General features: G+C 34.0%; 4 protein-coding genes across 4 annotated transcripts; 3 read left to right on the top strand and 1 right to left on the bottom strand.

The window, feature by feature from the left end:
- Positions 1-6,947: 6,947 nt before the first annotated feature.
- Positions 6,948-8,123, top strand: LOC133187827 (uncharacterized). The gene is made up of 2 exons (XM_061323224.1): positions 6,948-6,990; positions 7,081-8,123. Exon 2 carries the CDS (start codon positions 7,297-7,299, stop codon positions 7,960-7,962), a length of 666 nt encoding a protein of 221 aa, XP_061179208.1. The 5' UTR covers positions 6,948-6,990; positions 7,081-7,296; the 3' UTR covers positions 7,963-8,123.
- A 21,947-nt stretch (positions 8,124-30,070) lies between these two features.
- On the top strand, positions 30,071-32,255 carry LOC133187826 (probable E3 ubiquitin-protein ligase MID2). Its single transcript, XM_061323223.1, has one exon. It carries the CDS (start codon positions 30,116-30,118, stop codon positions 32,099-32,101), a length of 1,986 nt encoding a protein of 661 aa, XP_061179207.1. The 5' UTR covers positions 30,071-30,115; the 3' UTR covers positions 32,102-32,255.
- Positions 32,256-37,357: 5,102 nt separating this feature from the next.
- LOC133187500 (uncharacterized) lies at positions 37,358-43,824 on the bottom strand. Its single transcript, XM_061322899.1, has 2 exons — positions 43,746-43,824; positions 37,358-38,749 (listed from the first exon to the last, which is right to left on the bottom strand). Exons 1-2 carry the CDS (start codon positions 43,806-43,808, stop codon positions 37,511-37,513), a joined length of 1,302 nt encoding a protein of 433 aa, XP_061178883.1. The 5' UTR covers positions 43,809-43,824; the 3' UTR covers positions 37,358-37,510.
- Positions 43,825-44,039: 215 nt separating this feature from the next.
- LOC133187498 (importin-9-like) lies at positions 44,040-69,363 on the top strand. The gene is made up of 23 exons (XM_061322896.1): positions 44,040-44,204; positions 44,550-44,698; positions 47,860-48,061; positions 48,264-48,352; positions 49,254-49,340; positions 49,651-49,770; positions 49,978-50,078; positions 50,830-50,888; positions 51,295-51,446; positions 51,611-51,709; positions 51,840-51,946; positions 52,078-52,217; positions 52,398-52,482; positions 55,085-55,313; positions 55,580-55,658; positions 56,039-56,184; positions 61,780-61,981; positions 62,361-62,563; positions 65,615-65,781; positions 65,967-66,100; positions 66,226-66,447; positions 66,647-66,720; positions 68,718-69,363. The coding sequence occupies exons 1-23, from the start codon at positions 44,072-44,074 to the stop codon at positions 68,832-68,834; spliced, it is 3,096 nt and encodes a 1,031-aa protein (XP_061178880.1). The 5' UTR covers positions 44,040-44,071; the 3' UTR covers positions 68,835-69,363.
- Positions 69,364-72,089: the final 2,726 nt, after the last annotated feature.

Below are 72,089 nucleotides of genomic sequence, written 5' to 3'. Positions count from 1 at the left end.
CTGACATGTAAAATTGAGCATATTGACGCACATATCGAAGGTACCGATGGAATAGCGCATAAAGGAAAAAGTGCTTACTGATTTCACATGATATATGATAGATACAATAGATCACGTGTAATTGTTATTTATTTTTTACGCATTCTTGAACTTGACTGTAACAATTTCGTGGCATTTGATTGAAGATTTTCAGCATGTAAAAATGACGTCACAATCGCATTCGTTTACAAACAGCGCAGAGTTTTCCGAAAGTGACGGAGATTGGGTAGTGACCGAGTTAGGGGGGTTGGCGATATACAATGTCATGCAATCAGAGGAAAATTCCCTGGGTTTTTTTTTTTTGTTTGTTTGTTTGTTTGTTTCTTTGTTTTTTTGTTTTGTTCGTTGTTTTTTTTTTAATAAGACTGTAATCTTATTTGAACTTTTTTGATACAGTTTAACAGATCATCACTTCACATAGATCTATAAGTGAATGTTTCGGAATATTTCATACCTTTTTGTTAATTTCGATATGTTAACTTTCTCTAGTAGATGGTGAATACAGAGTTTAGAAATGAATAAAAATACATAATTTCCATTTGGATTAAGATTTAGTACGCATTGATCAATTTGTTTAGTACATATAAATACTAAATAATGATGAAAAAAAAAACATACATTAAGTTTTTGAGACAAAATTTACCCTATGTTTTGATAACCTCTACAATTCAGTATTATGAGACTGAAGGAAATGCAACATACATTACATGAACACTCTGAAATGAGCCTAAATATTTGTAAAAAAAAATTCTTGCTGGGTGTAAAAGGTTTTATTGTATCTGTAAATGTCATTATACACAATTTAATTCTTCTTTTTTTTCATGGTGGAAAAATGCACCAAAATTTACTAAAATGACAAGAGTTATGCCCCTTTTGTAAGTTTCATTCCATTCGGCAAACCTCGGCTGATTCCGTCACCTTCATCAAACATTGATGAGGTACGAATCGGCCGGGGTGTGCCGAGTGAGTTTCATTCGTTTATTTTGTGCATTCTAGAGTTAATTTATTACAAAAGAAATTCTGTAGCAATTAGTTTGATGTTTCATGATACTGTAAATTAACTGGAGTGAAAGCGTTTTTCCACAGGAGTTCGCATACCTATCAATTTTACCGAAATTTTCAGTAAATATAAAAAATACTGACGTAATACCTATAATAATGTGTTATTATTATAGGTATTACGTATCTTTTATATTTACTGAAAATTTCGGTAAAATTGATAGGTGGGCAAGGATCAGCTATTTGTAAATAATAACTGCCGTCACTTTTGAAATTGAAATCAAGAAGAATATATATTTTTTGCAATTCAGAAAGTTGTATTTATACTTCTGTAATATAAAAGAGAAAGAATGAACAATTTAATCTTTTTATTTTAAGAAATAAAATTAATATTACCGAATTTGTGTAAAATTGTCCAACTTTTGCGCATGCTTATAAGAGATTTCCCAACCTATGTGTCAAAAATGCATTAAAAAAAACCTTAAATTAATACTTTTTTATATATGACTATTCTAAAAGATAGATGTTTACCTTACAATTATAGATAAAAATAATTACAATTGGTTATCAGTAGCCCTAGAAAAATAGCCTTGAATATGTATAACGGACGTTATGAGTGTCGGTCAACATGATGGGTTGACTTTAAACATTGAAATGTATGTAACTGTATAGAAAATATATTTTATGTTAGGTTTAACTTAAAAGTATACTCAACAGGTGCTTTCCAATAACGTCTGCGTAAAGGATTTAAATACTAAATTATCGCAAATTTAGCGAAGGTACACAGGTGCCGGTCAAATTCATAACGTCCGTAATCTAGGGCGTAAAATGACTTGCATATGCGATATATAGAACCAGTTGGTTTTTTCTATTAGTTTTACCACACATTTGCAGAATACGTCATCAAAAGTGACCATGATACAAAAAAAGAATGCAAAGTGGGTGAGTTTGTATTGTCGGTCAACATTTCTTAGTAGATAACAGGCGTCACGCTAATAACTAAATAAGATTTATATAATATTTAATGATAAAATGGACAAGCCTTGTTCTCCAATGTGTTGAAATCTATAATTGTTATTGTTTGACACAAAAGTTAAGCATTTTTCTAGAACTATTAAGATCATAGAGTTCGGCAGTTATATTTTGACTAACATAAAATATACGGATGTGACAGTTTGACAGAAAACAATGTCAAACCTTAACTTCTGAAGCACAATGATTCGACTATGTAACATAGAAATTTTATGGACATATTTTTCGCTGTTTTGATTATTAAAAAAAATAATTTATTTTCTTTTCAGATGCCATGCTACCAGTTCCTTGTTGATTTTCTTGGCTGATTGCCTGTTATGATTTGACCATTCTTAATATGTGCTGATACCATTTTTTTTTTCTTTTTATGTTATTAAAGATAAAATTTTATCAGTAAACTTCAGTTGTATGTTAACTGATTAATGAAGAACAAATAATAAATTTATTAAATAAAAATTACAAAGCCCGTAGAGAGTTAAAATGTAACTACCATGAAAAACCGTAACGGAACGTTATATTGTAACATTCGTGCTTAAAAAATTCATGAAAATACTTGCAGTAGTTTTAATTATAGTATTAGCAGAATGTGTGGATGTAGATATTTGACACACAAACTTCATTGCATGTATGAAATCATGTGTATTCTTAAAAAAACTTACGAAATGCTTTAAAAATCAGCGTCAATGTAACCTCCGTAACTAGCAAACCTTAGTCTGTCAATTTGTAAAATCCATTTTTGTCAAAAGCTAGGTCAAATATAACATCCGTTTATTAAACAGGATAAAAAAATTGTTAAAGGAAGAAGTAATGTACCTTATTCTGCTTTTTTAAAATGAAAAACTAGTTTTATTTCCTCATGTAGTGAAAAAAACACCGAAAACATGATTTCTTTGCAGAAAGTAAGAATGATGAAAATGCTACAGCAAGAGAATTTGACGTCACCTCCGTCACGATTAATTGTGCCTTATTTATTTTACAGATAGGTCATAAAAAGCTGTCTAATTCATTCCAAGTGAAAGTGTGGTCAGATTCATGCATGTGGTGGTTTTTTTAACGTTTCGAGGAGGGCGAAAAAACCTTCAAAATTCGCATTAACTGTGTCAACATAACGCCCGTCACTTTTTGATCACCTATATTTGAATGCGATTTTCTTAAAAAATAAAAACGCAACTATCTTTTCTTTTTTAATTCATGAAGGAAGATATAAATATAGATGTTTTCAACTAGAAAAATTGTAAAAATATTGACACAATTTTTTTCACTGTGACGGTGTAAAGACGAATAATGACCCCCGTAGAATTATGACCGGGGGTCATTTTCCGACATCGAAAAACGACTCCCGGTCATTATTCGACGTAGAAAAATGACCCCCGGTCATTATTCGACGTAGAAAAATGACCCTTTCGGCCGTAGAAAAAGTGGCATCACCCTTAAAATCTGCATATCCTACGTGAAGAAAAATGACCCCCGTAGAATAATGACCTCTGGTAGATTTGATCAGAAATATATATATATTTTTTTTGGATTAAAAAAAAAGAACTAATGAATCAAGAGGGCCATGGATCAAAATGCTCACCTGAGGTAAATTGAAGATAAAGCGATGATCTGTTGTTCTCATTTAATCTTCCAAATGTCTTTTATGGTGAATTAACAATGTACCATATGTGGAAATGCTTTCATTCTGATTGACTTATGCATCATTGTTTAAAAAACAAACTTTTTTTTATCTTCGCTTATACTATCCAGAGTCTAGAGAGAGAGAGAGAGAGAGTTATACTATCCACAGTCCACACACACAGAGAGAGAGAGAGAGAGAGAGAGATGTTTACAATGTCTATCTACCGGTTAATTAAGTTGCGTCCGAATGCCTTTTTAAGCCCATGATTTAAATAGTGTACATACATGAAATTTTCGGACAAAAAACAAAAGTGCCTTACAATTTTTAAAATAAGAATTACTTTTTAGAGACTTCTAAAGTAACCGCCGTCACGGTAGCTCAGTCGGTAAAGCGCTCGCCGTGAGTTCGAATCTCGGCCGCGACTGACCTGAGTCGATAAAAAAAAATAGGTAGCAAATGTTCCTTCGCCAGGCGCTCGGCACTTTGAAGTGAAAGTTGCAGGTCCTTCGGATGAGACCTTTAAAACCGATGCCCCGTGTCACGGCAGGCGTTAACACGATACAGATCCCTCACTGCTCAATGGCCCTGAGTGCCGAGTAAAGGTCTAAATTTGAGGCCCTTCACCGGTATATGGTGACGTTTCTATAGGAGCGCAAAATTCTCGAATTGGACGTAAAACTACATACAATCAATCAATCTAAAGTCAACCCGTTTGTTAATTGGCCATAAACGTCTATAAACAGTAAAATATCGAAATATGAAACAAATGATAAAAAGGATCAAGACTAGAATGTTTGCTATTGCAAGCAAGAGTATGAGGGACCGTTTTGGTATTTACCGCCATTAAGTGATATCACCTATTCGAATGTGTGATATTACCTTTTTAGCTTTTGAATTTGTGATATCCCCCCCTCGAATAGGTGATACCACCTATTCAAATTAAGTATGAAATAACAACTGCTCCCAAGACTAAAGTGCATTCATTTACTCTATACAGGAAGTAAAAAGTTCAGTCTCTTTTCACTTAGATAATTATAACAGAGAGAAAGTATCAATAAATATAGCAAAACTGACTGCGAGTGAAATTTATATAACTTCACAGGAATTGAAAACAAATGGCGTTTTAAATGCCTTGGACTATAACGCAGGGAAAAAGGGCAGTCCGAATTTGCTAATGGTCAAAAGAAATTTAGTTTTTCATATGCAAACAGGTTATTTTATGGTCTTTTTATATACATTGTAACTTGCATACATAATACATTGTAAACAGTGTCTCCTCTCCTCTTTGTGCCAAATAAATGATCTTACAGAGAATCTACAGTTTTTTGATCAATGCAATGCCGACATACTAGAGGGTATGTCTCATATTAAGTGCAGTAAGTCCATAGAAACTTTATTATCTTTTTGAAAAAGTTTGTGCAAGAGCAATGAAATCAGTTTCATCAATTTTGAATCACTGCTAAAGAAATAAGACTGCTCTTTGAAGGCGTTTTGGAAATTCATCCTTTACTTTGCATTGAAGCTAGAACGTCTTGTTTTCGCATTCATTTTTATGTTATAAAAACGCAAATAGGTCATATAACTAATTCAAAATTCGTGATATAACCAATTCAAAACAAAAAAGGTGATATCACCAATCCGAATAGGCGATATCACCTATTCGAATAGGTGATATCACCTATTCAACTCAAAAAGATGATATCACTTATTCAAATAGGTGATATCACCTATTCATTTCCAATAGGTGATATCACCAATTCAAAAATTGATATCACCTATTCGAATAAGTGATATAACCTATTCGAATAGATGATATCACCTATTCCATTTGAATGAGTGATATCACCTTTTCAAACAGGTGATATCACCTATTCGAATAGGTGATATTACTTAATGGCAATTAATACCAATACAATAGAAATACACAATGATCCATAAATGATCCTGTAAGGAAAGTTTTGTACCTCTGTGCGTTAATTCACTCGTTCGTTGTGAGAAAAAGTTTGTCCAATTGTTTCCACAGCAATGGAAACAGTTTTAAAAATCTTACATGTAAATGTAAACGCATTTGTGAAGTTTCACAAAAATTTAACAAGCTAACCGTGAAAATATTAGTTGACAATTTTTCCCCATGACAACGGCGGTCAGATTAAAAAATCAAAATGTTTAATGCACAACTAGAGTAACTGTTGATGATCGTCATTTTTGAAACCTTTCATTATTTTACAGGCCTCTAAGTGACCACTAAAATTTGGGCGCCAGCTGGCGCCTAATCCAAAAAAATTAGTTGACAATTAATCCAACTAATCCAAAAAATTTAGTCGCCAATGCAAATTTTTAGTCGCCAGGCAATTTTTTTTTTTAAAAGTTAATAGTAATCAATAGAGGACGTTTGCATATTAAAGAACAAAAAGGTGATCAAGAAAACACGTCTATTGCTAAAACTAATTTTCTCTTTTTTAAAATTTTTTTTCGCTTCTTCAGAAAAATAAAAAAATGTTAAACGTTCCGGAATTCGACGATCGCCAAGTCAATTTAAAATGGTCGCCAATTTGGCGACTTATGGAAAAATGTTAGGTGCAAATCAAAAATTTTAGGCGCCATGGCGACTAAATTAGTCGCCAATTAGAGCCCTGATTAAGTTTATCAAAGTCATGTCCGAGAAAATGTTCAGACAAAATAATAGGTCTGGCGATAACAATATATCGTCCTGACTTTCCTTTTATCAATAGCCACTGTGACGTATCTATTGTGCAATTTTAATTTTGGGCTTACACAATAGGTCTAATAGAAAGAAACACATACACTGTTTTTAAACAAATTTTAATTGTGTGTTCGTCTAGTATTACATGTAATCAGAAAAAACGCAAGAGAATCCAAACCTTGACATCAATCATCTCTTTTGAACTTTGTATCAATCTGTTGCGTTGGAGGTCATTTTTCAACGGGGGTCAATTTCTTATAGGTTGCACATATAAAAAACTGACCCCTAGGGTTCTTTTTCTACAAAAAATTAAATTTGTCTACGGCTAGGGAGTCACTTTTCGATGACCCCCCGGTCATTATTCTACGGGGGTCATTATTCGTCTTTACAACGGCCGTTATTATTTACAAATAGCTGATCCTTGCCCAGGTATGCGAACTCCTGTGGTTTTCATGACGCGTGGATCTTTACGTTATACATTGACGTATTTTCAATTATGACGTCACCGCTTTTACAAAGAATGTCGCCTGTTAGTTTCATTATCTGTCTATGTCATCTCTGCTTTCTGCTCGTATTTTGTAAAAAGACTAATAAACAGGTAAACTTCTTTTTCATAATGCATTTTATAACTGGAAATAAGGAGTAATTTTCCACAACTTTTCATTTTGGTATTTGCTTCTTCATGCAGAATGTGGACATACTGGAGGATGATTCTGAAAATGAAAACAAAGTAATTCCCTTTCCGGACTCTTTCACGAGACTTGTTAACGAGCACATTAGGGATTCCCTGAATGCCCTCTCGGTGAAAGAAGCATCGCGCTTAACGATAGACTGCAATGATTACGTCACAGATAAGATATTTAGTAATTTTAGGCAGTCAAAATTTCGATGGGTCCATAATGGAATGCGGCTTTCTACTGATAAAGGGCGAGTGGTACATAAAAAGGGTATACTGACGTTTAGTAGGGTAATGTTGAAGGACGGAGGATCGTATCTTTGTCAGATAGAATATCAGCCATATTTAGTGAAGACAGTCAGTGTGTATTCACTGATGGTCAAACCACTCAGGCCACAACCTAGAGTTGTTAAATATGGCAAAAAATTCTGCATGCAGTGTAACAGTGCAGGTATAGGACACGCCTATCTGTATACAAAACGTAACTGGATCATAAACAACACGTACTCTGTTTTTCCAAACAGCATTCCTGCCACCTCTATCTTTGAAGACTGTATAGATTTCGCGCTGCCCAAAATGACTGGCTTTTGGAAGTGTGTGACGTCCCAGGAATATTCAACAAAGGAATGGACAACTGCATTCTATCAAATACAAGTGACCAGAGAGCCCTCGTTTTTAGGGAAAATTGAAAATTTTTTCAAAGATAATTGGATTCATATAACTTTAATTCTTCTGGGTATCGTTTTATTTCTTGTGTCGTTTTTCGTTGCAAAATTCAAGAAGGGGGCGTTTTTGAAAGGGGTAAGTTCAGAAAAAGCACCATTGACAACTACAGAAGAGGAAACTCGATCAGAAAATGCACCACTTACAACTGAAAATTATAGTGAAAACTAAAAAGTACTTTGATGATCCTGCGAACTAAAGTTGATTTCGCAAATAAAATATATAGAAGCATTTTTTTTAACATGAATGCAATATTTAAAAAAAAAATAATGGCTATACAACAACTGATTTGACCTTAGTTATTACCATCATAATCTGGACGCAAGTAAATAAAAATTTAATCAGCTCTGTTGAGCTAGGAGAATATATCAATAATAATGTAATTCTCATTACATGTATATTTTATTTAACCTACAATACAGGTTAATCAAGATTATGATTTTCGAGTATTATCATCTACGACTGCTAGCGTTGACTTTTGGCTTCTAGGTTAATAAATAAAAAAAATCCTAAGCGATGAGACAAAACCATTCTTTTCTACAAAATCTACATTTTTTGCCCGTTAAAAATGGACCAAATTGTAATAGAAATCTCTTGAGAAATATTTGGATATTTGGCTAAAATTATGCTTTCTGAAGCACACTAGTAAACGTGTATACAGTTAATGTTTGGGCATGTTTAAGCGCTGGTCTCACTCTTAAACTCTTAAACATAAACCCAGTGTCACAATGATAAAAGCAGAATCAATCAATTGAATAAAAAATTAAGAAAATAAAATAATAAAAGAAATGTAAATGTAGATATACATGTATAAATAGAGAATAATACATGGCAAAATCTGTATCACACCCCACATCAACCCGAGACTCCAATATCAGCCCGAGGGCCGAAGGCCAGAGGGCTGATATTGGTCGAGGGTTGATATGGGGTGTGATACAGATTTTGTCATGTATTGTTGTTTTTATTATATATTTGAAAATAGTGTCAAAAAAATCATATATAAACCTGTAAATTAATTAATTCTTAATAATTGAATATGTTCTTTTTTTTTCGTTGAATTTCCTTTCTCATTATTTTTTTCCAAAGGCAATGCATACAGCGATAAGAAATGAAATAATTATAAATTAAACAAATAATTATTTTGAATAGCATAAAATATCTGATGAAAATTTACAATTTAAATAAACTTTATAAACAATTAATAGAAAAAGATCCGAGGTACTCCGAATGAAAAATACAGAGATGTTCCAGAAAGGTGTAATAAAGGGTGTGATAAAGGGCAAAATAAAGGGTGCTGATACAGGGTGTGTAATACAGGGCGCGTGGCTGTGTTCATATCAGGGATGCAAAAATCCTGTATTATTGAACAAATACATAATAAGTATATACCTGTAAACTCGAAGAAAAAAAGTCAATATCGGAACTCAAAAAGCAGCTTTGTATATACAAATATACATTGAATTAAAAAAAAAATAACGATGTAATAATTAACGAGAGGGGATTCTGGAATCAATGCTCGAGAACCCCTAAGTTAACCGATTATGTTTTGTAATGTTTGGAGTTAATGTTCTGTAAATCCGTAAACCACTTTAATTTCCTCACGGTTTTCTAACTTATGAGTATCAACAAGAAGTCTGAACTATAGGACCCTCTACGAAGTCTAATGCGAAGGTGTATTTTGAAAGATTATTTTTTGCATATTATGATCGCGTACAATGCAACAGAAAATAAAAGTAGACCTATATCACCCACGGTGTTTCAGTTTGTTTAATAAAATGGTAAAATAAATTGTCTAAAATGCTTGTTGAAATTAAGTTTTCGACTGTTAAAAGTACACACGTACACGACACATGTACATATATACACCATTTTTCAATCCACGAGCTTCGAGAGAGAGAGAGAGAGAAAGGGGGGTCTCTGGAGGCCAGAGGCGGTCCCAAATTTCTGCTTTCCTAATGTACAAATTATTCTCCATAAAAATCAACTTACAACCAAAATATTATATCTCCCTCAGACAAAACTTTTCCTCTGGGTAAATGATGGAAAAGTATTAAAATCATTAACCAAATCTGTTAAAAACAATAAAATATCCTTGTCACTGAAGTCCAGTGGTAAAATTTCATCCATCCCTTTAATAAGGCTATTGAGCTCAATAACCAATTTGCAAAAATTACACACATTGAATTTTTAAGAACTCCAATTTCCCCCTCATGCACCTTCCCTCATACTCATTGAATCAGATTTTATTGTTTGTTTTTTTTTTCTATTTAGAAATCTTTTTTCATTTAAATTGTCTACTAAGTATATTAGAAGATTTTATTTTATTAGTATTTCAATTACAATTTGAAAATTTAAAAACATATAAGAGGTCCATGGGCCACAACGCTCACCTGAGTAACTAGTATGACCCTTCTGCTCTTCACCAGCGGATTTTTTCCCCTACATATTCTTATATAAAACTTTGATCACTTATTATGGCCCCACCCTAACCCAGGGGTCAGATTTGAACAAACTTAAATATGCACTACATAAGGATGCTTCCATATAAATATGACTAATGTATATTTGCTGTTCTTTAGAAGAAATCTTTTAAAGATTTTTCCTATGTATTCCTTTGTAAAATTTTGATTGCCCATTGTTGCTCCGCCCTACTCCCGGGGGTCATGATTTGAACAAATTTGAATCTACACTACCTGCAGATGCTTCATATAAATATGACCAATCATGGCTTTGCTGTTCTTGGGAAAAATATTTTTTAAAGACTCCTCCCATATATTCCTATGTGAAACTTTCATGCCCCATTTCTGCCCCACCCTACACTCGGGGATTTTGTTTCCAAAAAAATTCAATCTACACTATAGGATGATTCCATATAAATATGACTGATGATTTCTTTGCTGATCTTGCCAATGAGAAGAAGATTTTTAAAGATATTTCCTATATATTCCTATGTGTAACTTCGATTTCCTGTTGTTGCCCCGCCCTATCCCCGGGAGTCATGATTTGAACAAACTTCAATCTACACTACGTGAGGATGTTTCCATATAAAATTTAATATGACTAATCATGTACATGTATTTGCTGTTCTTGAGACTTTAAAAAAAATTCCTATGTGTTCCTATGTAAATCTTTGCCCATTGTGGCCCAACCCTACTGCCGGGGGACATGACTTAAACAAATGTCAATCTACACTACCTGCTGATGCTTCATATAAATTGACTTATCATGGCTTTGCTGTTCCTGGGGAAATGATTTTAAAGATTTTTCCTATACATTTCTATGTTAAACATTGAACACCCCCCATTCCTGCCCCATCCTACACCCGGGGGTTATGTTTTGAACAAGCTTCAATCTACACTACCTGAGGCTGATTCCACATAAATATGACTGATCAAGGCTATGATGTTCTTGAGAAAAGATTTTTTAAGATATCTACTATACATTTCAATGTGTAATTTTGATCCCCTGATGTGCCCCCCCCCCTACCCGGGGGGGGGGGTCTTGATTTGAACAAACTTGAATCTACACTACCCCAGGTTGCTTCTGTATAAATATGACTAATGATGGCTTCGATGTTCTCGAGAAGAAGATTTTAAAAGATATTTCCTAATATGTATTCCAATGTAGAACTTTGACCCACTGTTGTGGCCCCGCCCTAACCCCGGTGGTCATGATTTGAACAAACTTGAATCTACACTACATGAGGATGCCTTTCTATTAATATAACTAATAATGTCTTTGCTGTTCTTGAGAAGATTTTTAAAGATATTGCCTATATATTCCTATGTATAATTTGACCCCCTTTTGTGACTCCGCCCTACTCTCAGGGGTCATGATATGAACAAATTTGAATTTGCACTATGTAATGAAGCTTTCACATAAATTTCATCTTTTCTGTCCCAGCAGTTCTCGAGGAGAAGATTTTTAAAAGAGACCATCAAATTTTCACGAATTCTTCATTATCTCCCCTTGAAAGAAGGCGTGGCATTTCCTCTAAACAACTTAAATCCCCTTTATCCAAGGATGCTTTCTGGCAAGTTTGGTTGAAATTGGCCCAGTGGTTCTTCAGAAGAAGTCGAAAATGTGAAAAGTTTACTGACAACACAAGACAGACAAAAAGACGGACGGAAGGACTTTGGACACATTTTGATTAGAAAAGCTCACTTGAGCCTTCGGCACTGGTGAGCTAAAAACCTAAGGTTCTTAATGAATTCGCTCAACAGATTTTATAAATATTATTCCTGTCATAAACAGACTCCAAGCTCTGTTTCTTTGCACTAACCAAATACCATATGTTTGGAAACAATCAGATATTTACATCATATCGTATATCTGAAAAAGGGAGGGGGTTTGTCAGACCCAGCTGATGTCAATGCATCTCACCGTCAAACTTTGTACACTCATAGAAAAAAACGTATTTTAAATATCTGTATAAATATGTGAATAGTCACATTCTTTCCTCAGAACCGATAGCCATACAAGTAACTCCAGTTAACCAACTATTTAAGACTTCGGACCAAAACGCACCCTCTGAAACTGGGAGATCACCAATGAAGCCAAAACTGTGGTGAGTTTCCTAAAAAAAATGTAACGTCCCTTTCGAGAATTTTTCACTCATATTGAGATGCCACCACTTGCCGGTGGAGGGCCTCAAATTTAGACCTATACTCGGCACTCAGGGCCATTGAGCAGTGAGGGATCTTTTCCGTGCTAGCACCTACTGTGAAACGGGACCTCTGTTTATATGATCTCATCGGAAGGACAGGTATCCACGTCTCAGTGGGATTCGAACCCACGACGCAAGGATCAACTCCTTACTCCACGACTCTAGAGCAAACGCCCTAACCACTGCGCCACGCGGGCGACCGTCCTACATAAAGATGGAATTAATCTTTTAAAATCTCTTCTAAAGAAGAACAACAAGGTCAATTTGGGTTAAGTCTGTGTGCCTGTTTGTCCGTTTGTAAATCTTTTTCCACATTTTCGACTTCTTCTTCAGAACCAGAGATTAATATTTTGACACACTTTGATACATAGTACTTTAGAGTCAAACAAATTGAAGTTTCTTAAAACGGAAGGGCAGCACCCCTTTAAACGGAGTGATTATTCAAATCAATATACAGGCACCCAAAGGTATTGTACATGTAGATTCAAGTTTGTTCAAATCACAGCTTAAAGGACAGTGTGGGGATACAATAAGAGATCCAAGATTTACATGGGGCAAAAATCGGGAATAGTCCAGTCAATTTATCATGAAACGTCAAACTATTTGCAACACAATTTCTATTGTTATACATAAACTCTAGAATGCACAAAATAAATGTAATTAAAAAAACTATTAAAAAAAAAAATCGAATAAGGGGAAATCATTATTTGGGGTTCATAAAAAAAAGTTTATATCAGACTACACTTTCCAGAAAACAAAAATTTTCTTCTGAATTACTTTAGCAAAGCAGTAGATGAATTTACGAGTATAGAGTTATGCCTCTTTTCTATAGTAATTTCCATAGCTAATTAAATCGTGCCAAAATTATGCTTTCCGCTTACATGAATTTTCTTAGATTTTTTACTGCAATATTTTGTACATGTAAGATTTCTGTTTAAAAAAAAAACACTCTGATTGTAACAAGTACTCTAAAATTGATATTAAAAAGAGTTTCTGATTGACAATATCTATGTATGTTTTGGAGACCAGGTCTTCCAACAATCAATCGGAATTCCCATAGGTCCCAACCTATTTTTGTATTGATAAGATTTAGAATTTATTCAAAATCTTATACATGAGAAGAAAACAAATTGCTGTGGCCTTCAACTCGACATTTCGATATATCGACGACGTATTATGAATAAACAATTGTTCCTTCCATTCGTATGTCGAGTCGATATATCCCAGCGAGCTTGAAATAAAAGATACCACAAAGCCTGACACATCTGTTTCATATTTGGATATTTTACTAGAAAAAGATGTTAATGGTTACCTAACAACGAAGCTTTCATGATGAGAAAATAAAGTGACTTCAACTTTTCAATCGTCAACTTCCTTTACGTACAATGTATGTAGCAACATACCCTTATCACCTGCATATGGGGTTTATGTCTTTCAGTTGATTCGATACGCAAGAGCATGCTCTACGTACTTACAATTTCTAAAACGAGGCAAGCTATTGACAAACAAGTTGATGCAACAAGAACATCAACAGTCTCGTTTAAAGTCAACATCTCGCAAGTTTTTTGGTCGATACAATGATGACCTTGTCAGCAAATACTATCTATCATTTAGTCAAATGCTGACTGATGTTTTTTCATACTAATTGTTAGGCCATTATTTACACACTGAATTGTGTACGGATTTTTCCATTTTTCTTCCGATCATGACAAGGAACACACGGCGGGTGTGACCGGTCGGCAGGATGCTCACTCCTCCATGGCACCTGATCCCACCTCTGATGATTTAGAGGTCCGTGTTTGCTCTGCTCCTGCTTTGAATTGTTTGAATGGACTTATGAGCTTGGATACTGTTCGTAATCTCCATATTTCATTTATGACAAAATAATATGTGTTGCAATTAGTTTGACGTTAAGACCATATTTTCACTACGAATGAAAACTTACGTAATTATGCATGTATATGAATACATGGGAGTATCTTTAGATAATCATCTCCAGAGAAGAAAGGTATTGAAGCATGAGCGTCATACCGATTCAAATATTGAAAGCTCGATAAAAAAATGTATACAACATTTTTCAGCGTTTTAAGCATTGTGAATTTATTGATCACATAGTTAATTCAGCATGTTCAGTAATAATGTTCGCGTTTTCATCAATATTGCAGGATAACTGCCAAGGTCGAGAAATGTTGTTTTGAAATATAAAAGCCCAGACGTAAGCCTAGGCTTTATATTTCAAACAAGATTTCGAGACCAAGGAGTTTATCCTACATCATTCACGACAACAAGAACTTTATTTCTATTCTACTAATAGCTCTAAAATACGACTGATCAATTCAGTCATTCTACGATAAAAGGACCAATTCAGGGTATAAGACATAAAAAATCCATGTAATTGCTTTAAATATTCTATTGAACAACCAAATTCTCTAAAGGACACGTCAGTGTATTTGAAAAGAAATTTCGGGGAAATAACGTTACGATTAATATAGATCGTTACGAAAGTTAATTTTCAGCAATAAAAGTTGAAATTCTCGGCAATAGATGTAAGTAAAGTTTGTTTTAAGATGTTGATAAAAAGTATGAAGTACCCGGGGATTTCGCTTCCAATTTGATAAAACTTTTATACCTTAAATGCAAAAATGTTTCTTAATCATCGTTACGGGAGTTAATTTCTTAAGTGAGACAACTATTTTTGTCTTATTCGATCTGTTACATCCAAAATGTAATGGTCTTATTTATCTGACTCGAAACTACAATCGACCATATATAATGCCCCATGGTCACTTTCAGATAAGTTCCAGTTTATTATTAGGACTGCAGATTTTATGTGCAATTTAAAACAAAATGTTACGGAGGTTAATTGATTTTCTGCGATATATGATTTCGTACCGGTCGACAGGGGATGCTTACTTCTCCATGGCATCTGATCCCAACTCTCATGTTTTTAGAGGTCCGTGTTTGCTCTGCTCCTGATTTGTATTGTTTCAATGGACCTTTGAGCTTGATCACTGTTCGTTTTCTCCATATTTCATGAAACAAGATCCATGCATTTCTTTGCAAGAAGAGGGTTGTTTTCTATTTTATATATGAAAAAAAAAAACTTTCGTTAATATCCCTTGCAATTAATTCAGAACGCTTATACAATTGAAAATTTCGTCTTGGAATTTGTAAATGTGTGAAGCGACATTAAGATTTGCATTGGAATGGGTTTTTAAACATTATATTAAGTTAATGTCGAAACTCTAACTGCATAAATATAGCTAAATATTTACAAAACCATGTAGTTATGTTTAGTCTCAGGGTTAAAATCAATCTTTTAAATTATGATTATGATGTTACAAGAGTAAATTTGTAAGCGACGTGAAAAATTTATTCGGTCGCTTTTGTAGAAGACTGAATTAGGATGTTGAATTTTACACCAGAGGGTCAACTTGTTTGCTTACTTGCCTGCGTATGGATTGCAATAGAATGTAGACGATTTGAATTTTCGTTGGATTGAAATATCCTTTAATCATTTATAAATTTATTTGTAACATATATTGATTAATTTTTATGAATATAAACTGGCAAACTCAGTTGACTATTTTATAGCTTTCTCAGTAATTTAAAATCACGGAGTGTAAATCTTGTGGGGAGGTCCATTGAATATCCCCATTTTATCGACTGCTTTAGGCAATACATACTGTCACATGTAAGACTGCAGAAGACAACACATCGATATGCATGGTCTAAATCAGTATTAGATTCTAAAGTCAAATATTAGTTTCACCTGTACAAGTTTGAGATGCGTTTCTAATCAGATAATTTTTGATGACGTTCGTGATTTATTGGAGAATAATGTCCGCGGCATTCGGCAATAACTGCAGTAGAACATACATTAAAATCTCTCTAAAAAAGAAATGCCCAGTTCCACAAATAAGAAGGTGAAAATTTAAATTTGATTTTTTTATAATTATTATTTTGTTTAATTTCATTTATCATTGATGTATACTTTATGTAAAATCTCTACAGTTTGATACATTTTCAAAGGTATTATAATTTTTTGTCTATAAAATAACATACGCAAACCAAAGAGGGCAGAAATTTACCATTTTTTGTCATACTATGATATCAAAGTCCATTGTCCTCAAACTTTTTTGACAACCCTCGTAAGTGGGTCTTCGCTCCACATGGAGCAAGGGGCCTCTTCATCTTAAAAATACACCTTAATGACAAACATTCGTATCTTTCTGAAAAATCTTTTTTTTTTTAGTCCAGTTATTTAAATGTTATATCACAAACAAAATTTAAATGCCACTACCTTTCATGAGTTTATTCACACATTAGCAAATTCTTAAGAAAATGATGTGTCTGTTTGTTTATATCGTTTCTGTTTCCCCCACAATATTTTCTGTTTTACAAATTTTCTCACTGTAAGAAAGTGCCATCAAATATGACATTAGAGATGCGTTTTCGCGGTTCAACAGTAGTTGCTGGATGCGACCCCAAAAAGTTGTATAATGCACCAATCATTGGATCTTCCTATAAAATTTTGTGTTCAGGAAAACAAGAACATTTATTGATCCTTGTAAACGTTTCATTTTTCACGCAATCGAATTGTTTAGAATTCCTTTTACAGAAATCCATACAAATATATGTCAAGTTTACAATATATTTAAAACGAAGTTTTCTTGCAAAACAATTAATCTATAGAATAATTCAAAGTTCAGACACAGACAATGCTGTAACTCGATTTTCCTTTTTTTCTGTAGTTTGTTCACCACCAATTGTTGTATCTCCACACGCAAAATGAATATACTGGAGTTGATCCGAAATACATGTACCAAAACATGCAAAAACCCAACAGAAACAACACCAGGAATATCTCCGTGAACACAAAACACTTCCATTTATTCCGGGGAGCTCGTCGTGGAAGAAATTCTTCCACGACCCGATTAATGATGGGCATGAACAAATTTAGAGTCGCCATTATTTCATTGAACTATGCTTTTGCATAATTAGTTATTAAATCAAGTTTCGTTTTCGATTGAAAAATTCTATAAATGCAGATTTTAGTTTAACTGGATGAAATCCTGCGCAAGCGCGATGAATTGAATTTTTACCACTGCTGATGGAGTAATTCCAGTAATATATCTTATATAGTTTCTACACAGTTATTTACAGGCTTATAGCAGGAAGAAATACTTTGTTCAAAATCCCGCAGTTAGTTTAGAAGCAGAAGTATATCCATAGAAGATAAAAGAAATGAATGTGCACATTTTACTGAATCTGTCAGCAAATATGTGGGGGGGGGGGGGTTAACTTTTTTTTACACCTTATGTATAGGCCTAGTATTTAATTCAAAAGACTGTATGCAGAAAAATTGATTAAAGTATAATTTTTTTAAAGCTTATGTAAAAAACTGTGAAAATTTATAATGAACCACTTTGTGGATATCACAAAAACTATTTATTAAAGAAAATGTAGTATGAGTTATTGTCCTTTTCTAAATGAGAAAATGGGGAAAAATATTCTCCCATGACAAATTATTATACTGTAGATCATTTCTTATTCGCGAAAATTTATTTCCGCCTTATTTTACGCGAGTCTGCCTCCTTGCAAAATTTTCATTCTTGTGTATATTTTTAATATTAATTAAAGAGAATATACCGCAAAACCAGGATTCGTGAAAATTTTATCTTGCTTATTAAGAGGTCGAGACCACTAAATTTTCTGACGTCGGCATAAATGCATACAAAATTAGCTATCTTTTTACTTTATCGACTGACCAATCAGTTGAATGAATAACAATGCATTGTGGAATATACTACAAGTTCAGTATGCACAAAGTTAAGAGCAATTTCAATTGTCCCTGTATATGAAACTCAATTCCGATTCCTCTATGAAATAAATATTGAAAATAATGTATATCTTTCATTTCTTCGATCACATATTTACAAACTGTGGTTCACGAGGCTTTATATCAACTGTTTAAATACCGTACTGTTATTGTTCAAAAAAAGCAGAACAAGCAGTGAGTACGTTTTTCTCGTGATAATTCTTGTTTTGGACAGCACAGAAGAAAAAAAAATTGAACGCACTATTGAAGTAAAATAACTACAATAGAATAAAGTCTACAATAAAATAAAATTACAGAGGTTTTTTTTTATTTTATACAAGTATTTCAGCACCATGCAGTTCTCAAATGGTACTTATTTGCGGCTTGAAATGTTATTTTTTTAATTTATTTATCTAAACAGTTGTAGGCGCGAATTAAAGAAAAATAGCGGATGTTCTTTATAGACATACAATGCATATTTTCCTCTCTGTGGGTGAATTTGTGCAAATACACGGCCAGGAACACATTAAGTTCCTTTACACAGGTCGAGGAATCTGCCTTATATGGATATTGTTGTCGTTGCGCAAGGCGGTGTTTACCGCGAACAATGGTCCAATCCAATGAATGAACAGAAAAGATGGCTTCGATAGCATGCCTGCTGGTCTACTACATGTTTACAATTTACTTTAAACACTTGGTTCAGGCAAATTTACGACTCGATTTCAAATGATTGCGGGAAAGTCAACTAATAACTATTTTCTACGTTTTTGTTAAAAATAGGAAGATTAGGTACTACATGTAATTAAGATTTCCCATGCTCACATTATAACAAACAAAGCCAAATTTCCGTGTTAAATAGTACGATGAAATACCGCTCAAAATGTCTTTAAAAGTAATAAGAATCCAGTTTTTATAATTTGATATTCGTACATTTGCCATCCTGTTGGTGTTATTCGTCGTATCTATGAAATTTGTTGACTGGAAATTAAAATAAAAGTTAATGCATTTTAAAAACATAAGTTTATTGCTGCACGACATGTACCTTGGTCATAATAGCTTACATGTATATATCAAAGTAGTATACGTAGTAAACAAAGTATCTCTAAACCATTTCAACTTGATCGCCTCCAAACTTTAAATGGCCATCGGAGGTCATTTATACATGGCATTACGTGAGTACACCTCAGAGTAGATTGTTTCAGACGATGGAATACACATGAAAATTGTATTCACTGACAGTACAGCAAATTGTCCACAAATGACATACAATGGAGTGGAGAATACCCCAAGTTTACCGTTGTAAAACAATTCTTTGTAAATGTGAGCATGGTATTAGTAGATAATGATGTACATATTGTATTAAGTGTGTATAATGCTTGAAAAAATTCAACATGTCTTTCCGAGAGCGATTAGAAAAATCGGCCTGTTCTAAACGTAGTATTTTTTGTAGTAACCCATAATGCAGTTCGACTCATTTAGCTAAATGGTCGTTTTGTCAGTCACGTTGGTGCCTCATTTGGCATGCAAATTTACTCTTACGTCACAGAAAATAGTTTCCTCGACCTGTTACAGTACCGTTGTCAGAAACTTTTAAAGTTAAGCACTAAAATTGGTTCGTTGTCACAGGTGAAGTTAAGATAATGCCCATCCGGTGTCATTCAAAACATACAAGAATTTTTACTGAATGCATAAAAATTCATGTTTTTGTTCAATTCCAGGAATACACTTAAATATTGGGGAAGAGATACAGCATTCAGTATTCACGACAAACATTCATGTCTCTGTTATCCTAATTATATTCCGAGAAGTTTTGATTGGCAAACACATACCATGGTGTAAAAGCATGGATGTGCGGTAAAATATATATATATATATATTTCGTCGTCAATTTATTTAAAAAGCACTTTAATTTCGTAATTTGAAATGTAGCTCTATTTTCATTTCATTAGACATATTACAGCCTTTTGCAGAACGCATATTATAATTATGAGAACTTGACATTTAAAAGCAAATTGTCCGTTGTCAGTACATGTTAAGTTGATATGGTCCGGTGTCACTTGTCTTAACATGAAAGTCTGTCTATGAAATGCTGCAAATTTATTCTTAAGGCACATAGTATCGCTGGGGGGTGGGGGGGGGGGTTCCCAAACTTAATCTTGTACCGTTTATTTAGTATGAAAGTATTCTTTGGAAAGCCCCCCCCCCCCCGCTTTTTGTTACACTAGAGTAAATTCTCTCCTCGAAAAAGTTGGAAATTAAGCCACCCCCTAAATAGGATTTTCTTCTCTCTATGTAGTTTGTCAAAGAAATTTCAGGTAATTACTCTCCTAGCCCCTCCCCCCAGCTTTCCAAATTGATGCTACTGTACATGCATGAAGAGATAATAGATTTAAGCATATATCATGAAGATTGTTGTAATAATTTTAAATTTTGTTGGTTGTCTGAAACATCTCAACGATTTAAAAAAAAACTGAAAGAAAGTTATTTCAATTTCAATTCTATGAGATACGTGCATGTATTCTGGTGTGCATACAGTAATTATTTGTAACGTGTACAGTTACTAAAATATCAACAGTAGGGCCTGGCAAAAAAAAGTCATGATAGACATACTGAATAGTATGCGTTTTATTTTACTATTCATAAAAAGTAAAGATAATTTTATTAATTATAAAGTGAAATATTGTCAGCTTTACACGATGCCAAATTCTGTTGGTAGGCTGCTTGTTTGCTTCATGTCCCTTAAACACTACTGGCTGCTTTTTGAGGGATGATTTAGATCTGTACTTGGCACTTGTGGACATAGAGCAGAAAAAGATTTATTTCGTACCAACATCTGTCTACTATGACACGGGACTTATACCAGTCTCGACGTCCGCGTTGAGATTCGAACCAGTGACGTAAGGATCAATTCTCATGCTCCTCCACACTAGAGTGAAATGAAATTATTAAGGGTTTCTCCTAGAAAACAATTATAGAAGAATCAGTGCAATGTTATTGACGAAGCATGCTTTTAAATTTTCTATTGATAGCATTTGTTCGAAACCTACGGCGCCGTTGGAGGGCCAGATAAAAAGTATATATTTATTTGTTCGGAAAAATTAGATATTCAATTGGACAAATTTTTGTTCGGACGAATTAGAGTTTTGTTCGGACGGATTACATATTCGACAATCGTTTGGCAAAATGATATGGCAGGTTTTCCTTTCCGACATCATTTCCATCTATTTCGATGGTATTATTGATAAATAGATAATGCATTAAACAGTAGTTTACCAATGTTGTATACAGTACAATTCTGACAACTGACCGGTGACAACGGACTGAATTTTCGTAACTTGTCATGACAACGGACATAATTTGGATTAAAGCAAGAATTTTTAGTTTTACGTTGCTTTGATTTTTATTTCAGGGGCTAACAATACCTCATAATATAGCCTGTACCTAGTGTTAGGTACTGTTTATTGTAGAAAAGGAAAAATATTTCATTTCAAAGAAAATTCAAACGACTCAAAATATGTTTTAAGCAGGGTGGTGTATCGCCAACGCAAACTACAGTGATATATCCTGTTAATATCTGATGTTACTGATGCAACAACAAATATATTGTCAGTTCTGTTCCCCATTGCAATTTGAGAGATTGTAGTCAATTAACTCAAGTGGAAAATGAAATAAAACTAATTATTAGTTCTCTGAAGTTATGACACCGGACGGATATCACCTTAACCTCACCTGTGAGGTCATGACAACGAACCAGTTTTAGTGCTTTACTTTAAAGATCTCTGACAACGGTACTGTAAAGGAACTTAACATGTTCCTGGCCCTGACATACATTTATGTATTCATGTATGTGCAAAATAATATCATGTAATAAAATTATTTTTCATTAATGGGAACATCAAACACCGCAGTACAATATTTTTTACTGCTAATTAAATGTACATGTAAACGTCAAAAAGTTTTGATTCAGATGACTATTCGATACAACAATGTAAAAACAGCTTCAAGACTATAAAGGTCATGGTTGGTGATATTAATGTGCATCCATCTTCATGCAGATTCAAATTTCTTATTATTATAATACGGTATCCTCGGGTAAGTTAGGGCTGCGATAAGGAATTGTATTTTTATATGGAAATGAATAATTCTAGAAAAATTTAAACAAACGCTTTGAGATTATGAGAGCCACACTAAAATGTAACAATTATTTTAAAATTTGGATCATGTTTATTTTTTTCATTTCGAAATATCTATCCGGAGAATGGGACTAAATTTTAGTAAAACATGTATACAAGAAAACAATCTCTCCCAGAACAAAAAAATTCTTCGGAAGAATATTAGCAAGACTAATGTCACTCAAGTGATCGTTGTGGCCTATTGGGCTCATGTTTCTAATTTGAAAACGTTACAAATGTAGACTTAAAACATAATTCTTTTACAAAATTATTTTTTTTAACTATCTTGATACGTAAGCTCAAGTTAGATTTTTTTTATCAAAGTTTGTCTGCTTGACTGTCTGTCTTTCCGTCTGTTTGTCTGTAAAATTTTCAGATTTTCGACTTTTTCTCTATAACCACAGGATAAATTTTATCAACTTAGCATAGAGCATTCTTGAATAAAAAGAATTCAAAGTTGTTGAAAAGAAAGGCAACACAAAAGTTGGCACATAGCTTTTCTGGGTAAAGAGATTTCAAGTTCGTTGAAATGAAGGGCATTATCCTGACAAAGTGAAAGTTTTAGGTTAATCAGAACATGGCCCTATGGGTAAAGTGCGACTACAATAGGAGATTAAAGTTTTTCCATGGGATATAAAGGAAAACATCTTTACAATTCTTCTCTCTGAGAGGCAGAGATCTGATTATTCATATTAACATACATGCATCCACATATACTCTAGATTAAATTTTGGAAAAATCATGGCCAAAAGCTAGGGCAGTGTGGGGTCTCTATCACCTGCATATTGCGCTTATGCCTCTTAACTTATTCCATTCTAATGAGCATGCCGTGAGTACGATAAATTTTTAAACTGAGGCAGGCTAGTGACAAATAAAATGACGTTACATGGAAATAAACAGCCTTTTTTATAGTCAGCATTGCTTAAATTCTATGGTCGTTAGAATGATACAACCTAACTTTGGTCCGTGTTTCATTTTCTGTTCACAGATTAGATTTGTATTGTTTCTAGGTTTTTTAAACATCGATAATTTTTCGCTATACTCATATATTTCATGAATTTATATATATATATATATATATATATATATATATATATATATATATATATATATATATATATATATATATATATATATATATATATATATATATATATATATATATATATATATATATATATATATATATATTCTTGAGTTTTTGATAAAGGTTCAAGTTAACAGTGACCAAAGATAAGCTTTGAGACTTTGTCTTGTGGTTTAAAAGAGTAAGTCGTGAACCTAAGACCTTCCGATCTCGGACTGAGTGATCTACCGACTGAGCTACCATGGCAGTCTATACAGAAAAGAAGAATACCATAAAATGTATCTGAATGACCCACAATCTAAAACTACTTAGCTGTATAGATAGTTAACAAATAATCACTCTGCTCAACATTATGATCATCTTATACATTGTATATACACTTATAAATCAAGGTACGTATGATTGCCAAGTGTACAAAGATACACATGTTAATAAATATACGTATATAAATTATATTTTAAGTTTTTACGTAGATATGAACAGTAGCCTTCACTGATACAAGATAAAAATATCTATATCAGCTGAATTAATATTTGAATATTCACGAACAAGCATACAATATATCCTACAACAACTCCAATCGTTAAAAGTTTGAGAGTCGTTAAACAACTATTATAAACCACCAGTTTCTTACAATCACATGCACCAGTAAATGTCATAAATGTCGGTTCCTGAACTTTCGGTTTGCCACTAACTTTTCCTTCTAAATCATCCACCAATTTTTGTAGCTTTACTGTTTCACTCCTAACAAGTTGACCTTGTTCATAAATCTGTTTCTTTAAAAAGGCGATACGCTGTTCTAATTCCTCCTCCAGTACTAGAAACAGTCGACCCCATTTTTTTTTTCTTTTTACCTATGGGTCTCTCCAGATTACATACAACATTTATCTCAATATTGACCTCGGATCTGCAAACAAAGGATAACAGGGGAGCCAGTGGTCATTGACCTTTAATAACAAAAAAAATATTAAAAACCTGACTGTATTTTTTGCAGCAGTGACACTGGGTTACAAACTTAGACAGGGTCAAAATTAATCCAGGTCCCCTGAACACAATACAGACATTCTATAAAATGACCTATCAGGCCATCCTTCCTGATCTGACATTTCTCCCATCCTAAAGGCCGTAAGCTCAAGTGAGATTTTTTTTTATCAAAGTTTGCCTGCTTGATTGTCTGTCTGTCCGTCTGTTTGTCTGTAAAATTTTCAGATTTTCGACTTTTCCTCCAGAACCAGGGGATAAATTTTATGAAGTATTCTTGGATAAAAAGAATTCAAAGCTGTTGAAATAAAAGGCAACACAAAAGTCGACAGATAGCTTTTTCTGAGTGAAGAGATTTAAAGTTCGTTGAAAAGAAGGACAACTTCTCTTAAACGGCGAAAAAATCAACACATGACTTAAGGAGTATGACAGTCTTCAAAAGAACCACATGGACAGGGAAGATGAAACCTAAGTGTAAACTTCCTGACAAAGTGAAACTTTTAGTTTAATCAGAACACGGCCCCATGGGCAGGTCGGGTCTACAAAAGGAGATTAAAGTTTTTCCATGGGGTACAAATACTTTAAATTAAAACAGACATAATTCTACAAAAGCATGCCCAATTAAGAATTTTTATGTCGCTTACAAATTTACCGTTGTAATATCTTAACTATAATTTTAAAGACTGATTTCAACTCAGCTACTTTAGACCATTACATTTTCGACATAACAAAATGAATTAGACAGTTGTCTTTCTTAAAAATTCAACTTCCGTAATGGTAATTTAGGAAAGTTTTTGCATAAATGGTATAATTTTTTTTATTTTAGGAGTAAAATGCTTCATACTTGTGTTTAAAATCTTATGTAGTGGTTTAGATTTTTATTTCATAGCCCTTGTTTCGAAAATTATAGCGAGCGCAGCGAGCGGCGCGAAGCGCCGCTCGCGAAGCGAGCTCAATAGACTAACGTGTAAGAACAGAGGAAATTCGGAATGAAATCTGTACATACGTCAGGGAAATTTTCTGGGGCAACATTCCCAGAATTCCTTCGCTACCAGGGTTCCATGCCAAATTCTTACAAAACATTCAAAAGACCAAGGATAATTATTCATTACCGAGAGAAACGTTTACTTTTCTTTCTTTGCAGAGGGCTTAAAAGAAATAAAAATAATTACATCCACTCTACAACGTATTTCATTTATTATTGCACAAGATCTTTAGTCTCGTTCAACCAGAAGCTCGGCTGTCTCCGTAAATTCCGACGTCATGTGACGTCACAGTCTTGACTGTGTCTCGTGCGGTTTGACGTTTGAAGAGGCGGATCCATCAACGTTAGAAGTGTAAACTGTGTATAGGTTTTTGATGGTACAACTGCGCTCGCCCCCAACGGTCACACCGTAAAACATATTATTTTAGAAGTATTTGTTGGTATTTCAGTCTGTTAATTCTATTTACCTTATGTTTTCAGTTGTTACTTACGTAAAACCCCTTTATTATTTGTCCTTTATAAGTTAGGACATGTGTTGACATTCCACATACAGGAAGTGTCATCCATGTTGGGAGTCTTTCCATAGTACTTTTGAAAGCTGTGTTCTGATTGGTTAAGTTAGCTATAGGATCTTTGATATTTATTGGCTTTTATTTTTGGGCCTAGATAGGGTATTTAAAGCTGTGCTCGAGCAGTTTTCTTCACTCGGTTAGGGATAAGCCTCATGGCACACTATCTCTAATTTTATGCGAACCTTAAAGGTACACGGCATTCTAGGTTTCATTTAGCACGTGCTGAGCGAGCATTTTATGATTTGTTAGGATGTTAGGGTTTCATAAATAAGTTAGGTTCCCTTTCCAAGTCCAGCCTGGGTTAAGGAGATGTAGATAACAGGTCTAATTCCTAGAACCACTATTCACTATTTATTATTTAATTTTGGTGTTGTTTATTTTCTGGGTAAGATATTTTTAGAGTCCAGATTTAGCATTATTATTCTAGAGTGTTGATTAATAGAGTTCATATTGGGTGATGTAGCTCATTTTCCTTACATTTTCCAGTTCATTGGCATTTTCGGTTGTGTATATTTTTGCCCATTTTTTCATAAGTATGGAGGCTCAGTAGGGACATAGATATTTTTATTAAGCATCTTTCATAGGGTTTCCACATTCCTCCCATTTTCTATTAATTTTTTCACAAACTTCTTATTTATTTATTGAGATTGTTGTTATTCACTTGCCAAATTAAATTATATTTTTGATAAAACTTTATTTATTCCTGTGCAATTTTTAAAGACTTTATTCTCTGTTAAATTTTGACTATTATGTATTATTTGTTATCATTTGCAAAGGATAGTTTACTGCTTTAAGCCAAGTTGGCTAGTAACTTTGTTAATTTATTCATTTAAGAGTTCTACTTCCGGTTTTACACTTAAAACAAACGTTGCTGAATATTAACTTCCGTAACGATTAACTTCCGTATAACGATATTTTCCCCGAAAGGATGACTGCACTTAAGGACATGCGAAAATTGTGACAAAATAAACTTTCAAAACAAGCATTTTTCTTTTAATTGCACGAATGGTCAACATCTAATCTACAACTTTATGTAATTACATTAAATAAAAGTGCGTATTTACGAAGTACGAAGCTGTTTTCTAAGGCGGGGGTCATCACAATATCTTGAATCTCCGTTCGATAATGAGGACGCCCACTTTTTCACTGACTTTATACATAGTCAGCGCATGTTTGTCTATTGTTCTCCGTTTAACAGTAGTTGTATATTTGTATTAACAATGTTGTGTCAAAAGGAGATTAATAGACAAACATGCGCTCATGGTTTAAACGAGAAAAAACTGCTTCTTCTTACATTCGCTCTCTCTATTGTAACCAAGGGCTGTATCATGTTGAATATTATAATTCACCACGTGATTTCTTACCTCAGGTAAGTCTGTGAATACTAAATTCCGTCACGTGACTTGTAAAGTAGCATGTTTTGTGCTAACTAGGACAAAGTGCTCGAACACGTTAAATTGTTAGGCATTGATTTAAAAGATTCTTTACTTACATGGACGTCGCTCATATTGTTAATTTCGTTTTTGAAACCTCTGAACATAGTGTACTTGTGCCATACAGAATAAAGAGGGAATGGGAAAGAGTGATCTCGTATTTTTTAATACATGTCATTGTTATTTATCTAGTCTAATTTTAGACCCATTCTTACAATATTAGCTCCACCTCTCATGCATACCTAATGTTTAATCAAGGGCAGGTAAGTGTAAATTCTCTATATTTGGAAAGAGTAAGGACAGAAAACATAGAATCATTTTATTGTATCACAGTCCAAGATCATTTTAATGTTTAAATTCGGCTCGAAATTGACAGGATTCTTTCATAAATATATAGAAATGAAATAAGATAATGATATAAAAGCAACAGAAGCGATCGAAAAAGACCCAAAACCCGGCGTTAAGTGCAGTCATCCTTTTAGCTTAATATCGGATACATGCGAGACTTCGTGAATCATACTTTAGCGTTCTTGTTTGTTTGTATGTTCTTTAACGTCTCTCTCGAGAATTTTTCACTCATATGGAGACACCACCCCTTGCCGGTGGAGAGTTGCAAATTTTGTCCTATGCTCAGCACTTACGGCCATTGAGCAGTGAGGGATCTTTTTCGTGCCAGCACCTACTGCGACACGGGACCTCGGTTTATACGGTCTCATCCGAAGGACCGGTCTCCACGTCCCACAGTGGGATTCGAACCCGCGACGTAAGGATCAACTCCTTACTTCGCGACTCTAGAGCAGACTCTCTAATCACTGCGCCACGCGGGCGACGACTTTACTCCTGTAGATTACATTATACGAAAGGGAAAATGTTAACAGTTTGCGTTTTTTCGCTCTATATGAAATCACAGGAGTACCCTGAGATACCTGTCTACGAAGGAAGAAAAATCTCTTTACAGTGCAACAGTCATCTTTTGGGCTTATTGTATCCGAAAGCTGTCAGAGAATGGGACAAAGACACGGTTACAAAAAATTCCCGCCAACTAAAAACATAATGATGTCATCAAGAAGTCAACTGTCCACATGCAAGGAAACTGATCATGCTAGATGGAAGTGGACAACGACCTTTTATCGTGTCAAAATACACCCTCCCCTGAAAGGAATAGCTTTTGTTATAGATTTTGTCAAACATAACGTGAAATTAACAATTTTTCTTGTAATTGGGTGTTTTTGTCTTCTAATGGTGCTTACTGCTATCCTCTTTGATAAACTGGGGCAGTGGAAGAAACGAAAAGATAAACTACAAAAAAGAATGCTCTACCAGTTCATAGAAGATAGCGGAGTAACAGGAGTAAAGTCCGGTATCCGTAGTCTTCAGTTCTTGAATGATGAGGTCTCCCATTTAAAACACCATTCGTTCTGGTTCCATTGTTTTGGGTTTGCTATAGAAAACATGGACACTGCCATTTTTTCTATATTATCGGGGGTCCCCATTTTTTACTCAAATTTCAAAGAATATTTATTACATAGCACTTGCCATTGTGCACTTCCTAATTTATTTTCAAATCGGACAGATATTAAGTGTTTCAGAGTTTCCTATGACAAAACATGGACACTGTCATTCTTTCTATAACATGGGGGGTACCAATCTCTTATCCGCAAGTCCTCCTATAGCAATGATTAAATTTAATCAGACTTTCACAGAGTCTTTATTGCAAAGTGCCATTCTGCACCTCCTATTTTATGTTTTGGGTTTGCCTTAGAAAACATTAGACACTGCAATTCTTTCTATAATATTGAGGTTACTCACCTGTTATCCGCAACTCCTCATATACCAATGAATAGAATTTAATATCAGACTTTCACAGAGTCTTTCTTGCGTGGCACCACTGTGCACCTTCTATTTTATGTTTTGATCAGACAGATATTTGGGCTTTTCCATAGCAAAAATGGACTTTGCTCTTATACTAATTTGGGAGCGGGGTACCATTTTGTGAGCTCAGTGCTTACAGTACCTCTAGTTTTTAATGATTATGTGAGCAATTTTTTGATATACTTTAAGATGTACTTTGATAACGATAAGCACAAAGGGGCAATAATTCACATAAGGGGTCAGCTGAGACTTTCGCACTTAATAGATGAAAGCTTTGATAGATCCCCCCACGCCCCCAAGGGGGAAACATGTTTAAAAACATATGGTAGGGTCTGTATATGGATGAACAAAATTCACTGAAATTCAGTGCTACTCACCATGCTTACTGAAAAGAGGAAAACATTGTCAAATAAAGTGCATGTTCAATTAATTTAATTTCAATTAATTGTTATATAGATTATTTATATTTATTGCGTCCCTTACAAATAAGAGGATTTTCAATTAAAAAAATTAAGATACCAAACAGTGATCGATCTCAAAATTCTTTTAAAACAGTCTAAATATGTGAAAAGCGCATAAAACATGGACCTCTGGAAACTCGGAGTAAGCAATTAAAACTCTTTTTCTGACAGTAAATAAATTGTGGCTACAACTGTGGTCCGTACCAGTGGGAATGGCGGAACGTCTAATTTCAATATTTGAGAGGGTTTTAGAAAGATAAAACATCAAACCAATATGGCTGAAGCTGCCATCTATAAGACTGTCAGTGATTCATTTACGTGTCCAATTTGTCTGGAAAGATTGACCACAGCTAAGTATTTGTCGTGTTTACACAGTTTTTGTGAATCGTGCATTCAGACCTACATCTCAAGTACGGTGACTCGAGATAGTGAAAAGAATACAAACTTTATAGTTTGTCCCGTGTGCAGAAAAACTGTCGATGAACCAGAAATTAATATTTCCAGCGAAAAATGGGCGAAATGTCTCCCAGTTAATAAATTAATACAAACGATGAACATAAATTCGGATACTACTGGTAAAAATTGTACGTTTTGTGAGCGAGATAGTAAAAAGGTTGCAGCCACATATTGGTGTAAAACTTGTGTAGAAGCGATCTGTGAATGCTGCAAGCATATTCATGATCTTATTCCAGTCCTTTCAAGTCACAGAATAGTGAAGTTGTCGGATGCTAGCCATAGAAATGAACCTGTCGATGTCGATGAGCCATGTAGGAAACACAAAGGGAAACTACTCGAGGTGTTTTGTGAAGACCATTCAAAGCTTTGTTGTAGCGTGTGTTTTGCTACAGAGCATCGCAGATGTGCCAGTGTTATATCAATAGAAGATGCTTCATCTCAGATTGACAAAGAAAAACTCGAAAAGATAAATAAAGTACTCAGTGAATTATTGGAATCCATTGATAGCGCTGTTTTAAGGAACACGCAAGACATTCTATCCTTGAACGCTAAGAAAGACTCGATAATGTCCAGCATGGCAAATGAGGTAGAAAAGGTGAAAACTCTGATTGAAAATGCCCACGTACAGTGGTTAAAGCATTTTGAGCAAGCTCACAAGGAAAATACAGATAAAATTGAAATGTCCTCAGACGAACTGAAACGTTTTGGTACAACTGTGCGAGATGCAAAATCACTCCTTTCTTCAGTAATTGACAAAGGCTCAATAAAACAAATGTTTATGTCAGAACATTTGTTGCAAGCCCAAGTTACCAGTCACTTTAATCGAATGAACTCATTGAATATATGGGAACCTACAGAAAGCTACACTCAGAAAAGTTTTGATGTGCTCGAACAATTAAAAGAGGTTGGAAAATTGCACAGTATTGATATTTTAGTTAAAGAAAAGAGGACGACTGACAGCATGTCTGATTTTGTATATGAATTTACTGGGAAAAGAAATATTCCTTGTTCCAGGGCATACTTGAAGGAAAAAGATCTGATGAACATTGACTTCAAGATGTTGTCAAATTTCAGATTGCCTGACTCAGTATATTTTGGACTGTTTTTAGATGAAACTCGCATACTCTTTTCCATTGAATCAAAGTCTTCATTAGATGTCTATGACACACTTAGTTCACCTTGGAATTGTATTCACTCTGAGCAGTGTGACGGTACGCCATACGGCCTCTCCTATGGTAACAATATGAATGAAGTTTTTGTCGCTTTTGGTACTTTCGTACTGAAGTTTGAAATATTAGACGGTGGGACAAGATTTAATAAATTGATGAAAATAGATTTGACTGAAAAAATTGAAGATTTTGTGCACTGCCCAAAAGTGGTGTTTTCAGCAAATTCTGCGAAGAGATGTTTTTTATCACCCGACTTCAGTTTGCGCAGCTCATCATCTTACAAGCGTATAGGTGACAGGGCATTTGTTGCATCTTCATTAACTCCTGGCATATTTGTGTATGGGAAAAATGATAGTGTATGTTTAATAGACTCAGAAGGGAGTGAAATTTCTCAATTTAAATTGATATCAGGAATGCCACGGGGGATGGCGATGGACTCTGAAAATAATATTTTCGTCTGTAAATGTCAGAATGATGTCGAACAAATCAAATTTGATGGTACAAGCAGCAGGAAAGTAAATCTAAGCATTAATGGAGAAAACGCTTATAACATCGTGTTTCATCCTGCTGGTCACAAATTTCTTGTTATTTGTTACATGCGCGTTGTAGGGGTTTATCAAATACCTGCTGAGTAAAGAGAACATTGCTAGTATTTGGTACTAGTGTATATCAATACTATAATTTCATTTGAAATGACAATTATGTAAACTTAAATGGTTCATTTGAATCGTATATGCAAGGTCCGATCAATGGGGCCTAAAAATAATCAACTAGCTAAGCAACATCCACCAGAAAATAAAAAGGTTCAAGTTGATTTTCAAACATTTTTTCTGACTTTGATTTTCTTTTCCAGATGTAGTAATAGAATGTATTTTGATCCTTCGTGCTGCTAGACAAGTGATATTTAATAACGTACACTTTCTCTAAGTATTTAGACCATAATCAATGGCACTATATATTGTCTTCCACATCCTGTGAACTTTTAATCTTAATTTTAGATAAAGAAGATGGGCGTGTTTGGCGTGTGATCTGCAGGAATAAGGCGTACGAAACATTTATAGTTTAAATGTCTACGATTTGGTCGGCTGACCACAGCTGGACATACTTTAAAAGTCACGCACATGGGAAAATGTTACATTTAGTTTGAAATACTTTGTCAAAAATAATATATCAGTCCGCTTATCTTAATAATTACTACATGTAAAACTTAGTAACGCTTGACATAAATAATAAACACGTATGGGGTATAATTAAATGCAATTACAAGTACATGTACATGTTAATATTAAAGTATCAGTAGGTTGGAAGAATTGCTTTCGCTTTCGGTGCAACAGAACCAGAATTTATCTATCTGAAAATAAATCAGTACATAAAACTAAACTGACAAAAGAATTGATTGTTTGCACCCCCAAAAAAAGGGTAATAATAACGCTCCATGCGAGGATCGAACCAAAAATATTTCTTTTCATTGCACTGGACGGGTAACGCATACTACTGAGCTATCAACGCTACATACACTTCATGGTTTTTAAAGGGACAATGAAGCACCGCATTTACACATTGGAATTTTTTTGAAAAAAGTTTATTTTTTATTGTCTCTGGGTCTTCTCTCCATTTCTTACAAATGTTTGTTTGTTTCTTTAAATTAAAATGCACACAACGTTTCAAAATCATGGAGAGATGACCCAGAAATAGTAAATTTTTAGAAAAACATGTTTAAAAATGTAACATTTTGTACCAAATGACTCGTCTAGCCAATTTTCAAGTTCTTTTTTAGCAAAACAAAAAACAATATCGGAAAAATATGTCCCTTTCCTATTTCACAGGAACCCGATTCATCAAAAGAATGCTAAAATTTTATGTGACAGATCAATGAAATTTTCACTTTTCAAGTATGCCCAGATTCCTGCCGAATGCCAATCAAAAGCGCCCTCGTTCTTTATCATTTCTTGATTGCATACTTTAAAGGGGCCTAGACACATATTTAAAGTTAATATTTTCTCAAATTTTCTGTGTAATATCATGACTTATATGTTGCTATAGCATTTCACACTGAAATATAATAAAAAGCTTATTTTATCTGAAAATTATTGAAACTACGAATTTCGGGACGCGTTTGATTGACACATCCTTGCACTTTCACAAAGTAAAAACTTTATCCTTAATACTTAAGAAAAGTAGAAATTTTGTTGTGTATTAATGAAAAATATAAAAACTTTAATCCAGAAAATTCAGAGTAGAAAACCAACTCACCAGTATTAATGTCAGTCCGTGCTCAGTGATGTGTGCAGAGTTTAACAAATGAAACACATCCGGTGAAACGTAAACTGTTTTTGTAAACAGGGCACGAGCTGTTTACGTTTCATCGGCAGTTTGTTAAACTCTGCTCACATCATCACTGTATTAAGGATAAAGTTTACTTCGTGAAAGTGCAAGGATGTGTCAATTTAACACGTCCCGAAATACGTAGTTTCAGTAATTTCCAGATAAAATAAACTTTTTTAAATTATATTGCCGTGTGAAATGCTATAGCAGTAATGTCATTATATTTCTATATTATATAGAAAATTTGACAAAATATTAACTTCAAATCTGTGTCTAGGCCCCTTTAAAATCTTCATTAATTAAGTCACCGACTGTTTCTTCATCTATGTTTACTTTATGAAGGATGCAGTTCAATTTTTGAACAGATTGAATTTTATTTACCACCATGACTCTAGAGTATCAATTTTCCCATGGAAGTCCCTCATCGAAGTACATTTCTCGGAGATTAGTGTGTGGGGGTGAGGAGGCTTACTCTACGATATCTTTATAGATTGCGATTCCCTACACAGCCAATTTCTCCACACTAAAATATTACCCGGGTATTTATTTATCCAAAAGACCATTCTTGGCCTAAATTGCAATTTCCAGCTCACTGAGAAATTATTTTGCTCTGTAAGTTAAATTATTTTTCTATTTTGTTTTAGATCGAGAAGAGTTTTACTTCAATCGGGATAATTAAAATTTTAAATCATATTTTTTTCTTCCTTTAAATATCCAACAATTTTATTTCATTTTTTTTAAATATGATTTTTTTTTTATATCCGCATGTTTCTTTAAAATTTATTCGTACATTTAAATGTACATGTATCAATAAAAATGTTACTGACCTTTTTTATTTTTATTTATTTATTTATTTATTTATTTATTTATTTTTTTTTTTTTTTTTTTGATTTAATGAAAGATTACGTAAAAATGTCTGACTGATTCTTCTAGACGTCATGCTTTAAAAGTTATTTAGCTATTATGCATTAGTACAAATATCTTTTCTGCTTGAACTTTCTGTAAGGCGTGACATTCTCGTCTATACGTAATTAGCGTCTCTCAGTTAGTGACCTAGATTCCAATTGGTTGCCAGATTAGCTCATCAATACTGAAATTTACACAGCTTTTCATTCACGGGTGAAATAAACATGGGATAAAATTGGTTCAGACGTCAACGAGTGACGCAAGGAACCAATTACATCGTTTCTTACTAGTAAAGAAGTGTGGCTTATGTCATCTCATTATTTGTTAACAACAATCTAAAGTTGCTAATGGTATTAATTTCTTAACCAATGAGAATCTAGGTCAGTATCTGGGAGACGCTAATTATGCATCGCCGAGATTGTCACGCCTTAGTGAAAGTTCAAACAGAAAAGAGATTTGTACTATTTAACAACAAATTTTAACCTCTACGATGTCTTATTTGCAGCCAAAGAAAGAAAGTGGGCGTACAAGGCGAGGACAACCCCCCGCTCTGAGACAACGTATTTCTCAATTTTCAAACCCCCTCCCCCTAGAAAACACGGATCGCTGGTAAAATGGTTAGGAGGGTCATTTATATGTACATGTATGAAGAAAAGGGACCCCCACCCCTGAAGTGGGATTCAAGTTGTTTACGATTTTTTTTCCTCGGCTTAATTGTCAAAAAAATTCCGCATGGATATTTTTAGTTGGTATGCACCCCCTCCCCCCCCCCCCCCCAAAAAAAAAAAAAAAAAAATCCTGGATTCACGCATTCACAACAGCAGCCTAACTGTTACTATTAGTTAACCAACTGGGCTAGTCCTTCTGCTTATACTTATTGAGGTAACATCATTATAAGAGGTGATGATGTCACACCTAGGAATAACATGGTTGATGATGTTATAGGAAAAGTTCATGCTTTGTTGCTGTTTTGTTTTTGGTTTTTCTTACGTTTGTTTGTTTTTGGGGTGTATTTTTGTCATGTTAGGGCTGCCCTCATCTCAAACTTTGTTGAAAAAATCTTTGTCTAAGATCTTTTTCAAAAGTACCAGACTGTTTCTAAGCAGGCCTGTCCTAAAAAAAACATATTTTTAGTTTCGAAAATGAGCCTAATTTGACGAAACGTTTATCCAGGGTCCCGTTTTACAGAACTTACGTCGACTAGGGCCAAAAACTTCAGCTTAATGTAACATCTTGTAAAAATAGTAATTTTGTTGAAAATTACTTGCATAAAAATTCTTTTAAACTCTTTCAAAAAATGTTAAATGTCAAATTAAATGTCAAATTAATGTAAAAATAAACTAATTCGCAAAATTAAATTTCGGACGGGTCTTAATTTCTCGTAAGTTCACTTCTAAAACAGGGCTGTGCTCCATATCTAATAACTAGCAAACATTCAGCAGTTGGGGGGGGGGGATAAACAAATATTTGATACTAGTGGCATAAAAATAGATAAACTTGGTATTTCGTTTGCTCTGTAATTTATCAAGGTTTTTTTTCTAGAGCTCTTGCATCTTGTAGAGATCAACTTAAAGAAATATCAGTAGTAGGTAAAACAATAGTATAATCAGACACTTCTGTATACTAGTAATTGTCCCCCGCTTTCTCGAAAGCGAGGGGACATGAAATCTCATTCATCTGTCAGTCTGTCACAAAACTTTAAGACCTTTCCAAATGCACTCTGGTTTTTTGAGCGCATGACCTTGACCTTGAAGTTTAACCTATTGTCTTTTTCAAATTAATTTTACTTTGGTAATAATGTTTGAATGAGAGAAGATAGGGCTTTCATATTATCACATGTACATTACCTATAACAACATCTTTCAGAAAGATACATCATTTTTGACTTCATGACCTTGACCTAGAATTTTGAACTACTTATCAAAAATTTTAACTTTGGCTATAACTTTTGCTCCAGAAGAGATAAGGCTTTGGTATTTTTTTCACAAGTGCATTACTTGTGACAAGATCTTTCGGATTGTATTATGTTATTTGACGATGGTTTGAATTTGATGATGTTTTGAATCTTTGCCATAACTGTTACTTATTCAATAGTTTGTCTTTTTTTTGTATGATTCATAGACTAGACTGGAAACACAAACAAGAGAGTTACAATGTGCCATAAATAATTGCATCCTAATCACTAAGGCACCGATCGAAAGCAGGGGGCCACAATCCTCTGAATTTGCCTATTAGTATAACATGTGTATTACTAACCTTTCCAATGAATGTTGATACTAAGTACCAAATTAAAATTGTATAAGATCATGTGTTGTAGGAAGTCTTCAGGCTATTGTCCTCTACAAAAAATTGAATTTTTCAATTAAAATTTGTATATGAAAAATTTTAATTGAAAAATTCAAATTTTTGTAGAGGACACTATTTTAAAAGAACTAAAGTGTGTTCATGTAAATTGAATTGATTATTATTTCATTGGAGTTTATTGTATTTTACAAGAAACAAATAATTTCATGCAAAGTCATTTTTTCATTACTTTTTGTATTCAAATATTTTACGACACAGCCTGGTTGATTTCATGGAATTTCAGCATACCTGCTCCTTTTCCCCGTTGTTACAATTTCATTTATTTATAAGAATATCCTTTACATTTTTTCCTTCATATTTTCACTTTCCATTTGAAAGAATGTACAATATAATGAATGTGTAAATTTACACAGAGGAGGTTCCAAAGAGTATTACATCACTATATCCAAATATAATGCATAATTTAGAAAATGATCTTCTTTTCCATTAATAAAAACTTACAATATATGTTAACTAAAGGAAACATCACAATTCACGTGAGACAATAGCGGTCGACTTTCACTGAAGCTTGTCTCAAAACTATCCTCTGTCAATGACCCTTCAAAAAAGGAAACATGTTTATCGTCCTCAAAACTAGACGAGCAAACATCATATGTGCTGTCCAAGTCCGCGGCGTTTTCATTAGCATCGTTGTTTTTATTTTCATCATTATCTTCACCCTCTATAAAATCTTTTGTCTTCTCTAACGCTGCTTTCCCTGCTTTGCCTAGCTGCTTCACTCTTCTTTTTATCATCCCTTCTTCGTCTGACTCATCATCAGATACTTTGCAGACGACCACATTTCCATCTTCGTCAGTGTAACAGAGGTTATCATTATTGTCGTAAAATCCTCTTCCGCTATCTTCTATGAACTGGTAGAGCATTCTCTTTTGTAGTTTATCTTTTCGTTTCTTCCATTGCTCCAGTTTGTCAATGAGGATAGCAGTAAGCATCATTACCAGACAAAAACATCCAATTACAAGAAAAATCGTCAATTTCACGTTGTGTTTGACAAAATCTATAATAAAAGCTATTCCTTTCAGAGGAGGGTATATTTTAACACGATAAAAGGCCGTCGTCCACTTCCAATTATGTACAGGATCACGAACTACACATGACCAGTTTCCTTGCATGTGGACAGTTGACTTTTTAATGACATCATTGTGTTTTTGGTTGGCGGGAATTTTTTGTAATGGTGTCTTTGTCCCATTAAGATACCATTCTCTGACAGCTTTCGGATACAATAAGCCCAACAGGTGACTGTTGCACTGTAAGGAGATTTTTCTTCCTTCATACACGGGTGTCTCGGGGTACTCCTGTGATTTTACATAGAGCGAAAAAACACCAACTGTTAACACCTTCCCCTTCGTGTAATGTAATCTACACGAGTAAAGTCCGGTATCTGTTGCCTTCAATCCTTGAATGATGAGGTCTCCCATTCGGAATACCATTCGTTCTGGTTCCATTGTTAAAAATCCCTCATTTCGAACCCAGCGATAGGTGGCTCTGGGATATAGGCGAAATATAGAGCGAGATACCGCTGTTTCACATTCAAATTCAGCGCCTGCGCCTTCATCCTTTATGAATTCTGTATGTGTCTCGTTAAAGAACTTCTTGACTTCGAGTTTGAGGGATTTAGGAAGGTCAGTCTTTTTGCGGCTTTTCAATTTGTTTTTGTATTTCTTTAAGACTTTCCACATGTTTTTGCCCTTAAATAAACCAGAGTCAAAGAATGACGCTTCTAATGTGGTGACAAAACTATCAGTTATAATACCTGTAAACTCTTTTGATATTAATTAATAATTATATACATATATTATGTTCTTGAATGCACTTGATGTACACAAATAATGGTGTATCAACATGGTTGGTTTATATTAGTTGTGTATATGTACAACCAGTTGCATTAATTAAACCATCCATTCATAAAAAAAGCCCTCTATAATTTTAATTCAAGAGCTGCTTTTTAATTTAAAGGGGCCTAGACACAGATTTGAAGTTAATATTTTCTCAAATTTTCTGTATAAAATCATGACATATATGTTGCTTTAGCATTTCACCCGGAAGTATAATAAAAAACTTATTTTATCTGGAAATTATTAAAACTACGAATTTCGGGACGCGTTTGATTGACACATCCTTGCACTTTCACAAAGTAAACTTTATCCTTAATACTTAAGAAAATAGAAAATTTGTTATGTATTAATGAAAAATATTAAAACTATAATCCAGAAAATTCAGAGTAGAAATGTGAGAAAGGAAAACCAACTCACCAGCATTGTCAGTCCGTGCTCAGTGATGTGTGCAGAGTATAACAAATTGAACACATCTGGTGAAACGTAAACATTAACAAAACAGAGCTCGTGCCCTGTTTACAAAAACAGTTTACATTTCACCGGGGGTGTTCAATTTGTAAACTCTGCACACATCACAATCTGACTATAATGCCAGATCTCTATTTACGCTATCGCATCTTTAGTCAGATTGCACACATCACATGTAAAGCAGGCAAGGGTAGTTTAATGTAAATCTAATAATTATAGATAAGAATACAATGTATACATGTGCGTGTATAAAAAAAAAGGAAATCCTTCCACATACACTATATTTACATTATGTTCCAGTGCCTGCCAAGATAGAGATCATACAATCGTGTTCAAAAATCCAGACTTGTAAGTTTGTAAATCCAAACTTGTAAGTTTGTAAATCCAAACTTGTAACACGTATCAGTTTCATAGTCTACATATGTAAGTAGGTAATTCCGACATCCTACAACGTTTGAGTTTATACTATGAATGTGTGTATTTTTGATGTTGTAAACATGGTTTTCCGGAATTTATATTTCCGCGCTCTGAATAAAACACAAAGACAATTGACAAGTCTACGAATGTAAAGTCTACATGATTGTCGAATTTTGATAATGAGAAACCATGGAGGCGCATCAGTGCCACATCTTTTTCCTTTTTTATTCTAACTTCTTCTTTTTCCAATTGAAATAAATTATTTAGTTCTAAATAAGGGATTTTAATTCTAACTTTTTGTTTATGTGTTCCAATTTTATTTTATCTTCTTAATTTTATTTATTTGACGACGTGACATGAACCATTACCCGCTTATTCACGGCTTGCGCGGATCTAGAGGGGCTTCGGTTTTTAAGTTCTCAACCGATAAATAATTATGTTCCCCAAACGAAGTTTGGGAACATATTGTTTTTACTCTGTTTCTTCTTCTTCTTCTTATTATTATTATTCTTTTTTTCTACTTTCTTCTCCGGTACTTTTTTGTCCGGGAGTGTTCTCATAGAACCACTCATCCGATTGACATGAAACCTTTTTAGGGTTAATAGGCATGTTGTGTAGGTGTTCGGAACGAAGGTCATTTTGCGCGCACATGCATGCACGTGCGCGCGCGTGCAATGAGTGAAATGACTGATATACTTGATGAAGCCGTAACTTTTACATTTCTTGATGAATTGCTTTGAAACTCAAAATATAAAGATATATTAGGAGTCTAGATAAGATAACATGGTCAAATTAGCATGAACTCACGCGCATGCACGTGCGCTCTTCTCTGATTGGCTGATACAAAAATCTCAATAATTTCTTTGTTTTTTGACAAAATACTTTGAAATTTAGAACATAAGTATATATTATAAGGTACTACAACAAGTTGTATAGGAAATATCTTGAGAACACGCGCATGCAGGTGTACTGCAATCTGATTGGTTGAAACTTTAAATATCTATAACTCCCTTGGTTTTCAACAAAACAGGATTAAATTTACGACATAGATAGGCACTTAGAGCTCCTACATTATGATACTATCAAAATCGAATGCAAGGCCATGCATTTGCGTATGCTGAATTCTGATTGGTTAATACTTAAAGGGTTACATCTCTCTTATTTTTTAATGAGATTCTTTAATATTTAACACAAATGTATGTATTGTGAGACACTTTAAGAAAATTAATGTGAAAAATGTAGAAAACATGTGCAAGCATATGCGCTGAAATTTGATTGGCTAATACCCATATGGCTATATCGGAGTAGTTTTCCAATGAAATACCCTTAGAAATAAAGTGTCCATCTATATTACAAAAGTATTGTCAAATTTATTGAAGCTTGTAGGGAATGGGGCATCATAAGGGATTGGGGAGCCGTTTGAGGAACATCTGTAACGGTTCCCGTTACAATTAGCACTAGTTCAATTTGATTTTCAATGCCGAAGGAATAGTCATGACCAACACGTATGTTAAACGTCTTACATTTTGCAGGCAGGCACTAGGAACTTAGGACAAGCGAACTCTTACACCTCCCATGGCCTACGAAGCTAGCGCCCAACCAATAGACTACTGTAATCAGTGACCCAGTTTATTAAGAACTAATGTAACTGCAATATATCATATTAAAAAAACAAACACTCAATAGATGCAGATCAATGTTTACCGAAAAGGGGGGTCCAAAAAAATTGATGATGAAAAAATAAATAAGCTGCCAAAACTCCTCCTTCATGGTAGGCTATGTTTAGAATATCTTTCTTTAACTTTTCAGTAACATTTTTTTTTCAACGCAAGAATTTGCCAGAGCTTGATGATACTACAAAAAAAAGAAGTGGGGAGGGTGCAGCCTATAAATGAATTTTCATATTAATGTAACGGTGTCTTATTATAAATCTGGAGCATGGAAATATAAATAAGTCCGTTTCAGGGTTCTACTGATATCTCCATTTATTACATTCACAGATGAACACATAGGATAGTTGGAATAATGGAACAATGAAGGAATTTGGAATAATGCCCTGAAAAATCATAATAACAAATAATAAATACAGAGCATAAAATATTCTGATATATCCGTATCAATATAGTAATTACAATCTGCGGTTAACAGATACGCTGCATAAAGGGAGGTAACTCTGTACATGATTTACATACAATCAATGCCCCCTTTTAATATTACGCTTTGAAAAATATAAAAACATATATACGACAAAAACTGATGTATATGCTGCAATAATGTCTACACAGACTTTACTATTTCAGGATTGTCATAAAATATATAAAAACATTAATATCATAAATATCATACCAATCTATGGGACTGAGCCTCTCCCATTCATTGTAGTCACAATATGGCTCACTGTACACGTATGTCCAGATCATAAAACTACAAATTATCATAGTTTACATAAGTAAACCTATCATCATAAAAACATCTAGTAGATATATATAAAATAAAAAATACTTTCAATAAAATAGTTACTCCTTAATTACTGACTCTCAAATCAGATTCTGACTGTGCTAGTGCTATGGAATTAACTTTGGCAAAATTACAGATTTTACAGTTAAATCAAATATTAGAAATCATATTAGAATTAGTATATCAATGTTATCTTACCTTAATAGAGAAAAGTATTGTCTCTGTCAATGTCAGAAGGTCGTAATTATAAAACTTCGTAAATACAACCCTCTCTGGACAAATACTGGACAAAGAATGACCATAACAAACAACTTTTTGGAGGGAAAAATACTGAACCAATAAAACACAACCTTACAAAGTCCAAACCAATGAAAACAGTGAATACTTCAAACCAAAGACCAAAGACCAGAACCTTCATAACCCAAGGCAATAATGATTAAGTACAGGTACTGCCTGTTCTACTTGGGTGACCTTTAAAGATTTAATAATGCATTTATATTTACAATTTAAAAACATATGAAATACATTATAGATTTATTAAATAAATTAATAAATCTAATACTGTAACATTAAAACAGCTGCAAAAGATTATTCTCCACACAAAAATGTTGGGAGCCCAACCTTTCGCACCCTCCTATACTTCGGCCCTGAGATTTGTTACTGAAAAAAATTTCTCTGTCATACTTAGGAATTAATACATGTAGTATGTAGAAAAGAGAGACTGGGATCAAAAGTGAGCTCATCTAAGTTTTATGGCCCCGAACCAGGTCCGTATAGGCAGCGAGTGGGGTGAGGGTTCGAGTATATACTATACCAATAAAAATAAGCAATTTCTGATTGTGTCCCCTCGATAATTTTGTCGGTAAATACATACGAAAAGAAATAAGGTTAGTTTATCGTTGTGCATCCTCAACAGGAATGTCTCGGTTTTTTTTTTTTGGGGGGGGGGGGGACTTATCAAGAAATTTTTGTTTTGTGCCCACTGCTCCACCCCACGCCCACCCAATGAAAATGTTTCCTATGGGCCTGAAAACGAGAGAAAACACGCAAGAATGATACCATATGGTTTTTAAAATGAAAAATATATTATATATATGTTCCAGGGAAATGTTTCTACGTTTCGTAGCTAGATTGTTCGCCAAGATCTCTGTATACTTGTACATAAAAGGCCGTAGCGCCCCTTTTCGTTTAAATTTTATTCGGAATTCTTAGTTTAACTCTTTAAATTCTACTTTCTTAAACAAACCTTTTTTGGTAACAGCTATAAGCAAAATCGAAAGTTATATGTTCGGAACTACGTGCTAGGATGTCGGCATTACCTGCTTACATATGTAGACTATGAAACTGATACGATTACAAGTTTGGATAAATTTACAAACTTACAAGCTTACAAGTCTGGATTTTTGAACACGATTACCCTCCATAACATACATGTACCAAGGTATAACATCTCATTTATTTTGACTCAGGAAAAAAGTAAGAAAATTTGACAATATGTATAACAAACCTGAGCTGAACAAAGCATAAAGAATATCACTTGGATTAGAATACACATCTTCAAAGAGTCCATGCTTTATATGACGTAAAAAATGACGTAATTTTTAATACGAAATGCATTTGTACGATTTATCTAATTTTTCGTAATTTTTAAAATATCATCATTTTATTAAAACATGATCAAAGAAAGGCTGTTCTGAAATGTTTATATTATAAGATAATCAGTATAATCGTTAAAGTATAGATATAGCAGAAGAATATCATGTTGTCAAGTGACTTAATGAAATACGAAACTAAAATTTCCCGCCAAATAGGTGGATTTTAATTTTTACCAACATGGCGGGAGCAGGGGATCACAGCCGATCGTTGAAGGAAGCCCTCGTAGAGAGCTTAAATGCCGTTTTATCACCAATTCATAACGTCAGAATATCAGGGGAGGAACAGGTGAAAGCATTAGAAGTCACAGAAGGTAAATATGATCGTTCTTGTTAAGACATTTTATAGTTGTATTCCTGTGTCGCACGTGTTTCCATGCCTTGTCAGATTGCACGATTGTGAAGTTATCTTTTTTTTCTTATAAAAATTTGATTGTTTATTCCAGAGTTGTCTGTTAAATTATTTACGCAGTATTTTTATGTTATATGGCCATTATTATAGTTTTGTATATATCGAGGCGGAGCATATAATATATAAACCTTAGATACCCGAATAAAATACATGTAGGATATATTTAAATGAAGAGTTGGACATGAAAGATACACTCTTAATTTTTAAAGTATATCCATCCATTTCTAATGAGCTATTTTTGTTGCAGAATTTGGGGTACACCTTGCAGAATTGACAATTGACACACAAGGACCTTTAGCAATAAGACAGTTGTCTTCTGTGTTGCTACGGCAGTATGTGGATGCTCACTGGTGCAAGCATTCTGAAAAGTTCAGAGATCCAGAAACATCAGAACATGTAATTTTGTATTTCGGTTATGTTATCTCCTGTTCATATTCTATATACAATTAAACCCCATTTCAGTCTTCCAAATATATTTGGAAGACTGAAATGGGGTTTAACAGTCATTTTAAAAAAAATTTTTAAAGAAATTTTCTTATTTGTCCAATTGAAACACCAAAGAAAAAAATCCCTGCATGACACAATCGCTATTTTTAGCCACAGGGCACCTGAGGTGTGCATCGACTACCTCCCCCCTCCATTTATTAAAAAAAATAGTAAGAGCTTTTAATTACTCAAAAGTATTATATTTTCCCGTCAATCAAACCCATATTTCGTTTCATGTGTGGCGGTCAGATGAGTTCGATCGCCGGTGGCCAGATAGCTCAGTTGGTAGAGCACCTGACTGGAGATTCAGGGGGCCCGGGTTCAAATCCTGGTCTGGTCCGCTGCATTTTTCTCCTCTCCCATTACATTTGGTGCCGTGCCATGCTTTGGAAGTGACATTTGACCTGCCAGGGAAGAGCCTGGGTTGGTGTCTTCAGGGGCCGAAGACCTTTAAGGAGGGAGGAATGTGGCGGTCAGATGGGTTCGATCGCCGGTGGCCAGATAGCTCAGTTGGTAGAGCACCTGACTGGAGATCAGGGTTGGCCGGGAAATACCAGTGGTGGGAATTACCAGTGGTAAATACCGGTATTTCCCGTCCCGGGAAATACTACAAATTTTCTCTAAACTGGGAAAAATTGGGAAATACTGGGAAATACAAAGTTAAAGTTTTTTAATTTCTATAAATCGTTCAATCTTGAACAAAATTCAAAAATAAAATAAACTTAAAAACAGAAGAGGAGTAATATGGAATATGTCTCAAATTGCAATTTAATATATTTAGAATGTATCACTACTCCAGTCCCATATCCACAAGCATTCTGAAACATTTCCTTGGTTGTATAAAACTGAAGTTTTCCAATTCAAGTTTCTTTTCAGCTTTGTAAAATTATTAAGTTTATTAACTATAAATCCAAGAACAAACAAAAAAAGCTCGTTTTAATCCTTCTATAAACACTGTAGTTATTACAAACAATCATGTTGTTTTAACAAATTGCTCTGGACAGTTTTGTGCTCCTGTTTTGAGAGATAATTACGTTGAGTAGAACTTAAAAGGCTTCTTCTTAGGTTTGATATTTACGCCATACTCTACATTTAAGAATTTTCTTAGATCCTTCTTTACGCAGCTAGGTTAAGGATGTCCGAAGGCTTAATGTGCATTAAATATATACTATTTTATATTGAGAAATGTTTTGATTTCAATTTGTAATCTATGTATTCATACACAGTTAAGTTGTAAAGAAAGTTGAATAAGGTATTACAAAAAACCATTTTTGTGATGTCACATGACTGTGTTGATCACGTGACGGACACTTATAAATTTTCTTAAATGTTGCACAAAAATCGCATCGGCACAAGTGAAAAACAAAATTACTGTGAACGGCTTGTTACATAAATCAACTAAACGTATTCTTGGGTATATATAAAGTGCTGGGGGCAAGTCTGAATTTTATTTCATAAGAAAATATTTCACGAGAAATTCAACTTACCCACATACAAAGAGTCATTTTCCACTCTTCATCGCAATTTATACAAAATAGGATAAATTACATACGATCCCCCAGCAAAATTCAGTTAGAGGACATATTTCTCTAGTAGATTCACACAGAATATCTTCAATTAATCCTTATTATTCACTTGTGCCAGTCTAATATATATAAGATTTATAGAATTTATCTCTGTCTACAGACACGTTTGGGGGGCATTTCACATTCTTTTTTTCAATTGTTTGAATACATACATGTTAGACAAGAAAAAGTAATAACGATATTATACTGCAAATATTCACCATCATTACAGCCTTTAAGCAACAATCCAGACACATGAATTAAACATCAAGGTAACAAAAATCTACATGTGATGTGAAAGGAATGTAAAAGTTATGACACTTTCCCCGTCATATCAGCTCAAGTATACAGTGACTTGACGTCATATGCCATTATGACGTCATATCTAGGTAGTTCAGAGAAGTTACTATGGCTGGCACACTGTGACATTCTTCGGACAGCCTTATCCTAGCCGCGTAATAGTTACATAAAAAACCCAGTTGGGATCTTTGGGTTCAATTCATGGACCTTTATAGACTACATCTGACTCAAGCATGAAACAAATGACACTCATGACTGGTATATGATGAATATGCTGTGTTAAGAATAAGATTGTATATAATGAATTACTTGGAAACAGAATTTTTTAAATCAGGGACAGTGATACCAAGTAGATATCTTAGCCAATAAGGTGTACTACATGTCAATATGAATGAAATATGTAGCTATTTCTTATTTCCCAGTATTTCCCGGGAAATACCAGTAATTCCCGGTAATTACCAGTATTTCCCACTGTCCTGAGAAATATGAGTATTTCCCAGTTTTTTGCCAACCCTGCTGGAGATTCAGGGGGCCCGGGTTCGAATCCCGGTCTCGTCCGCTGCATTTTTCTCCTCTCCCGTTACACATGCAAGCAGATTGTACTTTTTCTCACAGATAGAGATTGGTCATGAAAATACAGTTACGACTGTAATAGACAAGTCGGGTTGAAACTAGTGCCATTCAGTATGAATATGGTATGGAAAGTTACTGAAAAAGATTCTGCAATTAATTTATTAATATTTAGGATAAAAATCTTTATTAGAGTTCAGTGCTTACAATATTCGCATGTCATGATGAACCAGACTTAATTGGCTAGTCTGTCAAAATTTCGTCACGCACGAGAAACAATTTCAGAATTACATAATTAAAATTGGCGATCATAAGAATTAAATTTGCATGTTTGGTCAGGGCTAGCAATTTTATGGTCTGGGCTAGGGGAAGTAGCCCAACTGGTCTAGTACTCGGAAAAGTTAATGTCAAACCCTGGACAGTTTTAGGAATTTTAATTGCAACAACAACCAAAATGTTACATGAGCTCATTTTAATTAAAACAACCTTTAGTAAATATAATGCTATCAGAAACCCAACTTTTATCATTCCATAATTTTGAATCGTAAGAATAACACTAAAATGATAAATTATGTCATTTTGATATACATCTAGCAGAGTTAATTGATTTTGTATTGATTATTATTATTGATTTAGGCAAAAGCTGAAATCAGAAGGATTTTACCCGTGGGTCTAAAAGAGTCTATCAGCAAGGTGCGGTCAAGTGTTGCTTACGCTGTGTCCGCAATAGCACACTGGGACTGGCCAGAGGTATGGCCGGAGTTATTCCAGATCCTGATGCAGGCTTTAACGAGTGGTGATCCTAATGCTGTTCATGGATCTATGAGGGTTTTGTCAGGTAATATAATTGTGTTAACTCAGGGATTCAAATGTTCGGACAACTAATGAACTTGGTAATTTCTGATACATTTTGAAAATAAAAGCAAGATCTTAGGAATAGTGCAGAAAATGATTTAGTCATAAATTTGATGTGATTGAAATTTATGTTATTTTGATTTCGTATAAATCTTGGAGCATGTATTACTTTTTTGTATTTTCAGAGTTTACTCAGGATGTTACAGACACACAGATGGGACAGGTGGCACCAGTTATTCTTCCTGAAATGTACAAAATCTTCATCCAAGCTGATGTAAGAAATATAGCTTCACAAAGTAATGATATATGCAAAAAAAAAAACAAACAAACAAAAAACCAAAAGCAAAAAAATCGATTTTTGACCTTATAATTTTTAAAGTCAGGGCTCTCACACCACTTTTTGGGACTGGGGCCGGGGCCAAAGGAATTGGTAAAATTAGCGACCTTTTGGGTAATTTTTGGAAAATCATAACTAGACATTATACATTAAATTCATGATATATTGAGTTTCTGGTAGTTGTTATCAACTAAATTTCTGTTTTGTTATGCAGAGAAATATGAATTACAAGTTTAGTAACTATATATCTTACTAAATGTTCTTTAATATTTGGGGAAGTGATAGATTGGGAAAATTAACACAGTCAATTTGGAAAAAAGGTGCCTTTTTTGAATTGGGAATGGGGCCTTTGAACGGCCCCAAATATAAAGAATCGAGAGCCCTGTAAAGTTGTAGAGTAAACAGACATGGCTAACGATTTTGGCTGTTTCTAACATCTTGCGAAATTAATATTTTATAATAAAGATTTCTTTAAGAAAATTTTCCAAATTCTTTAAAAAAAATACTTAGATTATGTACCTTTTTTTAATTGATGTCATGAGTGAAAATATTTGCAAAAATATATTTTGGTCTTAGCTGTAAGTTTGTAAATTGGTCTGGTAAAGTGCATAATGCAACAGATCAGATCTTCACAGCAGGGGTCCAGTTAAAATAGTAGACTTGTTTAGACTGTGGTTTTCAAACATTTTATCTCTTTTCTTGAAATGTTTTAAAGGTAGCATTGTTAATATTTTCAGTCTGAATTAAACACCAGTAGTTTAGGGAAGCTTAAGGCTTATATTGTGATAACAACCAGCTGTAATGTATCCATATAACATTTAATTTTCTTTAATTTCAGACCTACGGCATCAGGACCAGATCACGAGCTGTGAGCATCTTCAACGTTTGTGCAGCAATGATTGCAACCATGGCAGAGATTCAGAGGGTAGGAATGTAAAATCAAAGTGTTTTTATGTAAATTTTTTTGGGGAAAGTTGTATCTTAATGAAAAGAATTTTGTGAGGGGTATCTAACAATAATCTACCCATAATGGGTTTGCCAGGAGATAAGGACTCTTGATAGTATATTCTTAAAAAAAAAATATTGCTTTGCTCTATCAGTATAATTATGTTTTGCAGGAAGTATATCTCGGTCACTTTTAGGACAGTATAACTTTTCTTGTTTAGATAGTACATGTATATTAAAAAAAAACGAGCCATATAAAATCAAATTTATTGAACCTCTTCAATCTTCAGGGTATTGCCAAGCAGCTGTTGTTTCCCTCTATCCCCCAGTTCACCAAGGCCTTTATAGAGGCCCTCCAGGTTCCAGATGGTCTTACCTCAGACAGTGGACTTAAAATGGAAATTGTCAAGGTTTTTTTTTTTACATTTTAAAGTTTTATATTTTAATTCATTAATTTCTGACAGTACTTTTGAAAGAATTTAGTGTCAATGAAGTGTGTAACAGAGAAGTACAATATATTTTTGAGGATTAAGTTGAAATCGCCCTCTTCAGTTTAATTTATAATGTAGAGAGCAATGTACATGAATTAAATTAATGTATATATATTGTATTGTTAGGCTATAACAACCCTAGTGAAGAATTTTCCCAAGCTGATGTCCCAGTACATTGGTGATATTTTGCCTCCAGTGTGGATGATATTTACACACAGTGCTGACTTGTATCCTTCTGTGTAATATAAAAAAAAAAACAAAAAAAACTAGATACAGTCAAATCTTCTTGTTATCTCTAACTCGATGAGACCGAGAAAAAACTTTTAGAGAAAAAACTTTCAGATATCAGAGGATTTGATATACATGTATCATAGGTAAAATACTTCAATAATAAGTGGTTAGAACTTCAACATATCTATGACATTGAGATATCAGTGTTCAGAATACCGAAGTTCAACTGTTATAGTTGTTCTCAAATTCAATCAACTTGTGACTTTTTTGTCAAATTCTGTATTGGTGTTTTTATTACTTCTGTTTGCCAAGTTTCCAAGTTGATACATGTAATGATGTACATGTAATTGTCATGGATTTTTTGTTAAAGATAGGGCTCTCACACCACTTTTTGGGACTTGGGCTGGGGACATGAAAGTTGGGAAAATTAGTGACCTTTCTGGGAATTCTAGGATAATCATTTTCCATTAAAATCTTTACATGTTTGGTTATCAACTGAATTTCTGTTCTGAAGAATGGAGTAATTTGAATGTCTATTTATATGTTCTTTAATTTTGGAGGGAAAGTCTTAATTGGGAAAATTAACACATGCAATATAGGAAAAAAGGTACCTTTCTTGAATTAGGAATGGGGCCTTTGAATGGCCCCAATTACAGAGAATCAAGTCTTCTCTAAAATCTGCGTCTGGTGTTTACATGTGTATTTTTGCAGGGTATAGTAATGATATTTTCCTTCAATGTGAATCAGTTATGTCAGGACAGTTGTGAATAGCTTAGAAGAATCGGATGACCCTGTTGATTCTGATGGTGAGTAATGAAGAATTTCATATTTTTATTACAATTATTCTTCATTAATAATTGAAATACATATACATTAATTTATGATACTAGTGCAGATAGATAAATTTATAACATTGATTGCTTTTACAGAGGATTATGTAGGTGAGGTCAGGTGTTATGATATACTGAGTTAAACATTGATTATTTGGACCTGGCATGAAGTTTTGCAGATTTAATTTTTTTTTCAGATTTGATTATTTTCACTTTGATAAAGATGTTTTTTATGAAGTGGGATAAAAACTTGTTCATGTATTTCAAATTTACTCGTCTAGTTAAGAAAGCTTGTAGTCAGATTAACACACACTTAACATGATGAGCTGATAGTTGATACAATGAGAATTACATAGAATTAAGTGACTATATTTTTGAGCAGGTGAAGTCCTTGGTTTTGAGAGTCTGGTATATGGAGTGTTTGAATTTGTCCATGTTCTTATTGACACTCCAAAGTTCCGCAGCACGGTGAAGAGTTCTGTTAATGACATTCTGTATTATGTGATTCTCTACATGCAGATGACAGATGATCAGGTAACAGAATTTGTTTTGTGTAAGATAAGTGTAATACATATTCCTGTAACATTATACAAGTTTTATAAATGCTTGTACATGTACAAATGGTTGAAATGATGTAAATCTGTACTGTGCAATGGTTAAGTCGTTAATAATCATTCCTAGGAATGTATCTTAATTAGGTGAGGCTGTGGACTAACAGCCCAGACCAGTTTGTAGAGGATGAAGATGATGATTCTTTTTCGTATTCAGTCAGGATATCGGCACAGGACATCTTGTTAGTAAGTGGATAGTTCTCAATGTGCTAAATCAAATCCCTTGTACAGCTATGTAAACAAAGAAACATTTTCATGTGTAAAAAAAAAAATGTAGTCTCAATAATTTAAGTGTGAATCTTGTGTGAATTTGTAGTCAATATGCAGTGAGTTTCCAGAGGAGAGTGCACCTGCACTCTGTCAGGCCGTCACTAAACATCTGGCTGCAGTGGAACCTCTCAAGAACGCCAACGATCAGAATTGGTGGGGCATGGCTTTCTAAGATTATTAAGATAAGATAATTAATATAGACTTCGCTTTAATGATAGGTTAATATTACTTGACTTTAATAAAAGTTAAATGGGACATTTGAAAATTTTTATTAATTTGTACAGGTGGAAAGTCCATGAATCCTGTATGTTGGCTATGGGAAGTGTAACAGACTTGGTTACAGAGTCGATACAGTCCGGGAAAGTCCAGTTTGACATCACCGGATTCCTCCAATCTGTAGTCCTTGCTGATATGAACTACTGCAGTTAGTATAAGTTAAATATGGATGATATTTAAAAATATCTTATTTAGTTTAGATAATAGTTTCACTATATTTCATTTACTGCTGTTTGAAAATTATTGCAATACCTTAAAAATTTCCAGGATTAAGTAAAGAAGAGACTTTAAATTTTTTGTAATGAATAAGTGATATTTGTGGTTTTAGTTTCACCATTCCTAGTTGGGAGAAGTTTGTGGACAGCTAGTCGGTATACTGAGGTCACCTCCACATCTCCAGAACTGCTGAACAGGTAAATTCAGGTTAATGCATCAGAAATATTAAAATAAATGCTGAAGTTCAGAACAGATAAATTAAGATTAATCCAAAAGGAGGAGTGATGGAAGTGTTGAGTAATGTTAAGGTACAGTCTTTTCAAAAATATTGTGTATATTAATTGTAATAATAATTAGTAGTCATACTGAAGAGGGAAAATACAATGTAGTTTTAAAACATGTGGGAAATTTTTTGTTTTAGGTGTCAAATTTGTGTTATTGCTGTTTGATCTGTATATTACTGTGTATACTCGCCTATAAGTCGTTTTTTTGGGAGTTAAATTTTGGCCCAAAAGTTTATGTCTGACTTATAGGCGAGTCGTAAAAAGATTAGTATTTTTCTGAACAGTGAAATGTAGTATTTTAGAAATATTTCCCATGATTATCTTTCAACCAAGTCTGGATATGTTATATCATTTATTTATTGTAAGATTATACATAAAGTACGAGTATTTACATATTTTAATAACTATATTTTTTATCTTAAGTGTGCATTGTGTATTTTTCTTAATGATTGAAAATTTAATATCGGCATCATTTCTAAAAATATTAATCGAAACCAGGTTAAAACAATAGAGCATTGATTTAAAATTGTCAACTGCAGGGGTCGAAATTAACGGGAAATACTTGCTAAATGCGAATTAAAAACAGAAATTGCCAGTTAAAAGCAACTTGTGGTCGCCAACTTTTGCGAGTTAAAACAAAACCGAACTTTTTCGGATTTTTTTTCTCGGTTAATTCCAGGGATGTCCAATTAGCATTGCCTCATGCCTGGGGCTACCATTTTTGGGGGTCAGGCTAGTGATTTTATGCACAGAGGTAGCCCCTCGAGCTAGTAGAAATTAAAATTATACCCATGTAATACATGAACAGCACTACAGGTATTTTTATTCACTTTTTGCTATTAAATTCCCAAACAGTGAAAAATATCCAGGTAGCATTCTCTTATATAGTTCGTAAATCTCCATAATCTCATCCATTTTGCAGTACTACTTGACTTACTTACTTCTTAAAACGATCGTTTTTTTCCTAATCCGAATTTCCTCCGTTTCCTTGTTTATGGTAAATACATGTAGATATTTATGATCATTTAATCAACTAGAGGAAAAGTGTTATGTGATTTTCAAAAAAATATATTTAACAGTGTATTTAATGATTTCAGATTTTCGCTTCAATTTAAATGAGATAGTGCAATGACCAGAAAAAAGGATGATAATTTATTTTTAAATTCATTTTTTTTTTTCAATCAAAATAATTGATTTATATACGATTAAATTTTTCTAGAGAGAATTAAACTTTAATTTTAAAAAGAATGACCTTAAGACCCTGACTTTCTCAACGATAAACTACTGTTTAATTAGTCCCCTACCAGTGAAACCGGAGGGGACTATAGGTTTCCTCTGAGTCTGTCCGTCCGTCTGTCTGTCTGTCCCTCTGTCTGTCTGTCAGTCTGTCCCACTTGGTTTTCCGCACTTTTTTCCTAAACTCTTGCAGATATTGAGCTGATTTTTGGTATGTGAGTGTATCTTGATCATGAGTTACAGACCAAGTTTGCATTTCGTTCCGCTTCATTGATTTTTGACAGAATTACAGCCTTTTCAGTTTTTAAGGGTTTTCCGCAATTTTCTTCTAAACGCTTTCAGATATTGAGCTGATTTTTGGTATGTGACTTCACCTTGATTAGTTATAGATCAAATTTGCATTTCGTCCTGCTTCATTGATTTCTGACGGAATTATGGCATTTTCAATTCTTAACGGGAACCAGATTACACTTGCCAGTAGGGGACTAGTATTGCTTATGCAATACTCTCAGAATGCTTGTTTTCTTTCATTGTTGCTACTTTTCCCCCCTATGTTTGAGCTAGTAACTTTTTACTTGGGGCTAGTAATTTTATTGCTGCCACTACTGGCACTAGTCTGTGGGCTAGTGCTTGAATTTTTTAATTGCACATCCCTCTTGTATAAAACGACCTGAATTAACTCACAAGGTGTAAATAAGTTTTCTATGAAATTATTCAAATAATTCCTAGTTAATTGAGTACTATGTGAAGAAAAAAAAATGCTAGTGAAAGTTCAGTATTGCTAAAATTTGCTAGTGGTCAAAAAAGTTAATTTCGATCCCTAAACTAATTCTGGCAAAAAAGTTGTATCGACTTATAAGCAGGTCAATGGTAAATCACTTCAAAATAATCTCAAAAAATACAACCGACTTGTAGGTGAATATATACGGTACAATTTGCATGTGTCAATTTTTAATTACAATTAATTTATAACACAATACAACCAAGCAAAAAAAAATTTTTTTATTTTGATTTTAAAATGATAATATATTGCATTCAGTGATACATACTGTAAATCACTTTTTATTCGTGAGAACTTTATTTTCGCGTAATGACACGAGGCTGTCTCCTTGCAAAAATTTCCTTCTTGGGTAAATTTTTATTAGCAAAGATTACATGTATATAGGACAGTAGTCAGAATTCATGAAAATTTTGTCTCGCATAGAAATGCCAAATACCCATCTCTCAAAAATAAGGTGTCGGGAATATTTGGTGATCTACAGTATTTATCTTATTCTAGGTTCCTTCAGTCTACAGTGGGTGGTCTACATGCCACACAACCTCCCACCATCAGAATTTCAGCCATTAGAGCTGTGTACAGTTACTGCCAACACCTCAAGTCTGCTAACACAACCCAATACCTCATTCCATTCCTACCCAACACTCTGGATGGCCTCCTCTCAATAGCCACACAGTTCTCATCAGATGTTTTATCCCTGTGTCTAGAAACAATGTCTATTCTTTTATCAGTAAGTAAACTCACTTGGAAGGCAAGATGATTAGCACAGCATAGTTAGTTTTTTTTATGTTGTTTGTGATATCATTGTAAATATTGACATGTGCTGTGTTCCCCAAAACAATGTTTATTAATCTTGACCAGTTGAAAAAGATCCTAAATTTACAAATTTTAAATTATTGATTCGTATTTACTTGTATATATATATACAGAAAGTGGGAACCTAGAAAATTCTAGTTTTGAAATTGTACAATTTTTCATTTTAATTTTTTTCCCCAGGTTGACAAGGCATTTACAGCCACTGTGGAAAGCAAAGTTACTCCACTGACCATTGCAGTCTTTCTGAAATTTTCATCAGGTAGGTTACCCTACAACAACTGCCATCTACAAGGTATAATCAGTCTTATCGGGCCCATCAAAATGGTAAATCAGATGCATCTTCATGTAAGAAATCATTATTTTTGCTCTCCCACTTTTGAACTTTTTAAAGAAAGTCATGTTAGATGTTTGTGAAGCAGGGTTTTCATACTTGGAGTATAATATCCTTTGAGCTATGCATTTTAGAATCAGTTAGTGTAATGATTATTCATGAGAAATAAACTTTTCCATGCTTCTGCATTGAAAACTTTTCCAACTGCTTGGGTTTTTAAAATAATAAACATGTACATATGAAAACTATTATATTAGAATTGTCAGGATAACTTGAGTCATCAATGAAATATGTTAATAAATTTTCAGACCCAGTGGTTGTGAACATTGTACAGGATATCTTTAAGGAGTTGGCAAGTAACGAGAGCACTGTTGGTCCCCTAGAACATCGACTCCTCCCCACTCTCGTCAGTATTCTTCAGGCTCCGGATAAAGTTCCCGTCAGTCTGCCACCAGTAAGTCAGTTAGATAGAAAAAGATTAGGAATGAAGTTTAGATCAGATCTGCTGATTGTTTGAACTTTTGATTGTTGCTAAGAAACAAGATGTCACCCTTAACTTTGTGGTTCCTGGAAATGAAAGGAAACTCTTGTTTCTTGTAAGTAATGGACAACATATCGCTGCTTGACAGTTCAGTGTGGCATAATTGTAAGCATGTCTCTGCGTACTGAAAGTTAAAATTGTGAATAAATTTGCACTCAAATGCATTGTATAAGTGATATCTCATTTATTCACTTGAAAAAAAAAACAACCATAGTAATGCTGAGAATATTAAGATATCTATATACCTCTGTATCAGTTTGTTGCTTGCTAGATATATTAATTGTTTGATGTTCTAATGAACTGGAGCTTTTCAACCAATTACTGGTGATCTTTTGATGAAATAAATTTCAGACTTCTTGTTTTCATATATAAGCTAAACTTTATTCACAAAATGCTTGATTTAAGACGGGGACTATTATGTTCCTCCTTGTGAGAAAATATTGACCAGTAGCTTGTTTAATTTTAAAAGTGAAGATTGACAAGCATTTGCATCAATTCTTATTTATTTAAAATTATCAGGTTCATGAAGGAAATTTAATACTTTGGAGTTATTTCTTGTTTTGTACTGTATTTAAGGGTTTTTGCATCTCTTTGTAACTTTGTATTGTTGGTACTCTATATGTATGTATTGTAAAGAATGCAAACCAATGAGGCAGGCCAGGCCTGGGATTTATCAGTACCTTCTCAGGGGCCGAAATTCAGCCCCATTCCCAATTGAAAAAAAAATTCAATTTTTCCCAATTTGGCAGTATTTTTTCCCAATTGGTGAACAATGCTTTTATATTTAATTAACTTGGGAAAACACTAAGTAAAATTGTCAGATTGTTTGTAATTTCCCTCTGTTTAACTCATTTAGCAAACTACAGTCATAACATGTTTTTAAAAACATTGTAAAACATTGCTGACTTTTAATCCGAATTTCCTCTGTTTTTCTGAAAATGGTGATATTGTGTGATAATATAGATTTATTAAGTTATTTCCACCTAATCAATTGATCTACAAGTGAATGGTAAGAACTGTAGGCATTATTTCAGATAGAAAAATATATTTTCATTGCATTTTTAAATATTAAAATGGAGCTTAGTATTATTTTTTGCAGGAGGTTTAATTAATCTCCAGAAACAGATTTATGCACACATAAACTACCCTAAGTTGCATAAATACTTTATTCTCATTGAAGTCATATTTAGTGGTATAAGTCTATTATTCTGATAATTGATCTTGTATGACCAATTGATGATGAAGTTGAATCATGATTTAATTGTCTGTTTTATAAGTTGCCCAAATTAGAGTTCATGCAGAAATGTTAAATGAAATACATCTGAATACATGATGTAAGCAAGATTTTTTTTTATTTTTCCCAATTTCATCAAATAGCCAATAATTTTTTCCCAATTCCCCAAAAATGGCGTTTCCCAAAATAGGCTGATAAATCCCTGCAGGCCTGGGAAGGGGCTGCGTATGGTGTGCCCAATGCAATAATGATGTGCTGGATAAGGGCGAAAAAACGATTGCACGTGTAAACGGCGACATTTCGATTATATGCTCTAAATGTTTACAGATTGAGTAAACGTTTACACGAAGGTCATTATCAATGTCTATCAAAAATAAAGTTTAATACAAACAAGTTGTTTTATTTCATATTTACCAAAGAAACACTGTCTTTGACCATTTGATAAGCAATTGTTTTCTGTTTTAATCAATACCGGAAAAATATTAAACAAAAATATTTAAAACACGATGGGGTCTATAACATATTTAATTCCGAGTTGCGAATACTAGCGATATTTTATGACTTTTGAAATATAAAACTTGATAAATTTTGATTAAATAAATATAATACATTTTCACCAGTCTTTGAAAAGTTTTTCAATACAGTCAGCAGGTCTTGTTATACGTAATTCGGGATTAAAAGATCCATCTTTGTAGTTTAATTTTACAAAGCTTTTTCTACATCCAGTATGTAGCCAAACAAACCAATGCAATATTGGATGACATTGTAGAAAGTGAATGAGTTTAATGCGCCTCAAATTCTTTCATCATAAGGACCAACAAATAAATAGTAATAACAACTCATATTTACATTAAATTTAAAGAATTGTTTATTAAATTAGAGTTTCATGAGTAAGTAGCCATTAAAATTCAACACAAAATATTCTCCCGTTTAAACGGTACCGTTTCGTTTACTGCTGTCCGTTTAAATGTATACAAGATTCAGTAAACGTTTCACCCTTAGTGCTGGACCATGTGCAAACTGCATATATTCTGTAAAATTGGGCATACATGATTTCCTAATTTGTAACTTCATCGCAGTTGTTGCTATCAGTATTCTTCATTGAATGGCTGATCAGAGCATCACAGTTTAAACTTGTAGACATGGAAAATGTTACCTTTCAATGAAATACCATATCAACGGAGACTACCTATCTTGGCCTGTCCTTTGATCTCTAAATCAGCATTTTTTACAACTTTTTAGGTCACCTGAGTCACTCAGGTGACCTATTGCTATCCGTTTTTGTCCGTCGGCGTGCGTCGTGCGATGTGCGTTAACATTTGAACATTTTTAGCTTCTTCTCTGAAACCGCTCAACCAATTTCAACTAAATTTGGCATATAGCATCTATGGGTGAAGGGGAACAAAAATTGTGAATTTCATGGTCCCTGCCCCCCTGGGGCCTGAGGGGTGGGGCTAAAACCACCAAAATTAATGCAATCTTTAAAAATCTTCTTCTTTACTCCTGGACATCAAGCAGTCAAACTGTTGGCATCATTGTAATAAGCATTGAGTCCTCTACCAAAATTGTGAAATTCATGGCCCCAGGGTCAGGGGTTCTGGTGCTAGGGCAGGGCTATATAGATCACATAGTGAAAGTGCATTATTTCTTTGAAAATCTTCTTCTCTGCTCCTGGGTATTAAATAAACTAACTAAGTATATAGTTATGATGAGTAAGAGTGACTCTTCCAAAATTGTGAAATTCATGGCCCCAGGGCCAGGGGTTCTGGTGTTAGGGCGGGGCTCTATTGATTATATAGTGAAAATGCATTAGTTCTTTGGAAATCTTCTTCTCTGCTCCTGGGTATTAAATAAACTAACTAAGTATATAGTAATGATGAGTAAGAGTACCTCTTCCAAAATTGTGAAATTCATGGCCCCAGGGGCAGGGGTTCTGGTGTTAGGGCGGGGCTCTATTGATTATATAGTGAAAATGCATTAATTCATTGAAAATCTTCTTCTCTGCTCCTGGATATTAAATAAACTAACTAAGTACATAGTTAGGATGAGCAAGAGTGCCTCTTCCAAAATTGTGAATTTCATGGCCCCTGGGTCAGGGGTTCTGGTGTTAGGGCGGGACTCTATTGATTATATAGTGAAAATGCATTAATTCTTTGAAAATCTTCTTCTCTGCTCCTGGGTATTAAATTCAGTAACTAATTACATAGTTATGATGAGCAAGAATGCCTCTTTCAAAATTGTGAATTTCATGGCCCCTGGGTCAGGGGTTCTGGTGTTAGGGTGGGGCTCTATTGATTATATAGTGAAAATGCATTAATTCTTTGAAAATCTTCTTCTCTACTCCTGGGTATTATTGAAACACATTAAATACATAGTTATGATAATCAAGGATGCCTCTTTCAAAATTGTGAAATTCGTGGCCCCTGGATCAGGGGTTCTGGTGTTAGGGCGGGGCTCTATTGATTATAAAGTGAAAATGTTTTAATTCTTTAAAAATCTTTTTCTCTGCACCTGGGTATTATTTAAACAAACTAAGTACATTGTTATGATAAGCAAGGATGCCTCTTCCAAAATTGTGAAATTCATGGCCCCGGGGACAGGAGTTTTGGTGCTAGGGCGGGGCTATATAGATCCTATAGTTAAGGTGAATTATTTCTTTGAAAATCTTCTTCTCTGCCCCTGGGTATTGCTTAAACAGACTAAAGTACATTGTTATGATACACAAGGATGCCTCTTCCAAAATTGTGAATTTTATGACCCCAGGTTTAAGGGTTCTGGTGAGGGGGGGGGGGGGGGGGGGGGCTTCTATTGATTATAAAGTGAAAAAGGAAAATTTCTTTGAAAATATTCTTTTCTTTTTCTGGTTAAAAAAGCAAAGAAGCTAAGTGTATAGTTATGATGAGCAAGTGTGCTTCTTCCAGAGTAGTGAATTTCATGACCCCTGAGTCAGATGTGCTGGTGTGAGGGTGGAGCTCTTGATAATTTAGTGAAAATGCATTAATTCTATTAAATAATCCTGTCTGCTCCTCAGTGTTAAGCAGATAAACAAAGTGATGATGAGCAAACATATGGTCCCAGGGTCAGAAGCTCTGGTGTTTTGGGGGTTGGGGGGGGGGGCTCTATTGATAATATAGTGAATCTGTAGTAAAAATGCATTATTTATTTAAAAATCTTCTCCGCACCTGGGCATATCTGAGGCAAACAGAGTAAAAGTTTTTATAAGGAAGGGAATTTTTACCAGATTTTTGAACATCTGGACCATTTGGTCAAGTGTTCTGGTCCTGGCCAGGGCTCTATTAGTTTGTATTCTACTGAGAGGAGTTATTCCCCTTTGCCATTTACTTTTGATAATTTATCACTGTAAATAATGTACTTGAAAGGTAAATAGAACAAGAGAATTATGCAAAAACTTTTATTGTATAATACAAAAAGTACTTTCATAGTTTTAATGATCAGATAGACTTGTAAGTAGTAGATAAATAAAAACGAGACAAAAATAACTTGTCTTATTAAATATTCATCAAAGACCAAGAGATGCCAATGTAAGAGATTTCAACAAAGGATTAAAATAGTACAGAAGCATTGATAATTTGTTAATATACTGTATAGTGATAGTGATAAATGGGGAACAGATTAGAGCCTAATTTATGAACTGTTAATGAATATTAAGACCAATTACTTTGTTGATCATGATCACCCTATTTTTCTTGCTTTTGGGCAACAAAGCTTCACCTTTCAGTTCATTTTATACTCTATGCATCCTTGAAATTGTTGTATCATACTCAGGTGACCGTTAAGGCCCTTGGGCCTCTTGTTGGTGTTTTTCGGTTTAAATATAATTTTTCAAAATACATGCTGTGTTAGAAACTGAAAAATCATTTCCACAAGTCAGTGTCAGATGCGTGTACAATGATTTGTCAATTCCTATCAATTCTTTTTTTTCTTATATTTTCCTAAATTTTGTTGTCAGAGATGTATGCATTATCATAGCATCATACTGTGATATATTTTTTAAAAAAAGTTTTTTCTCTTGGCCTCTAAATTAAAAAAAAAAGTCAATTCGGGGGCATTGGCCTCCACCTGTTATTAGACCTTCCCGGGCAAGTCTTGTTGTTTGTATAGTTTATAAGTGTCCTTTTCTATCTTGAATAGGCTACATGAAATGCTGAGAAATGTTTTTGGTGCCATCTTTTAAGATGTACACATATATGCTGTATGATTAAAGGAGGGTAGTGTTATGTTTTCAAATTATAATAACATGTTTGAAATTTCAGGTATCGTTAGAAATGATGGAGACCATGGTCAGAGCACACAAAGGTCCACTTTCAGAAGCCATGATTAAGACGGGCTTCCCTGCCGTAGTTCACTGCACGCTACACACGGATGATAACGCTGCCATGCAGAATGGAGGAGAGTGTCTGAGAGCATTTCTCTCTGTAGCGTTAGAGCAGGTCATGGCTTGGCATGATGAACAAGGTAGACAACTAGTGCAAAATACAAGCTATTTGTTTAAATGCAAGTAGAACTTTGGAATGTCAGACCTTGGTATCTCAAATAAAAATATATTGAAGCAAGTTGGGAATCCCAACTACTTTTATTTTTATGTTTAGTAACTTTGATATCTCAAATCTTTGGATATCTCCAAAGTTTTTTTTCTCCCATCAAGTTTGAAATTAAGAGGTTTGACTGGAATTAGTACAGTACCACAGGTGTAAAAATATTTTGCCCATTTATGTAAGTTTACTGGATTAAATGTTTTTATCTTCAGTCTTAGCACTTGCTGCAGGAGATGTCTACAACCCTTCTTTTGTATTATGGACAAGTTAGTACATGGTAGCAATAAAATTTATTTCAGGTAACAATGGCCTATACTACATCATGCAGGTGATATCAAAACTGCTAGATCCCAAAACCTCTGAACACACTGCTTCCTTTGTGGGTAGGCTGGTCTCTATTGTGATAACAAAAGTCGGGAACCAGCTAGGAGAAAACCTTGACCTCATGTTAAGACTTGTTCTAAGCAAGATGCAGCAAGCAGAAACATTGAGTGTGATGGAGGTAAGCCTATTTAAATTAGCCAAATAAATGTACATTGTAGACTTGGAATGTTTGTTATTTTATGGCTGTTATATACACACCTGTATGTTGAGTTTCGTGATCGTGTTTACCCAGTTGATAATCAGTAATAAATTGGCTTTAGATTTAACAATGAATACAGGTGACTCTAGATGGCTCGATCTCCGATCTGTCAAAGTTCTTGATCTCTTGAAATAAAGCCCCAGTCCCATTTTTTTGTCCTTTATATAACTAAGCAAATTTACTCCTAATTTCAAATTTCTGATCTCGAGATAATTTCTCTCCTTCAAACCAATACCTAGGGGTGCAACGATGCACTAACCTCACGATACGATACGTATCACGGTATTCAGTTCACGATACGATACGTATCGCGATACATGACAAGATTAAAAAGTCTTTCAAGTTTGTCACCATATTTTTTCTTTAACTTGACAGGGTTATATAAAATGCTCATATTTTTTTGATAATAAGTAAAATTTTGTTAACTTGAATTGGATTATTGGGTACATCTTTGAGTTTTGACAATATTCTAAACCAATGATGAACATTTACAGGGAACTACGGGGACCTTTCCTAATAATCTTTTTAAATTGGAATGAAAAAGGAAGACATTCATTCTTTTATTCCTTTTATTTACGTAGAAAACCAGTTGTCATATTTCTCGTGTTAACACGTTTTAGTCAACAAGATAGTGAATTCTCATCGAAATACACACGTGATGAAATATCGTGTATTACCAAAGAATACGTTTAGATCTAAAGGGTTTATCATTTGTCTTAACATCTATAACATATAATCACATTAAGTCCTTCTCAGTGTTAAATCTGAGGTCTATAAGATGCTGGAGATGAGCCATTTTGAAATTGTAAAAAAGGAAACAAAACGGACGATTCGGATAATTCTGCACCGATTGAACCGAACCGCGATATCAGTTTAGCGTATCGTGAATTGAACCGTGGAAAAATATACTGCGATATACCGTCAAACGGTTTATCGTTGCACCCTTACCAATACCTGGGTTCTGTTACACAGATTTCATTGTTTTGTTTTTTTTATACTTCAATCTGGATGTTGATTGTGCATGTATGCCAATCAGTATGCCAATCATGCCCAGATAACGGTGAATGCATGGAGCTAGAGTGGATATATATGTCAGTTGGGTGTTTACATAGGTGACACAACACCTATGTCAGGGTTCGAAATTAGCTCATGTCCGTAAGTCTGAGACTAGTAAAAATTGTGTTGGACTAGTCAAGTTCATGTAGCACTAGTCCATATGGACTAGTGAAAAATCTGACTATAAATTTAATCTTAGTTTTTTTCTCAATGTTTTCTTTCAAATGAATGCCTGTTTAAGAAAAAGAGTCATTAAAACAATGTAAACAATAACAAGCTTTAGAGCTGAAGTTGCTAGCATTACCAGGGACGATTTTGCCAAAAAATTAAAACAACAGATTTTCACGAGAAAGTGGCCGTCAGGAAGAGGTTAATTGCCATGCATTATTATTGGCATTTACAAAATCGTCTATGTAAATTATTTAAATAATAAATGTATTGAAAATTTCCTGAAAAAATTTTCCTAAAATTTCCTTGTTTTAAAGCTGTTTTTACGGACTGCAAATTCCCAAAATCGTAACATATTTAATTATACTGATATATCGTATCTTCAAGCAATAAAAATTTATAATAAGTTATTGTTGCAACACATCAGGTAAATGATCACAGATGATTCGTAAGGATACAAATGCAATAAACATTATTAGAAAATTTTCTAATCACACACAGATCACAGTTATCAAGATAATTGTCAATCTGTAATATTACAGACAATTAGGTCAGGGGTGAGACTAATACCAGCAATGCCCCCCCCCCCCCCCCCCCCCCCCAAAATGTCAACCAACCTTTTTCTCCATTTTTTTTCTTTCTTACTCAGTGATACAATCAATTCATAAAACATTTATTCATTGTTTTAATTGTTTATTGACACTTTTTGATACTCCGTTTGTTGACATTTCTGAGGAATTTTTTTAAAAAGTATATCACTGCTAAGTTTAAGTAATTTTTTTTATAATGATGTAATTAAAAAAATATATGTTTGATACCTTGCATTTTTTTTCTGTATCTACAGATGAATTAGAATTTAATTTTGTATTTAAAAAAAAAAAAATTTATCTCATAAAAGTAGATCGGGGGAGCCTCCGAGGGGGGTTAAAGTTACAAAGAAGGTTTATCACGGGTATGTTATCATTTTCGTAAGACAAAAGGGGGACTAGTCAAATGCTTTACGGACTAGTGAAAAGTGGAAGTCACTAGTCCGACGGACTAGTGCTTACAAAAGTTAATTTCGAACCCTGTATGTGTCATCCAAGGGTTGTTAATTTAATAATTGGGTGATTGGTCAATTTAAAACAAAGATAGTCGTTCATGACTGATTTTGACTTGATAGCCAGTGAGATGATGATTTTGAGAATTAAGTTTAGAGGCATGTCAAAAATTTCTCATAAATTTTGAACCTTTATCCTATTTCTACACAATCGTAGTAAGGAAACCATCACACAAAATTCAATCTCAGTACTTGAACAGCGTACCAAGCAATCTGATGATCAAAGTACCAAGTGAACACGAGTAGATCTGGCATGCAAATTCCATCATAGCCTAGTAATGATGATTGAAAGATTTTTCTTTCTGTTTTATCAAGTTATGATCTTTAATGTTTAAATCAAGTGAATAACAAGTGAAATTTGAATGAAAATGTGCCAGAATGTTTTCAAATATTATTTCCTGTAAATATTATAATAGAACGATTATGATTGAACCTGAAAATTCCAGTCTTCTTTTGCCTTTTGATTTGTCGAACCCCTCCAACTCTTGGAACTTTTTTAAAGGTTTTTTGAATTTAGAGAGATGGAGAGTCACCTGCATGTCATTGCTTTAACATATGTTGTAGAGTTTAGTGATGGTGTTTGCCCAGATAATGATCAGTAATATGTCAGCTTAATTTGACAATGAATATCTTTATGTATGTTGTAGAGTTTAGTGATGGTGTTTGCCCAGCTAATGATCAGTAATATGTCGGCTGTTTTGGATTTCCTGACTAATGTCCCAGGTCCCACTGGGAAACCTGCCCTCGAGTTTGTCCTCACAGAGTGGTGTTCTAGGCAGCATCTCTTCTACGGCAATTATGAAAGAAAAGTCTGGTAAATGAAGAAAAAAAAACATGAAAAGTTGGAATATTTTTTAAATGAAATTATGTTTTTAATAGAGTCAAATATTATTTTGCTATTGTTGAGAAAAATATTTGGAATAAAGAAGGTTTAAATGTATTTTAAAGACCTATTGAGGAAACATAAACATATTAAAATTTATTTTCCTCACATTTCAGTACTGTAGCTCTATGCAAGCTTTTGTTATATGCAATACAGACCAATGACACCAGGCTACAGGAAATCATGATACAGGGGGAGGAAATAGAACAGCCAACAAAAGGAATTAGAACCAGGTCAAAAACAGCCAATGGTAGGTGAAAACACTTTGGGAAAAAACAAATGTGCAGCAAAAGAAGACAGAAAATTATGTTTTTAAAAAGTAATAAAGAGGCCACATGTCATTTCCTTGAGCATTAAAGATAATTTCTTTTTCAGAACCTGTGCAGTGGACCACGATTCCGGTCCTGGTGAAAATCTATAAGCTGCTGATCAATGAACTGTCCAATCAGATCGAGGCTAACATGTGTAAGACTGGTAAAGATGAGGACGATGAAGATGAAGATGACTGGGAAGAGGAGGATGGAGATGATGAAGAGGTCCAACTAAGGGGTCAAACTCTGTCTGACCTCATTGACAGCATGGCAGCTGAGTTCAATGGTTAGAGAGTAGATGTTTCATTACTCAAAATAATTTTTGCTGTAATGCTTTACATGGCGATTTTTTTAGGTTTCATCATTTTGACATTTACAGTACAATCGTATTTCTTACTAAGTTAAGAATGTCTTGCATGAACAAGTAATAGTTGGTTATGCTAAGAATACATTTGAATACATTTTGTTGTTGATTGTCATTTCAGGTTATGATGTTGATGAGGAGGAAGAAGAGGATCCTGATTTCTCAAAAGACCCAACTTATCAGATAGATTTACAGGTAGGTGTGTCAGAGTTATCAGATAGATTTACAGGTAGGTGTATCAGAGTTATCTGATAGATTTACAGGTAGGTGTGTCAGACCTATCAGATGGATTTACAGGTAGGCATGTCTGAGTGATCAGATAGATTTACAAGTAGGTGTGTCTGGTTTATATAATACATTTACAGGTTGGTGTGTCAGAGTTATCAGATAGATTCATCTGGGAAATTCTTACATGCAACTTTTTAGTGTTCTTTTTGATTTGATTTCTGTTATTCTTCAAAGATAATGTAAATAATTCTGTAAATGTTAAACTAAGAAGAAACAAGATGTGTTTGTGAAACAGTAATGCCAGTAATGGCAACTTATAGCAAAGGTTAAACCTTCTCAAATGCAGATCAAATTTGTTGGTACCCAAAGTATAAAGGTCTTGTCTCGAGGAATATACCTGTGAAATATGAAAGCCCTAGCAGCAACCATTGAATAAATATGGAAAATGTTAAAGATTTTCAAAAATAAGTCAAACATCAAGGTCAAATGATCAAAATTAATGGTACACAAACAAAAGCGTTCTCAAAAGAAATACATGTGTGAAATATGAAAGCCCTAGCATTAACTCTTCAAAAGCTATGATCAAGGTTAAAGTGTTTAAAAAGTAGGTCAAAGGGTCAAAGTTGTTGGTATGCAAAGGAAGGTCTTGGCACAAGGATCACGTGTGAAGTATGAAAGCCCTAGCACTAACCCTTCAAAAGCTAAGGCCAAGGTTAAATTTTTCAAAAGTAGGTCAAACTCATAGGAGAGCATCTGCTCTAGAGTCGCGGAATAAGGAGTTGATTCTTACCTCACGGGTTTCAATCCCACTGTGGGACGTGGAGACCTGTCCTTCAGATGAAATCGTATAAACTGAGGTCACATGTCGCAGTAGGTGCTGACACTAAAAAGATCCCTCACTGCTCAATGACCCTAAGTGCGGCCCATAGGTCAAAAATTGCAGCTCTCCACCGGCAAATGGTGTTTCCTCCATATGAGTGAAAATTCTCGAGAGGGACATTAAACAACAAATAAACTCCTAGGTCAAAGACAAAGGGTCAGAGTTGTTGGTATCCAAAGGAAGGTCTTGTCACAAGGATTACATATATGAAGTATGAAAGCCGTAGCACCAACTGTTCAAAAGTTATGGCCAAGGTTAAAGTTTTTCTAAAGTAGGTCAGACTCCTAGGTCAAAGGGTCAAAGTTGTTGGTATGCAAAGGAAGGTCTTGTCACAAGGATTACATATTTGAAGTATGAAAGCCCTAGCACCGATTGTTCAAAAGTTATGGCCAAGGTTAAAGTTTTTCAAAAGTAGGTCAAACTCCTAGGTCAAGGTCAAAGGGTCAAAATTGTTGATATCCAAAGGAAGGTCTTGTAACAAGAAATAGGCATGTTAAATATGAAAGCCCTAGCACCAATTGTTCAAAAGCTATAGCCAAGGTTAAAGTTGGGTAAAATTTTGCAAAACTGGCTCATACTCCAAGGTCAAGGTCAAATATGATGAAATCCAAAGGAAGGTCTTGTCACAAGGAATACACAATTGAAATATGAAAGCCATAGCTCCAACCAATCAGAAGTTATGGGCAATTTTAAAGGTTTTGTGGACAAACCGACACGCAAACGGTTGGACAGGGCAAAAACTTTATACCACCGAATCTTCAGTCTTTGGACTTCCTGGTATTTGTATGTGAGTACATTCCCCCAAAAATCATTAATAGACACTCCCTCCCTAAATGAATAAATAAAAAAGGTACATTTATTAGTATTTATTTTCAGTAAATAACTTCATTTTTTATATTTTCTGGTATTTAGTCCTGGTATTTGTGAGTACATTCCCCAAAAAAGCATTAATAGACACCCCCTCCCTAAATGAATGAATAAATAAGGTACAATTATTAGTATTTATTTTCAGTAAATAACTTCATTTTTATATTTTCTGTCGGCTAGAATTGGGGTTTTGAATATGTTTTCTCCTTTTTTTCAGGCGTATCTAACAGAATTTCTTCAGTCACTTTCCCAGCAGTCGTGTTACAGTACATTTAATGCACATCACAACGAATCTGAAAAACACGTTCTACGAACAATTAACATAAATGTATGACACAGATCTGCTCCTCCTTGTTAACCTTTTTAAATTTTAATCTTTTTAATTTATCAATACCAATTATGCATTAAATATTTGAATTTTTTATTGACACATAAAATTTAAACTATTGCTTGTGTGAGTGAAAGTGTGGCTGTTTCATTTAGGCTTTTAAGAAATTTAGGGTTTTTTGAGAGAAGTTGTGGTGTGAATTGTTTTAAGTTTATAATGAATATTGTACTGTACCAGTTATTTTAAACTTTACCAATTATTTAAAATGAATATGAAGACTAATTCACATTTTAAAGGAAAAAGGTTAGTGAAATTAAGAGTTCAGTCAAATGTCTGTTTGTTTGTTGGTTTTTTTTTTTAAAAAGGAGGAATTAAAAAAAACTTGCTTGAACTAAGAATGACTTGCCATTATGTTAACATTGTCAATTATGGCATGTTATTTTTAAACAAATAACAATACTTTTTTGACATGGATGTCAATAAGTTAAGTGATGTGCAATACTCTTTTATAAATAAATCTGTTTTACTTGTTTAAGTTTGCTTTCTTGTTTTCTTTGACATAAAAAAATTTCACTGAAAATGTAGTATGCATGTACAAAAAAGTTGTATCCCTTTGCACAGTTCTGACATTCGCTGGGTAAACTCTTTGGAGCAGATTCATTTCCCAAGTAACTTTTAAGTTCTACTCAGACTAAATCTGCATGGATAATGTATCTTAAATCCATTCATACTTGGGATGCTGACTCTTACTTACATTTTTAACCTCTATTGATCAAAGATGGGGTAAGGTGTCCACTTGTCATTTTTAGCCGGGCTCATTGCTCGAAGAGCAATGGCCGGCTTATGTTACGGTGTTCAACCGGAAATGCTGCTTCCTCACCGCCAAATCAAATACGAGTAAGAATATAGTACGTATGCTCAACCACCTTTGAGGCAATACAAACACTAAATTAAACAAATTAAACTTAACTAATAAAGAATTTCTCTAAACAAAACAAAACAAAACATTAATGGTAATATACTTTCTCCATTTTTCTTCGATTAATTATTTGTTAGAAATATGCGAAAGGTTTTCACAAGATCTCCTTGTCTGGGTCACATTCTATAAATAAAGGTTGTGTTACCAGGCCAACACTGATGCGGGGAGCACGTGACCCGACGAAAATCCCCACTGAGGACTCATCTGTACATAAACGTTTGACCTTGCTGCATCATTGTTCATTTACTTGTGTAAGTGGTATAAGACCTGAAACAATAAAAAATGTTAAATTCAAACTACGTTTTATTAATTTCTTTAAACATTTTATACTTATACTATATGCAATATATTTTTATATTGTGTTACATATTCTTCCAGTGTCTGAACTCGTTGTTTATCTGTTATTACAATGTACATGTATGTTTCATGTAAAACGGTCTTTGTTCACTACTCTGTAAATGAGCCCGGCTCTCTGTACTTCTGATTACTTAGATTTTTTATGCGCCTGTCTTGAGATGGGATGTATTATGATATTGCATTCTTGTGTCCATCCGTTCGTTTGTCTGTTAGCTTTCTTTGTGTCCTGCTCATAACTTAAATACTATGAGGCCTAGAATAAAACTGTCAGCTGATACATCTTGGGTAGAAGGTTGTCAGAGATTAAAAGTACATGTAGATCTCTGTGACCTTTAAGATGATTAAGCCAAACATGGCAAAACCATGCCCGAATCGTAGCTGGAAAAATATTAGACCTAGAATCATCAGACTTGGTCAATCAATGCATTTTGGGTAGAAGGTGTATTGCATCTTACTCAAAGGTCACTGTGACCTTTAATTGGGGTAAAATTGAAAAAAAAAACAAGATGTGTTTGTGAAACACTGATGCCCCCATATGGCAGCTTATGGCGAAGGCTAAATTTTCTCAATGCAAGTCAAAATCCAGGCCAAAAGATAAAAAATGTTGGTACCCAAAGAAAGGTCTTATCTCGAGGAATATACCTGTGAAATTTGAAAACCCTAGCTGCAACTGTTCAAAAGTTATGGCAAAGGTTAAAGTTTTTTAAAAGTAAGTAAAATGTCAAGGTTAAGGTCAAAGTTGTTGGTATCCAAGGAAGGTCTTGTCACAAGGAATACACATGTGAAGTTTGAAACCCCAAGCAACAACTGTTCAAAAGTTATGGCCAAGGTTAAAGTTTTTCAAAAGTAGGTCAAACTCCAAGGTCAAAAGGTCATGATTGTTGGTATCCAAGGGAAGGCCTTGTCACAAAGAATACACATGTGAAGTTTGAAACCCCAAGCTCCAACTGTTCAGAAGTTATGGCCAAGGTTAAAGTCTCATAAAATTTTGCAAAAGTGGGTCAAACTCCAAGGTCAAGGTCAAATATGATGGTACCCAAAGAAAGGTCTTGTCACAAGGAATACACATGTGAAATATGAAAGTCATACATGTAGCTCCAACCAATCAAAAGTTATGGGCAAGGTTAAAGTTGACAACAGACAGACAGGACAAAAACAATATACCCCCGGGATCTTTCGATCCAGGGGCATAAAAATTAAGATACACAACCCAAACAGGTGTAAAAGTATTGCAGTAATTATCAAACAGTGGTATTTCAAGGAGCATTTTGACAGAACATCTTTCAAATTAGAGTTTATTGTAAGAAAATTTCTGGTAGAGCATATCTGATTATGCATGTGTTATCTATATCTCTTGGGAACTGGTCAAAGGATCTGCAATTGATAGCATCTGTCAAATAAAAAGAGTTCTTATTCATTATTGGCTAACTATAACTTTCAATAATAATTTGGTATGAAGTTATTAAAATTGATTTGATAATGTATAATGTAATATTTTGATTTTATATCTCGACAACGAATTGCAGTGTCGTGCCTCACTTAGAAAACAGTTTAAAAGTAATTATTAGTGTTTTTATGTTTTGTTCGGATGTAGCATTGTCATTATTCCTAAAAAAAAAAAGAGCATTTGTAAGACTAACACAACCAGTAGAGAAATATATGATATATTATTTGTTCTGATTAATCACTGCACCATACAAGAGGCACTTTCAAACATTAGGATGGAAATAGAAAATCATTAAAATCTTTGTACAGGGTTCACATGAATTTCTTCCTTGATCTGATCTGTTTATAATTGAACAATATTTGAAGGATGTATCATGTGCCATGACAGTGCAACTATTTATTTTCTGTGAAATTCCTGCTACTCCTCCTACAGTTGTAGTAGTCCAATTGCAATTAAACTTGCCACAAAGAGACTAAAC

The sequence above is a fragment of the Saccostrea echinata genome, unplaced genomic scaffold, assembly GCF_033153115.1.
Source record: "Saccostrea echinata isolate AGI-Se365-2 ecotype Australia unplaced genomic scaffold, CSIRO_AGI_Sech_v1 ptg000015l, whole genome shotgun sequence".
Classification (NCBI taxonomy): domain Eukaryota; kingdom Metazoa; phylum Mollusca; class Bivalvia; order Ostreida; family Ostreidae; genus Saccostrea; species Saccostrea echinata.
The sequence above is the reverse complement of the archived record's forward strand: the minus strand, read 5'-3'. Positions and strand labels throughout refer to the sequence as shown.

Bases quoted from the DNA above. Each gene is read 5' to 3' on its own strand.
- LOC133187498 (XM_061322896.1), top strand. From the start codon at position 44,072: ATGGCGGGAGCAGGGGATCACAGCCGATCGTTGAAGGAAGCCCTCGTA. The intron at 44,205-44,549 runs GTAAATATGATC...TTTTTGTTGCAG, and splicing joins AGCATTAGAAGTCACAGAAG to AATTTGGGGTACACCTTGCA. The intron at 66,448-66,646 runs GTTAGAGAGTAG...TTGTCATTTCAG, and splicing joins CATGGCAGCTGAGTTCAATG to GTTATGATGTTGATGAGGAG.
- LOC133187826 (XM_061323223.1), top strand. From the start codon at position 30,116: ATGGCTGAAGCTGCCATCTATAAGACTGTCAGTGATTCATTTACGTGT.
- LOC133187827 (XM_061323224.1), top strand. From the start codon at position 7,297: ATGCGGCTTTCTACTGATAAAGGGCGAGTGGTACATAAAAAGGGTATA.
- LOC133187500 (XM_061322899.1), bottom strand. From the start codon at position 43,808: ATGGACTCTTTGAAGATGTGTATTCTAATCCAAGTGATATTCTTTATG. The intron at 38,750-43,745 runs GTTTGTTATACA...GGTTTATTTAAG, and splicing joins TTATGCTTTGTTCAGCTCAG to GGCAAAAACATGTGGAAAGT.